At 31.5% G+C, this 72,089-nt stretch overlaps 1 protein-coding gene across 1 annotated transcript; it reads right to left on the reverse strand.

Annotated features, from left to right (window-relative positions):
• Positions 1-24,033: 24,033 nt before the first annotated feature.
• On the reverse strand, positions 24,034-46,236 carry LOC143080837 (inter-alpha-trypsin inhibitor heavy chain H3-like). The gene is made up of 12 exons (XM_076256905.1): positions 46,046-46,236; positions 43,860-44,017; positions 43,351-43,461; positions 41,608-41,849; positions 40,653-40,819; positions 39,829-40,114; positions 34,961-35,655; positions 33,728-33,818; positions 30,210-30,338; positions 28,978-29,091; positions 28,059-28,424; positions 24,034-26,709 (listed from the first exon to the last, which is right to left on the reverse strand). Exons 1-12 carry the CDS (start codon positions 46,121-46,123, stop codon positions 26,468-26,470), a joined length of 2,679 nt encoding a protein of 892 aa, XP_076113020.1. The 5' UTR covers positions 46,124-46,236; the 3' UTR covers positions 24,034-26,467.
• Positions 46,237-72,089: the final 25,853 nt, after the last annotated feature.

A 72,089-nucleotide genomic window follows, 5' to 3' on the forward strand; every position in this document is an offset into this window, starting at 1 on the left:
TTTTGTAAACAGTAACATCGCACTCAAAAGTCGAAGATAGAACGTAAACAATCATCCAGCCATCGATTGTTATTAAAATGTCGTCTTTGCAGCACTTTTACATATTAACATTTTCATCCATGCTTTGACATATTCAGCCTGCCTTTTGCCACAAAATTTTGGATCTGACTGTTATTACAAAATTCCCCTGAGCTCAGCTTTGGACACTATATAAATAAGCAAGAAAGACAGCGTACAATAAATCTATGCTCATGCTTATTTATGTTTTGATAAATTCACACACATAAGATAATTTTGCAGTACAAAACCCATCACCCCAAGCATATCCAAATTGCCTCCAGTATAATAGACAACGCTGTGAAGACGGACCATTTGGTTCTCCCGGGTACATGTCACTATATGTCATAGGCTGGTCAGGGGTACTGATCCATTCAAGACTTCTATCCTTGTTGAAGTTATAACCTCCTAGCCAGTAGCCATCGACTGAAACAAAATATATAAGTAAGAAAACAAGTGATTCATAGCCCATTGCTTTGTATTAGCTATTGGGTCTTAATTTTCAAATAAAGTGACAACCATTTTATGACAGAACTTTACCTTTCCCTGACATTACCGTGTTTCTGTCGTTTCTTTGATTTTAGTTTCTCTCAATCGATCGATGTATGACTTTTGAACAACAGTATGATAATGTTGCCTTTATTTGTGCTGAACAATTCAACATACCTCTAATTTGCATATAAGACGCACTGGTTTCTAGAAATTTAGAAGTAAACAAACATGTACTTTTGATCTGAATACCTGCTTTTCATATTTGTTTTGACGTTACGATAGACAAAAATGAAAATAAGTAGACAAGTTGAAGTTCTTTGTATTTTCTTCGTTATTTCGATATTAGTACTTTATTGTCAATGTATTGAAATGAATAACTGATCCACGAATAAAACTGTCCAAAAATATACAACTCTTCTGAACAACAGTGATAGTTAAACCATGCGATACGCGTTATCGCAATTTAATGATTGTTTCGGTCAAACGTTGAATATTTTTAATATATAGATTTTTGCATTATTTTTTTTATGTTTGGACTTTTACATACATTTTTTTATCTTAAATGTTACATTTCTAGAATAGCTGCTAAATATATTTGTCCATTTAAAAAGTGAATTGCTTGAGAGTATGCAACTAATAAAAAATAAAGTAGTATTGCGAATATGAATTTATAGCATTATAATTATAACTACGAAATCTGAGTTTACCTATATTATATCTTGTAGCATCACTAAAGAGACAGAAATTGTCAAAATGCAGTAGAATTTGTACAGTTAATGTTCATAAGTAGCATGATGGTTTACAACATCATTTGATACGTAAACTCAATGAATATGATATCGTTAGTAAGCATAAATAAAGGCAACAGTAGTATACCGGTGTTCAAAAGTCATTATTCGCTCGAGAAAAAAACCCCAATATACTATTCACAGTTCCTATCAAATATTGCTGGGAAAAAGATAGAAATTATAATATAACTATATTGTTAGTAAAAAGACAGACATAAATATATAACTAAAAAGTATGTAATAGGTAAAAAACAGACATTATTCTGTAACACGTACTAACAAAGTCGTAGTTTGTAACACATCTTATGTTTAACGAAAAAATTCAGTGAAACTACTGCAGAGACAAATATCAGCCTTGTCATTATATCTCACCATCATTACGAAAACTATTGTCCTTAAATATATATGTTGTGCACACGTCAAAATTTGCATATCAACAAATAGTAGTACGGTGACCAAGTAAGGAAAGGACGCTTATTTACAGAGTTTAATTGTCATTCGGACTATACGGCTATAAATCACAGTATTAGTAGTTAACAGGTTGAACTTTACATTTTGCCTTGTCGTAAAAAAAATCGTACTGTGCAATTTTTGTATAATAGGCTTTGAAGTCCGTTACCTTACTTTAAAGAAAAATTGACTTTAAAAAGTTTTTAGTTCTACATTTTACAAGAACATTCGTGATATGCTTTCTGTTATTATTGACATTGTTGTTACACATAATTGTAACGATTTCAAATAAAGTTTAGCAAAATTATTCCGTTAATGAAGAGTTTTTGTAACGTTTGACACTACTAATATTTTGCATTTAATAGAATACGTTTCAATTTAATTTAATCATTTATTTTTATGCAAAATATAAAATAATCCTCATTTATATGATATTAAATTACTAAATTAAACAACAAAATCAAACCCATTTATCTCAGAAGCATTATTTCGACTTGTGCATTGAAACAAAATATATACTTCAAAATCAAAAATACAGGCAACAGAACCGTTATAAAAAACAGAAAGAGATCAGGTGGCATCGTAGGCATAACTTGCAAATCAAAAGTCTGCGTTGTTAGATTGACTTACCAGACATTTCCAGCAGCCCTTAGTGGTGTAATGCTGGAAAGGGTTAGAATTGCTAAAAATAATGCAAATTCACACAAGAAAACAAAACCAACAGCAATAAAAAAACATGTTATTGCCATTGTGAACCATCTGAATGAAACCATGACTGATCATTTTGATATGGAATCCCATCCTCTGTATGTTCACTACTTCAAACAGATGACAAAAACAAGCGAGTCGTGGGTGCAGATGGGAAACATTAGCAGTGTAAAGGATAAGCGAAGAATTTTACTCATTCACCAACTATATGTGCCTGCCTTTCCCCCAATAATTTGTAAACTGATGTCTGCTGTACATGCTCTTACCGGATGCGACACAACTTCGTCTCTGTTAAAAGATAGAAAGAAAACAGTCTACAAGACTTTGGGGGACACGCACAAAAATTTCTGTGGTTTGCAGAGCTTCGTGAGTACTCTCAAAGATGACGTCCTTGGTCAATGTATTGAAAAGAATAACTGATCCACGAATTAACCAAAAATATACAACTCTTTTGAATAACAGTAAAAGTTAAACCATGCGCTACGCGTTATCGCAAATTTATGATTAGTTCGAACAAAAGTTGAATATTTTTTATATTTGGATTTTTGCATTATTTTTTTTTATATTTGGATTTTTACATACATTTTTTCTTTTACTTTCTTAATACTGCATATAAACTAATAAAATTTAAAGAGGTATACATTGATAGATAAAAGATTAATCTTTTAAAAGAATGCAATATTTTTGCTATGCAATCATTATTTAATCAATTATTATGCAATTAATGGCAAAATATTGATCAGTTCCCTTAAATGAATTTAGCTCTATCATTTCTATAACTTATACAGGAAATGTTAACGAAATCATAATCAACACAGCAGGAGCTACAAAAGGGTGTCTCAAATTATCGCTATGTATTCCATTCTCTCATAAATCTGTAATTAGTGAAAACATCCTTACCACATAAAAGTAGATAATGTTTAAGTAGGTGTAAAATTTGATCTATACATTCTTTCTGAAATCTGAGAACACCCTTTTGTAGATAATGGCTTTAGGAACAACGTATAATAAAATCAACCCCTAGGGGTATCCACGAAGAAGCTAATTTCAATTAAACTGGAAATGTCTTGTACAATTTTTTTGTCACAGTTAAAATTATAGTTGATTACATAATTGTTGTATAATACTAACATTGCATTAATTTGAAAGAGTAATCTGTTAGCTATCCATAAATACCACTTTTTAAATTTTCAAAAATTATAAAGAAAGTTATAGCATTTTAAAACTGGGGAATTGGAAGTATAAATTTTTTTGTATTGTGCTACCTTAAATGTTACATTTCTAGAATAGCTGCTAAATATATTTGTCAATTTAAAAAAGTGAATTGCTTGAGAGTATGAAACTTATACAAATTAAAATAGTGTTGAGAATATGAATTAATAGCATTATACTTTTAACTAAGAAGTTTGAGATTGACCTATATTGTATCTTGTAACATCACCAAAGAGACAGAAATTGTCAAAATGCAGATTTGGTGCAGTAGAATTTGGACAGTTAATGTTTATAAGTAGCATGATGGTTTACAACAACAGAACTATTTTGAATTATAAAATTACATATAGATGTTGAATAGGAAACAGCAACCTTTTGAGCAATAGACAAATCTTTACTTCAAGAGTATAATCCCATATAAAGATAGTACCGGTTATTGAATATGCTTGTAATTCTTGAAATACTGTATATGATATGTTTGTTTTAACAAAACAAATAGTGCCAATATTTATATCATAAGAGTAATTTGGTATTATATATCATTTGTTGCGTAAACTCAATGCATATGATATCGTTGGTAAGCATAAATAAAGGCAACAGTAGTATACCGGTGTTAAAAAAAAAGTAAAATCACAAAAATACTGAACTAAGAGGAAAATCAATTCGGAAAGTCCATAATCACATGGCAAAATCAAATAACAAAACGCATCAAAAAACGAATGGACAAGAACTGTCATATTCCTGACTTGGTACAGGCATTTTCAAATGTAGAAAATGGTGGATTAACCTGCTTTTATAGCGCTAACCCTCTTTCTTTGGTGACAGTCTCATCAATTTCCGTTATATTTACATTGATGCGTTAACTAAACAGACACAATAAATACAATAGTCAGAATATGGGTACATCAGTCATCATCGTATAACAATTTTAAATGGAACAATTTAACAGCACACAAACACATCTATCTACAAACACATTCATTGATTTGTGTCTGACGTCAGAAAATTGTATACGTCACATGGATTTGTCGTTCAATGAGCATACAAACAATTTTAAAATTTACCTAGGCAATGTTAGCTTACAGGGTTAAAAAATCAAAAGTATGTAAGAATAAATTTCAGAAATAGACCGAGATTTAAACTAGTCCACAAGTTATGTATAGAATTTATAAGAATCCACAAATAGTTAATTCCACTACGCGATTGAAAGATTTTGACGTTTGTGGTTCAACGTTCAAAGGATATTATTAGATCGAGAAAAAAACACCAATATACTATGCACAGTTAAAACATTGTTGTGACGTCATTCTATTGTTTTACCTGTTCTTTATTTAAGTGATTGGACTATTTACCTGTAAGAAACCAATATGTAACCTTAAGCTGTCCAATATTTTTAAGAATAGGCCTCTTCTTTCTTAAAAATATTGGACAGCTAAAGGTAGCATAACTGATTCTTACAGGTAAATGATAGTTCAATCACTGAAAAAAAACCTATTACAGCTAATTTCCTACAGGTTGTAGAGTAAGACTTTGGTAAGCTTGATTGTTTTGTTTGTATAAAGAACAATTGTAATTGGGATAACGTTCAATCACATCATAACATGGCAGACAGGTTTAGATATACCTATATATATATATATATATATATATATATATATATATATATATATATATATATATATATATATACCAAAAATTTGCGAAAGCAAATTTACAGATCTAACATTGTTGGGTTGATGTTTAGACGAGTTGTATATATATATATATATAGTAAACAGATGTCAATCTTAATTACATAGCTTATGTTAAATTTTGTCCAAACAAAGCAAGCAATCCAACCAAAGCTTTACTTTCCAAGCATTAGGAAATTTGCTGTAAATACCCCCAATTGATTTCATCATGTAAACAAAAATACAACCAAAGAACAAATGACAATTAAAAAAACATTTTATTAAAGTCGCCTTCCAATACAATAATTTTGTCACTCATCAAGACGGTTTCTTGAGTAAAAAAATCACTTTCAAATTGAATTTCAACACTACCAACACTTATATTACAGCCATTTTCTCATGTTTTTGTGTTGTCTGTTTAATCACTAATTCAATAAGTTACTGTTGATTTATTCTCGTCCGTCTTTAGGTAATCAAAATGACCTCTGGTATTGCTATTATTCTTCCTAACATCATTCTCAATTACAATTAAAATGAAAAAAAAAACAATAAAGTAATGCTTCTAAAATTTGATAGATCATGCCGAAATACAAGGGGCATGAACAACCTAAACTTTATCCGTTGTACAGAGTGCGAATCTAGAACTGCCTTCATGAACTAGGGAACTTTAAGAGCTACAAGGGACTCAATACACAAATAAACGGGGGAAAGAGCGACACGACCTTGCAGAAAAAAAAACCAGAAAAGGGGTAGGGGAATATTCATGTGGTTATGTTTGAGTTCGACAATAACAGTCTCTTGTAAATTCTAACAAAAGAAAATAACTGATTATATGTTGTTATCTTTTCTTTTGTTCATATTAATTATATATTTGAAATAAAATCGACTGCGGTGCACTCGATATGGTTCAACTAGAACCTGTCTTCATATGCTGTTCTTTTTTTCTCAGTCACCAATTATAAAATAAAACCAGAGAAGAAACAGGAAACTAATAGGAGAGAAATATTTTGAAATACAATTATAGATTATCGTTGATCATCTCAACGAGATTGATTTTCTCGCTTGAGCTGGTACAGCGAAAGTGAGAAAAGCAATCGAGTTGAGATGACCAATGATAATCTGTTTATCGCTATTTTACCTGTGACGACGTTGACAATTTAATGTCAACTTCGTTAGCAACGCCACGTGTCCTTAGTTTCTAGCGATAATTTTTCCATCTCAAGCGAGAAGAATGATATGAAAATTATCACAAAAAAAGATCAAAAGAAAAATGCACAAAATAGCGATAATATATAAAACTTGCCATTATAAGCTGCTTTGACTATATCCTCTTTGTAATCCATACTAAAATAGTGTATCTGAATAGATTCTGAATACATATTTGATTTTAATCCAAAGTTTGAAACAACACAATCACTTATAACGACATCTCTTTTTTCGTTTTTGGATTAAGAATAGGAATTAGGAAACTATGAGCAGAAACTATGAATAGTCCTTGCGCACGCAAAAATCATGATACGCATACCCTGTGTATTATTCTTCATGTAGCAGTACATGTTGTTTACCTTCAGCTGTACTTTCTTTTTGTCTACCGTTTTTAAAGTTGAGCTTCTGTTTAAAGTGGCCAACATATAGGATATTTTTTAATGTAAAGAAAGTTTCTTCACAAAAACTTTTCAGAAATGATGAAAATAAAATCTTTGCTTGCTTTTTCTTTTGTTCTACCCTTTTCGACGTGTTAAACAATGTTTTAAGTAAGATATAAGCCTCTAACAGTCCATTCTGTAAAAATATTGGACAGGTTTCGGCCTGTGGCCTCAGACCTGTCTAATACTTTACAGAATGGACTATTATCGGCTTATATCCCTTACTTCCTTACAATATTGTTGGTAAAAAGACAGACATTATTATATAACTATATAATAGGTAAAAAGACAGACATTCTGCTGTAAGACTTACTAACAAAGTCGCGGTTTGAAACACATCTTATGTCTAACGCAAAAATTCAGTGAAACTACTGTACAGACAAATATCAGCCTTGTCATTATATCTCACCATCATTACGAAAATTTTATGTTAAAATTATTTTCCTTAAATATATATGTTGTGCACACGTCAAAATTTGCACAGCAACTAATAGTATTGCTTGATTTAATCGCAAAACGTGAAGTTTGCATTGAATCTGTCATGTTTAATAAGAATTCAGAAAGTTTTCGAGTGAACTGAAATGATGGCCTATATTTTTTAGTTAAATGAAGCATCTCAATATATTTTGTTTGCAAAACAATATATATCATATAGAGCGTTTGATTTGCAAACTTAAACTTGTAGGTACGGTGACAATTGGATACTTTCATTATGGAGGAACACCATATAGTAGCCATATATCCTTGTGAAAATGAAAACGGAGATATTTCACCTAACATCATACCAAAAGTGGGGGTTAATTTACAAAAACAAGGGAAAAAGAGATGAAAATCAATTCATAACCGTGTACATTTAGTAATTTCAAAGAGAAATAATAGGACTAGTACATTTTTAGAATATAGAAGAATGACGGCACTGTAATTTAAAAAAAAAAAAAAAAACTGTCATCAGTTTTGCATAATCCTGCAGAAAAAATAATTTTAAAGTAATTTACCTACATTATGATGTCACAAAAACGTCACTAATGACGCAGTTGGTGTAGTTGAACCTTATGGGTTTTTAATAAATGTTTTCATCAAACCTTTTTAGGATTTTAGATTTTAGGGCCAAAAGTATGAGTTTGTGAACCAAATTGATAGTTGTGTTTACAACTGTAATGTTTACTTACTTCCTGTATTCATCATATTCAGTTCAGCTTTGATAAAATTGTTTTCCTCTGTCGTTTCAGCCTCCAGGAATTTACCTTTCAAGCACACACAGCTTATCTGTTGTAAAAAATTATATGTTTCCCATTATAGCGACACAACAGACATAAAATAAAAGTCTTAACTGCCTTAACGATAATTCTAAATTGCAAATTATCAGTTATAAATAGAACAATGGATCTAGACTGGTCGCGATTGAGAACTTACATATTGTATACACAGTTTTTATGATTTGGTAAAAACCTATGTTCGTTGCAATTTGTCTTTCAAAACTGACACTGGATTTTTTGGGTTCAAACGAAACCCCGGTACATTATGAATCCTTACTAGACAAAGGAATGCACTGATTCACATTCCTAATCTCAATAGTAATTGTAACATAAAGAAGACTTCCAACTCACACCAATTTTAACTAATGTTATCTCTTTTTTTTCCGTGATTTTTTCCTTTAGAAGACAAAGTAATCTTTGGGCATGATTTGTTCCAAAATTTACACTAAGTTTAACCATATTTATGTATAGTGGATTGGGAACCAACTTATATTAAACCCTTTCCACTTGCTGGTGCGAGCCATGTCTTGTGTCGGCATTACCCTACTCTTTCCCCTAAATATGTAACTGTAACTGGGATTCAAACCCAGGCCAGCCATTGCTCTATAACTGAGGAAAAATAAAACTAGTCAAGAAAAGCCAACGTGGGGGGGGGGGGGGGGGATGGGGTTCTTTATAAAAGGTCAATGGAAGCATCGATACACTTCCTCAATCTTAAGAAATAATATCACCCTTGTTTTGTGTACTATTGTGTGTCTTCTTTTTTAGCCATGGCGTTGTCAGTTAATTTTCATATGAATTTCCCTCTGGTATCCGTTGTCCCTCTTACCGGAGCACCACCTGAGATTTGTGGGCTTCAATGTTGTTCTTCATACTTTATTTGTCCTTTTTAGTGATTTCATTCGAGCGTCACTGATGAGACTTTTGTAGACAAAACGCGCATCTTAGGTTCAAAATCATAGGCAAGGTATCTTTGATGAGGTTTTACACGAGTTATGTTATATCATAATTCATTTAGAACACTTCCCTCGATGTACGGTATTATAAACAATGTCTTGACTTTTGTATAAAAAAATGTTTTCGTGACGTTTCGATGAGTATGTACCCCAAAAGACAGATTCAATCAGAGTGTGCACATATACCCAATTTACTGTTTTCTGTCCAATGTCCTCCGTTAGATTTGCCTTTTCTATAATTTGTGGAATTAGTACGAGTGTCAAGTCAACCACATATAACTAAGTTGTATAACATACAGACTTTTCAAACAATCATGTTGTTCTTTTTCTTAATATGTTATTATACAATTGAGATCATGTGTCTGTAGATTGTTTAAATGGTTGAATTATAGTCATGCATGCACCTGTTCCTTCGGCAGTGTAAGGTATTAATGATCAATTGATAAGACCAAGTATTTTGTATAGTCTTAAATTATTTCAAAAATATGATAATAAAAATACCGAACACAAAGAAATTTAAAGCGAAAAGGCTCTTAACAAATGGCAAAATCAAAAGCTCAAAAACATCAGACAAATTGAATGCAACTGTCATATTCCTGACTTGGTAAAGACCTTTCCTTGTGTAGAAAATGCTATGCGCAGATAGTACAAATATTTTGACTGTTTACACAATCATAATCATTGATATGGCTAAGAAAGGACAGATTAAATATCAAAGGGATATCATACGATATACAAGTAGATTCCTTGGGAAAATCTGTATGTGGTCATCCTTTAAAACCGTTGAGAATCAAACTTGTTTTATGTTAGTGTTCAATATTTATGTGATTATTTTGCCAAACCATAAAAGTAATTTTATATGGTAACACATATACAATACAAGATATTGAAAAAATATACTTTTAAGTTACCTTTCTACACATTAAGATGTCGAAATATACAACAGTTATCAATGTTTAAGATTAAGGACTCGTATTGCATTTTTCAAAATAATATAAACTTTTGCTTTATTTTGTGTATTTTATTTAGCTTATGTGTTATGTATGCTTTATTTTTATCAGAATTTAAATGTTACACCTAACAATAAAGTAATTGTGATTGTGTCATGGTAACTAAGGCCAAACTTTTCTACATATAAGATAATCCGTAATACATCTAAAGTATAACGGAGAGACTTACCTTAGCGTCAGCCCAGGATTTACTATCCACAGAGAATTTGTAAGATGACGTCCCATAGCTGACGCAACCAGTGCATGGCGTTTCTGAAATTGAGTGAAGATTTTGCATAATTGCTGAGGCATGAACAAAAAAAGTCTTAGCTTTCTAGGAAAAGACCAAAATTACCATTTGTATGCAGTCATGTTACCGATACTCAAAATTACAGTATCACAGCAAATATGTTTTGAGATTTCAAAGACTAGTGTTGTGTAGTTGTTTAAAACATCTTATCTAGTGAACAATGCTACACAATAACTTAGACCTGAAATTTTTATTCATTATTAAAAATATTGAGTCTTCTCTACTAAAATGTTAAATGATAAATATACCAAAACCAAAAATTCAAAATGGAAAGTCCCATATCAAATGGCAAAATAAATGGCCCAAAAACATCAAATAAATGTAAAACAACTATCATTTTCGACTTGGTAAAAGCATTTCCTTATGTTGAAATTGGTGGATTAACCTCGTTTTATAGCTAGCCAAACCTCTTACTTGTGTGACAGTCGCATAAAAGTCAATATGCGTAAAAAAACAACTACACATTGTAGGTTTAAATGTCAAAATAGGGGTACAGTAGTCTCCATTGTGTTATAGTCTTAGTAACTATAATACAAATAAACAAATATGTCAACAAAGAAAAAGGAAAGAAAAACAATGTCAAATATTTTATTTATGAATAATTTAATACATTTTACGCAGGATAAAAATATTTGAAACGTGCTTTCGTCTGCTTTTGAAAAGAACAGTTAAAAATAAAAGTCCCGTTTAAAAATGGCTATATTCCAGAGCTTGCGTTTTGAGGGTATCATCTCTTCAAAAGGTTTCTTATCCCAGGCATAAATTACCTTAGCCGTATTTGGGACAACGTTTTAGAATTTGGGATCATCAATGCTCTTCAATTTGGTATTTGCTTGCCTTTCTAACTTTTCTGATATGAGCGTCACTGATGAGTCTTATGAAGACGAAACGCGCATCTGGCGTACTAAATTATAATCCTGGTACCTTTGATAACTATTTACAGACGCTATCATAATTGCGGCTTTTCTCAATATTTGTTCTAGCCATGGGCTACGTGACAGGTGTCTGTATGGATAAGAATCTACCTACCTTTCTAGAGCACCTGATATTTACCTTTGTTTTTATTTCGGGTTCTGTGTAGCTTTGTTTTTTTGCCGTGCTAATGTGTTTTTCTTTGGTGTAAACATTTGATTTCCCCCTTGGTATCTTCTTCTTATTTTATGATGGTATGGCCTAATGTTATTTAAATTTCTTGAATATAAGCAAGATTTTTTTCTGTTGGAAAATGTTAACTGCAAAAAATAGAATTAAATAATTTTGCTGAATACAAAATACATGAATTTTGTTTGTTCAACTGTAAGTTAAGTCACTTACAAGGTGCATTTAATCATATCTAGACAACTGTGTGCTCGCTAGTTATTTACAACATCCACATCATTTGAACTTTAGTGGATAGTTGTCTCATTTGCAATCATACCAACTGTCCTTGTTATTATAACGATAACCGTGCTTTTACTGTAGCAAGAACTAAATTGATCGTTACATAATATTCTTTACAGACACAAATGCATAGTTTTTTTTCGAATTTGACCTCATGTTTGCTTTACAAAAAGTCAAATCACAAAAATACTGAACTCCGAGGAAAATTCAAAACGGAAAGTCCCTAATCAAATGATAAAACACATCAAACGAATAGACAACAACTGTGAATTCCTGACTTGGTACAGGCATTTTCAAATGTAGAAAATGGTGGATTGAACCTGATTTTATAGCGACAAACCTCTCACTTGTATGACAGTCGCATCAAACTCCATTATGTTTACAACGATGCGTGAACAAAACATACATAATAGGTAAAATTGTCAGAATGGAAGCACAACAGTCACCACTGTGTCACAATTTAATTAGAATAACTTCTTGTAAACATGTAGTTGTTTATAGTTCCGATGTTTTGCATACTTGAAAGAGCAACCCTAATAGACATCATTGGTTAAGGTGACCTTCATTGTACACCAGCTGCCAAAACAGTTCAATCCTTCGTCACAGACATACAACACAACAGACAAAAATACTAATAGATTTGATCAAAAACTGTGAACATTTCATAATATTCACTACCAAAACTAAATAGAGAACTTTATTTGTCATAAAAATTTTAACTGAAGAAATAGATTACTAATGTTTACAGTTTTTATTTACTTTCATTAGGTTGACCATGTTAACTATTGTGTTCTAAGGAAAACTACCGTTCCACTCAAACTATGATGAGTAAGGGCTTAGAAATTACTTCCTCCCCAATCAAATTAACCATTTTCTTCTACAAATTTCAGCAAGATTTATGTGATCTTACCATATATATCTGTTTTGAATGTTTCCCATCCGTCAACAATCTCCATGTCAACACAACAGTTCTCAGACGTATCAAGACGACAAATAGAAGTTGATGTATCATAGCTAGCTTCACAGCATTTTTCCTGTGACAAACATCTAATGACACACAGCATTTTCGTGGCAACAACATGGTCTGTAGTGAACTTACTAACTACGATCCTATTTTTATGTACTACGGAAAATGATTCTTCATTTATCACAATTCTATCTGTCTTAACGAAGTGGAAACAGCTCGTCAAGAAAATAAAATAATGAACCTTCATATTCGAAAGCTTAATCAGACCAATTTAGAATTAACACATACAAAATAAAATGAAAACCTGGTCACTGTCTACCGTTTCTTTAATATTGCATTTTCCAGTTTTCAAGCTTTGCATTTATTCCCTTATAATCTATATATACTTTCAAATATTTACATGCTTCTAAAATACAAAACACGTCATACTTAAATGCAATATCATTTGCTCGTGTATATGCGTCAAGTTAAATGTCTTTGGTTTCAATTCTTACTTAATTTGAATTTGAAATCATTGATTCTTTTTTTTTTTATTATTTATTATTGCATTCAACACGCATCAACAATTTTTCAGTTCGCACAGGGAACAAGCATAAATGTTGGTAATAAATAAAATAATCATTAGACCATGTAGACAATGTTCATTTAATGCATTAAACAACGACTGATACTTCATGACATGTTCCGTCGTTTTCCTTTAGATATTGACACTTTGGTATGTTTAGAATGTTATATAACTTTTTAAGGTTTTCTAATTAAGATTCCTGACGTCGCTAATGTAGGCCTCCTGTAAAGCAAGTTATAATAAAAATCCTAATAGAAGTTCACACACTGTTCACATACTGCTTCAATAATTTATTCAATATAACAGGCACAGTGATAAATGAAACACACGGAAAGACATCAATGTTATAATAAATATATGTGCATGTGTTCCTGAAAGCCTAACCCATTTGCTGACGGTTATTTTTTCAAGGTTGGATTTCGTGTGCCAGAAAAAATGACAGCTCGCCGTCTATGACATCACATGCCCAACAATGACGTTATTCGATATATGACGTCACACCCTAATGACCGTCACATTTGGCAGCCTCTGAAGAAAAATATTACACTGTTTAATCTTTAATCTTTTATTTAAAAGAGATACAGCAATGATGAGAAACTTGTGTAAATCAAAACATGGGCATGTGTCTATCTGGCACAGCCGGTGTGGACGCGTGTGTCCCTCCTGCAGCAAAAAGGTTGATAAAAATTCCTACTAGTAATTGTTGCAGCTTGGTGCACTGCATTGAAATACTCGAGATACACAGTGCAATATTTACAACTTAACAATTTAAGCTATCTATAAATATACTGCTAATCACAGTGATGTTATTGGTAAGAACCAGTTAGAACATACATGTACATGTTGTTAATATTTTGTATACTTGAACGCCATTTACTCATGACGTAAAATGTACACAAAATATTCATAAACAAGAATAGGAATCATTTGGTGCCTTACAATGCGAGTATATATTATCACATGCATGTTGAACAATTATACTGATGAATGAAGCCGATACGTAGATTTAACGAAGTCATTAAACGTATGGTACTAAAGTCTCTATTACATCATATGAATGTCGTTAATAATCGAGAACGTATTGACTTAACAAAGATTTTCAATGTTTGAATGACAGAAGAATCATCTTCAACTTTAGAGTCATGAAAATAAAGAATACTAAACCTAAAATAATGTTTATGTTAGAGGCTTATATCTTACTTAAAACATTGTTGAACACGTCGAAAAGGGTAGAACAAAAGAAAAAGCAAGCAAATATTTATTTTCATCAAGTATGAAAATCTTTTTGTGAAGAAACTTTCTTTACATTAAAAAATATCCTACATGTTGGCCCCTTTAATCAGAAACTCCACTTAAAAAACAACACGTAGACAAAAAGAAAGTACAGCTGAAGACAAACAACATGTACTGCTACATGAAGAATAAAACACATGGTATGCGTATCATGATTTTTGCGTGCGCAAGGACTATTCATAGTTTCCGCTCGTAGTTTCCGTGGATACCTTTACATGCGTTTTGTGTTTCGAAATGGATAAGTGATGAAAGTATATTCTTAAGGTTCATGTGGACCCTATGGCTAAAATGACTGTATTTTCACCTCGAAATTTATTTGAAATTAAAATTGGTAAATTTTTAACTTGAGATGCAAAACAAATTAACAAGGTATAAATACGTAAAATTGAAATGGAACAGTCAAGATCGTAGATTAAAAGAAAAAAGGGTGAAATGAACAACACTAGTTCATAAACAATAAACCAAATACTTAAAGATAAAACATAACGAATTACACAAAAAGGCCACTGTAGATGAATGGTGTGCTTTTTTTTCAATTCAAAATCATGATGTTCCTTATGTCAGAATTCCGGAATAAGTCGTATTTATTTGCCAATAGTCATAAACAAGGATATGGTGATAATGAAACAACGACAAATATAATATCTCCGCGGTAACTGATACGGAAATTCGTCAAGGTAAATTACTCGGCGATGATGATCATTTTACAATAAAAAATTTTGTCTGACAAGTTTAATTTGTGGCTCCGACCCGAATGCTTCAATTCCGTTGTATCATTGTATTGAAAAAGTATCAACATATTTAGGTTTATCGACAATAGAAATAATTTTAGCTTATTAATTTTATTTCAAATAGATGAATTGAAATTAATGTAAATATAAACAGTAGAAACATCATCAACATTGTTTTTCCTGCCATTTCGTAGATGTCAAAAGGCATACTTTGATAAAAGTGAACCAAAAGGTTTTGATTTTTTTTTCTATTTATAACACGTTTGCACCGTCCCCATTTCCATTTTAAATCTATTTCACAGTTCTACAATCTGTCGATGCTTATAGTTTGACATTGCACAAGGTTTAGTCTTTTTCTGACTGTTGATTACCTCCCTAAACTAAACCCATTATGTGAGATCTTTCCTGATTGATATTTTAGTCTAAGATACTTTGGTTTTGATATGATTCTTTTGTATTATTTGATATTGGCTTTGAACTAGCTGTCACTAACTGAGAGTTCTCTCAGATCTATAATAATTGTCTTTTTGTTTTTTTGATGTATTATAGCCAGTTCGCGTCTGTTTTGTGTTTTGTGTTTTTGTAGGATTTATTTGTATTTGTATCCATATGTTGAGCTTTTTGCCTTTTGCAACTGATTTTTATAGTCTGTTCTCATGTATTGTTACAACACTCACAAACATATTTGATTCCGCCATAGTCTTTATGTGGCGGGGTTAAAATGTTTAACAAATATGGCATTTTGAAACAACGTCATGTCATTATAGATTCTCATACTTAGATTTATCAATAATTAGATATATTTTGACGTTATGCACATACGTGATTTCCAAAACATACATACTTTTTATATGTTAATTTAAAAAAAATATCTCATCACAGTTCAAGAAAACTCATGTAGCATACTTACCTTTTCATTACACGAGTTGCAACACACACAGTTTCATGCCAATTTAAAGAACAATAAAAAATCCAAAAATAGTTTACTGTTTTGATTCGAGCGCCACTTTCGAGTCCTTGGTAGACGAAAATCACGTCTGACGTAGCAAAACGTAGCCTGGTATCTTCCCTGAGTTTTTACAACCGCTGCTGCTGGAAATTTTGTATCCGAGTGTATCACCAGTCAAGAAGTCAGGCCTTGCGGTCACAAAACTTTCGAGCACGATTTTTGTACTCAGACTCAAGAATTAACCAATCAAAATACTGGATTTCATGTTTCGAGCATGATTTTTGTGCTCCGAGCACTGAGCAAAGTTTAATGACTTCAACCCCAGGTCTTTTTATACGACATTGCATTGATACGTTCATATTCCGTAAACATACTTTTAAACGATGTTAAAATATTTAAAACACTTTTTCTACCCCAGACATTCATTGCCTAATTGGTATTTTGCACAACTTTTTGGAGTTTTCGGTTAGCTTAATTCTTGAACTTTGCATTTTTGTGGGCTTTTCTATTAGTATGATTAAAGCGCCACGGGTTAATGTAGACACATTTCGTATCTGGAGTACCAAACTATAAGCCTTTCACGAGTTTAACACTAAAAAATGTAACAGTTCGAATCAAATAAATATATATTAAGAGAGGTATATAATTTATAAAGTATCTTTTATTCGTCAAATAAATTATTTGGAATCATATACAATGGTCGCTTACAATCAATTCTCTACAATTAAACGATAATAACACATTTAACATTCATCGAAAAATAATGTAATCTAAATACACACACTAATCATGCTAATATAAATCAACGATAGCCACTTTCTTGTATGTTTACACAATCAGACGTGGCAATATTGGGATGATGTACTATTATAACAAGAGACATAACATACAAATATACATGTACTTATCTTCTTACAGGAAGTATTAGATACATGCATACATGTATATAAACTGAAATACTTTAGAATATGAAAGTTTGCCAACTGATGTCATTTGTTTATGAATGCACTTTTGTATTGCATATTGGTTTAATCCAATTAGTATCCATGTATAGTAGAGAGCTGCATCCTGTTGTTGTTTACCTCATCCAAACAGTTTAATAGTATGATTTATTGTCATCCTAGTATGTCACTTGTCATTGGCCATGTCTGCTCTGTTTTAACTCCTAGTCAACTGTTCTAAAATTATAATGCCATATCATTTTATATAATTCAGATTGGAAATGGGGAATATGTCAAAGAGACAACACTGGTCGGGCTGACAAAAGAGCAGATAACCGCCGAAAACCATCAATGGGTCATCAATGCAGCAAAAAATCTTGTACCCAGAGGTGGGCCTCAGCTAGCCCCTAAATAAGAATGTGTATAAGATTATATCCTTTTATTGGAACCCAACTATTTCAAAATATCAAGTTGCTTATAAAACAAATCATTTTTTTTAAATAATTCAAAGTATTATTGCAATAATTTTGATACTTCTACATGTATTTAGAGATCAAAGTTGGCTTTCAAAGCATTTCTCCAAGTCAGGAATATGACAGTTGTTTTCCATTTAAGTTTGAAGTGTTTTGTGTTGAAGCTTTTGATTTTGCGATTTAATATAAGGGACTTTCTGTTTCGAATTTTCTTTGAGTTCAGTGTTTTTGTTATTTTACTTTTTTCTCTTTAAAAGAAACTAGTGTTTTTGTTATTTTACTTTTTCTCCTTAAAAAAAACTTTAATGCTTATGGAATGTAAAATAAATTTTGTCATATTATGCTACAAGGCTAAAACATTTGCGTTATTATGTTTGAATAAATTAACATACCAACAAATGATTATGTCATATGTTTTATAAATTTTGTTATCATGGTTATGAAATTGTTTTTTTTTAGGATAAATGAATTGCATAACGGTCCTTCAGCTACACGTCATACATGGATATTAAAATACATAAAATGTACTTTAAATGTTTCAATTTTATGAATCTGTTAAATAGTTGGATATGATGTCAATTTTAGTTTTTATTGATTTCTGTCTTATCAGGAAATAAAACAGCATTTAGCCTGCGGGATGTTGAACAGTAATTGTAATACTCCCATAACTATATCTAGTTTGTTTCACATCTTCCCTGCAAAACAAGTATGAAAGACTTTATAACAATTGTTCTTGAAGTTTAATATATGGTAAAAGTATATAAATATATACATCTTTACCAAGAAATTTGTTTTGCATGCACACATATAGAAATTGCATTTTTTATCCAACACAATCATAGGTTTGAACATTGTTTTCAAATTAGACTTGTTAATATATACTTATATAAAATTGAGAATGGAAATGGGGAATGTGTCAAAGAGACAACAACCCGACCATAGAGTAGAAAATAGCTGAAGGTCACCAATAGGTCTTCAATGCAGCGAGAAACTCCAGTACCCGGAAGCGTCCTTCATCTGGCCCCTAAATAAATATATATACTATTTCAGTGAAAATGGACGTCATACTTAATTCTGAGTTATACACTATATATATATCCATGACGCTTTCAATAGTTTTCAGTGTTAAAGGTTCATTCCTTCACTGACGGAAGATGCCAAATATTTGGAGTTTTGCAATAAAAAAAATCACATTATCATGATTATAATCCCAAATTTTAAATTGTACATTATGAAAATGTTTTAATTCTTTAAATCATTTATATGTCTGATGTTAAAAATTACTTGTAAAAGTAGAAATGTGCAAAAATATATGTATTGTAATACATTATTTCTGATGGGAATGTACGGAAACAACTATTTTGATACCCCTGTGGCTATAAATGTTATGTTCTGTGTAAATTGGATTAATTATTTATTGTGTTATTATTGACCTGATTAAATAATAAACATGTGTCAAATTAATAGTATGTTAAAATATGTTTTCATATTTAATGGTATACTAGAAGACGTCAGTAGTAAAAGATCATTTTTGTTTTTGAAATTTTTGGAAATGCAAAGAGTTGTTTGAACTTAGAGACCCTTCTTCAATTTAACAGCACCTGGAGGACAAAAGAATGTTTAAAAGATGAAAAAGATCATATGAAAAACAATTGCATATATCTATATATAGATAGAAAAAACAAAGTAACTTTGCCCTTATATCTTACCCTATACATGTATATACTAGGAGAGCTTTACCTAGCTGTGTTACCAACAGTCAATTGTGACTATTATAATTCCTTAATTTTCTATATTTCATAAGTAATAATAGATTACGGTAAAACTGTATGGTTTTGTCAAGCTAAACATCAATTAGCTATATAGAGACAAAGATATGTTGAACTTTATCATCAGAAATAGCCGTAAAATGAGCATAAAAATTAAAAATTGAGAATTTGTGAAATTTATGAAATTAATATTTGTTCATGATACATGCACATGTAGTTATAATTTCTTCTTTTATATAGTTCCAATTATAAAAATTATACATACAGGAAACAATTTTGATAAAAAAAAATGCCAGTTTTGATAATCTGACTTCTGGTACCAGGTTTAAAGTTATGATACTATCAGTATGAAAGCATGATAATTATGATACTGATACTTGTTAATTCTAAAGTTATACATGTAGTTGTTTTATAAATGGTACCTTTTTGTCTTTTAGGCACATTAGAAAGATTCTGATCTGAACAAAGTAAACTAAGGAGAGTTCATATTTTAAGCCTTCATCTTACATCATGTCGACAACAGAAGAACCCACTCCTGCCGTAGAAACCATTACTGTAACCATGGTAACAGTTACAGACCCAACCACAACAACAGCTGCCACCACTGTAACAATACCACAGAAAGCCGCCCTTGTTTTCAGAGTGAATAGAAAAATAGGTACAAGTTTTGTTTATTTGTAACCTTGAAATATTTGAATATTAATTATACAAAATCGCCTTGTGATATGTGAATTTTACCGCCAAAAAGAAGATGATATTAATCATTCTACCAAATTTTTCAACATTGAGTCCCCATTTTCACGAGCCAAGGGTTACAATTCAGCCCAATCCTCTCCACTAGCAGATCAAAAACTAGAGAGGAGGTGAAAGAATGCTAACCCTTGGATAACAAAGATGTGGGAACTTAAAATTGCACATTTATAATGTTTATTTTGGAGGTTTAAGTTTACTTAAAGGTGTAGAATATGATAATTTTTCTTGATTTTTTTTAATTCCATAACTAATTATATGAACATTATTATAACATACTGTAATTTTGGAACTATACATGTATGCAGTTCAGGAAAAATCTTTTTTCTTGATATAAATTTGTCAGTGGTTTAAAGGATATTTCACCAGTCGAATATTGTGGGCAAACTAGATCAGTATATATACTTTTAGACCACAGAGGTTTTCTTAATTATGTATTTTATCCATAGACAAAAAAAAAAAAAAAAAAAAAAAAAAAAAAAAATGGAAAAAGAAAACAGTTTTATCTATTTAGAAATTATTTTGAAGTTTTTATTATTGCAAAAAATGCAACAGGTTTATAATCGCAATAATTTGAACTTGAATTTTGAAATTCCTAAATTATGAATTAAACGGGGGTTTTCTCCATTTCACACAAATTAAAATCACATTTTAGTCTTAAATGACAAAATCACAATAATAATGCATGCAATAATTTCAGAATTTACAGTAATTATTGAATTTGTGAAATGATAGTAACCATTTTTGACCAAATCTATGAATAGTGTAGAAATATTGACCAATTTGTACGATTCTTTTTTAACAGACAAAAATGATCCTCTCAGATTTCAAGGAGAAGGAATCAGCTTTAACGCTAAAATGATCGGAACTGAGGAGGTCCCTGAGACAAGAGGAGACAAAATGTGTCAGGACAAAATCCAGAAGTTAAAAACAGAAATTAAAGCTTTAAGTGTTCACAAACAGAAAATCATTGTCAATGTATCAGAGGAAGGAATCAAACTTGTAGATGTTAGACATGAGGTGAGTAAAAGAGAGATTAAAAATTATTTATGAGTATAGGAAAGTTTTAAATTTTAGATTTTTGGCATGCAATTATCTAGATTTGATTAGCAGATATGTACAAAGTATGTTGAAATAAATTGAGAATCATAAGTAAAAAATGTTTGTTTTTTTAGTTTCAATTAATTAAAAGACATGACAAAATTAAAGGTCACACATCTTTAGACATGAACTAATCAAAGGTGTACATATGAAGGTTATGGTAAACAAAGACAAAGTAAAACTTGTAACATTAAAAGAAAGATTTCACTTCTTTGAGAAAACATTGAAAAGTAATAGGTGTTTAGAATCACAAAATTATAAGCTTTTATTTATCAAGGGTGTATTATTTGTTGAAAGCCAAAATAGTCTGAACGACTTTAATCTGTTGGTATGAATGTACTTATTCTTCATTGTAGCCTTTCTGTATTCATTTATTGTTTATGACATATTGGAAGCTGTGGGGATGCACATTGTTTAGACAATATTGGACTCAACCAACATAAAATGGCTTTTGTTCAGCTGATCTTTTTTGATACGTTATTGAGTTTTTAGGTTATTATTAGTAAACAAAATAGCATTTCAAATTTTATACATTTTAGCTATTTCTGAAATTTCTGAATCATTTTAATGAAAAATATTTATTTAACATATGATTTACTGCTTTCATGAGTTTTAGCATTGCTATTTTGGATAATTGATGGTTTCACTGTTAAGCAAACTATAGTATTTTACAGGAAGTAGAGCATTCACATCCAGTACACAAAGTATCTTTTATACCAAGAGATATGAGTGATTTCTTGGCCTCTGGTTTTATCTTCAGTACAGAGGAGAAAAAACATATATTTTAACAGGAAAAGCAGTATGTAAAATATAATATCTATTGACATGAGCTCCCTTTCGATTGTTATAAATTTTAGATTTTACGTTTCCGGGTTTTATTCATTAAAAAAGGGGAATTTTCCAGTTTTCGGACAATAACTCAAAAATACTTTCACCAGTTCTCATGAAACTTTGGTGAATTGTTTATAATTATTGACGTAAGCTTCCTTTCGATTTTTATAGATTTAATTTTAGATTTTATATTTCCGAGTTATGGGATTTTATTCATAAAAAGGGGTGATTTTCCAGTTTTCGGACAATATCTTTAAAAGTGCTTTGAGCAGTTTTCATGAAACTTTGGTGACTGGTATATCTCTATTAAGATAGCCTCCTTTTAGTTTTTCATAATTATCTGACATGACATTGAAAAGTTATTGAAGTTTATTCTTTGAAAACGCGGAGGGCGTATCATGCGCTCATGGCGCAGCTGTTTATTTTTATTGTTGAAGGCCATATGGTTGCCTCTACTTCATTTGAACTTGGTGGATAGTTGTTTCACTGGCAATAATGCCACATCCTTATTTTTATCTAGATTAAATCTTTAAAAAAAAATTGTAAAAAAGCAGACAGATAAAGGCAAACATTAATTTAATTCAGTTACATATTTGATGAAAACAATTTTACAAGCAATCATCAAATACAAATTACAATACAATGAATGAATGAAAAATATTTTTCATTATATTTTTTTAGTCTGAAGCTGTTGTCTTGACACTGAGAGATTTGTTTCAAGTAATATTTGAAAGACAAAAGAAAGAAATAGAGAAAGCTAAGAAGCAGCGGGAATCCCAGAAAATAAAGAAGAGAAACAAGATCACATTGGTAAGATATCTTTAAAGGGATATTTTGCTTTGAGAAGAAAAAAATTGATAAAGAAGAAGAACCCACCAGTTACATACATGTTTACATGTAGGTAATGTAAGTTGAGATTATCATTGAAGACCTAAAATATGAAGACTCTTAAGATTGATTGTTACACACATTTAGAGGAATCTGTATCATAAATGATCACATGATTGATATAAAGACCAAGATTTAGGTACAGTAATAACTCCAAGAGTTAAATAAACTTTGCACTAATCTGCAAAATTCAGACACAGTATAAGAAAATTTGAAAGGACTATCACATAAAGATAGGAACAAAATTTATTTTAATCTGCTGTTGTTGAAAATTAAGAAAACTAATGACCATTTCTGATATTTGAATGCTGCAAGAAAACCAGCCTATAAATGTATTTTTGTGATACAGTTATCTACATAAGAAAAACCTCCAAGAACAATTCAGGAGGAATGTGTACTCTGTATTAAGGCGATGACATAGGCCAAACCCTCTGATCTTTATTTTCCAGTGTCAATCTTTTTTCTCGGCCATTTGTCCTCTTATACCTTATATACTATTGTTTAAAAAAAATATTGAGAAATAAAGTGGTTTTTGGGCAAAATATTTGATGCACAACCTAGAAAACTTCTGGAGTGACAGAATATTGAGGAAAAGTTGAAAATGTGACAAGCATCCACCGGAAGTGGTACCTAAACAAAAATTTTTACTGTTGCGGTGATAATGGACGTTACACTAAACTCTAAAATATATAAATGAACTAAAATTAGAATTATACAAGGCTAACAAAGGCCAGAAGCTCATGATTTGGGACAGTTGCAAACAATACAAAATACAAAGTTTTTTATTGTCAATTATGACGCCAAATAATTTGAGCAGTACCATTAAGTTCAATTTCATACAAGTGATTACATATTGATTACATTGATTATTTAACAATTAAACAAAGTCAAGTCTTTTTCAACCAAATAATTTCTGCAGAAAAGATATATATATATATATAGTTTTACAATATAATATAGATGGACAAACTACCGGTGACTAAACTGTATCTAGAATTAATTTTCTCTCTTTGAATAAAGTACACAATAATAAACTTACTTTTTTAATTATAACATTATCCTCAGATGACATTAACCATATTAATTTTGATTTATTTGGGAGGCTTTTAAAGTTTGTGTTAACCTTATTTAAGTAATCTATATATTCAGATCTTTTATTTTCTAAAAACAGGACACTGAAGAAGAAAATGAATTTCATCTTCAACTTCAGTGTTACATAATTTACATATTCTATCCTCCACTCGAAGCCCCACATATCTGCCTCTTTCAATTTCTAATTTATGTGCACTGACTCTGAACTTAGTGAGCAGTCGCCTTTCATCCTCATTTAAAATTAATAAGTATTTTTCCATATAAATATTTTCTTTAAATAATCTGTAAGTTCTTAGTTTATTTCCATGCTGTTTATTTTGTCTATCATTGTAAAGTTCAGATTTCCAAATACAAGAATATTTCTGTTTTAATTTCCGGTAAATTAGTGATTTTAAATCCATCTTTGAATTTTTAACAAGTTTAAGATCTATATCAAGATATTTCATAAGAATAGCAATACAACTATACCAACTATTTTTGTTTAAACTATTTAGTGATCTAGAGACATTCAGGGCTTCAGAGAGAAGGATATCATCAGACTTTAATATTTATTTGTAATATCTAAACATATTTAAAATTACTTCAAGAAATAAGGGATATCTTCCCATTTCACCCAATACAGCTATATTTGTAGATTTTTTACCTAAACCCAAAGAGAAAATTTACAGAATTTGACATGAATACTTTCTTGTTTCATGTCCTTGTATAGTTTAAAAAGATTATGTTCATTTTTATTTAGTTTATTTATTACTGAAGATCCCCATATTTCACTCCCATATAACAACACAGGTTTCACAGTATGATCAAATATATGTGAAAGTGTGTTAATTTTAGAGGTTTATATAAGTTAAAACTTTTTTTATATTTAAATAAAGCTTTCAGTCCCCTTTTATATAAATCATCTTTAGCCTCTGTAAAGCTTCCACTTGCACTCACATAAATTCCTAAATATTTATAACCCCTAGCCCTTTCAATAGGTATATTATTAATATTGAATATTTTTTCATCTAGTTTTCCTGTTTTATTAAATACTACTGATTTAGTTTTCTTTATATTTATTTGGAGTCCTCATTTATCACAGTAATTATATAGTTTATCAATACACCTCTGTAGACCATAAAACATGCAGCGGGGTTAAACATGTTTTGTGGGATATTAACCCTCCCCGATATCTCTATTCAATTCAGAAGAAAACAAACTCACAGCAATACGCACAGCTGAACTCTTAAATTTAAAAGAAGTTCCAGTCCGATGTCAAATTATGACTTAACAAAAGAAACTAAGCATAATCACAATGATACATAAATTAACGAAGTACTATATCAGCAGTTACTGACATGCCAGCTCCAGACATTAAAATATAAATTAATAAATTTAAGCTTACATTGGTATATCGATGTATACATTTTTGTCTTACAATTTGAAATTGCCTGCCATAGTAAATATTTTGCAAATCACAAGGGCACGTTGAGCACATTCTGCAAATTCTGACTAATATATATAAACAGATGTACAAATTACGATATTACTAGATATCGTGTCAGTGGTTACAAGATGTCGAAATCTATACACTTGTATTTTGATAAATCAAAATGTTTATTCGTAAATTTCATTTATAAAGTTTATTAAAGTGAAGTGATGATTCGATATCATAAAAATATACAAATATATAAAATAAGATATGAAATTATAATCGACATCAAACTATGATAAGATTACAATTATCATTGTTGCCATCTATTATATAAAATAGAGGTGAATGCCTGACTTTAGTAGAAGATCAGTCTTTTTCGGAAATTGGTGCCCCTTTAAGTTGATCATCAATAGTTTTACAGGACTCGCACTGATTGTTCTTAGATATTTGTTGGTACACCGCAGTTTTAGAGTTAACAATTTCGCCCATTAGACAGTCATTATTAACACGTTCTTTTTAAAAACAGATTTCTCTTGTCTCCCCTACTCGAAGAAAATCAAAAATAATGTTTCTCGGAAATAAACATACGTTGGTTAATAAAGGGATTGTGTTGATAAATATATATAGGACCTTACTATAAAGGGTTCACGTAAACGTTGGTGCAAATAAGCAGTCAATATTTGATTCATGACCGAAACGTTCATCGATGATTATGAATGACGTAGTCATATCCCTTCAAAAATGAATTGATGGAAGTAAGAATGTATATAATAAAAATGGTTATTATAGTTATGTAGAATCAATATCAGAAATGAAATAATCTTTTAGATCACCAGCTAGAAGTCCTTCAGTTTTCTTATAAACATTCCAACACCAGACCATTTCGCCAGTAAATATATCTGGTTTCATGTGAAGAACGGCATTAAAATGAGTTTTATTTGTATTTTCTGTCTCTCTAAAGTGTCCATGTTGTCTTCCCCTTTTGTCCAGACCGATCTTAAAGAGACTTGTCTTTTTATGAACAAACTGACCTGAAATATAAACAAAATATAACAATTCAAAACAAAATCTTAAAATAGGCTTCACCGACACTGTTATCAATGACAATACTATTCACGAAAAGTTCAAAAGCGTCTCTGATTTATTATTGTTAATATCGTCATATGACAGCAACTTTAAGGTGAAAATATCTTTAGGCATTCGGCAGTATAAAATTTTAAATATGATATTCATTTAGCTCTTCATATGTACAGGATGTATAAATGCACTGCCACATCCAGTAAGAATAGTGATGTTATATCCGATATCATTCTAAGGTACACCTGAGAACGTTTCGAAAACTTTTTGAAACTTTTTGAGGTGGACTGTTAAAAGATAAAAGAAAATATCATCTGACCATTTTTCGACCTTTGAATTCAAAAATAGGAACGAATTATTAATTCAATAAGTGGCATTCTTTATAAGATAAACGTCCGTCAGATATCAATAGTCTGTTTTCAAGTCAACAAAAACCAATTGACAACCAAATTGACTTGTGATTGCTATAGACCAGGACTGAGATCATCTGCTTTTGAACAGTCCTGGTCACAAGTGTAACCAATATCTTATTTTTCTATTTTTTGAAAGTCACATTAGAATATACATATACACACACACATATATATATATAATCCATATAATTATTCGAATTAAATTTGTATATATCTTTATTCTCGTAAACCAAAGTACAATGGTACAGAGATATATACAAATAAATAAACATACACAGTTTGAATTTTAAATACAAATGTAAAGTAGAGACATAAAGTGGTTACCCAGGAGATTCTAGGCATTTAATAGTAATTCTAATAAATTTGCACAGATTGTTTAGTTCAGACGGGTTGCTACTATTCATTAGACCTTGAAAATTTAAACTATTTGGTCTGTTTACAAAATTATGCTTTAGTAGCAATTGTCTACTATCCTCTATTAGCGAGCATTCTAAAATATAATGGAACTCGTCGCCCATATCACCGGAATTACAAATTACAATGCACAAAGTACAAATACGATTTTCTCTCTGAATGTTTTGCCATCTACCAATTTCGATAGGAATTTTTGTGTTCAAAGTTCTAAATCTACAAAAGAAGCAATATTTTTGCCATCTAAAATATCAAAGTAGGTTTCGAAATTTATACATGATAATATTGCATCTACATAATATATGTTTAAAATTGTAAGCTTTGTAATATTTGTACTGTTTGTTCTTAGTGAGGGCCTCAAGGTAGAAGAGTGAATGTTAATTGAGTCACCCTCTTTAAATAATGTCATTACTTACTTACTTATAGAATCGGACTAAGATCTAATTTGAAGGTTAAAATTATGATTTCAGGAATCTTACCTAAGATACCACCAGCCATATTCGATACTCCTTTTTCGTTATCGATGTACATGTTCAGGTAGCTAACATCACGTTCAGTATCGTCTATCAAAAGTCGGCGGATTTCAATACTAACGTTATTCTCAAAACCAATATATACTGATCTTTCATGAAGTGCATTTCCATAAATGTGGATTTTACTTCCTTCAATTTCAAAGAGGCCTTCGTCATTCCAGGATTTTGCATCTCCGTTAAATGTTATTTTGTCTGGTTTTATATGAATTCGGGAAGCAGGTGCCAGTATAACAATTTCTCCTATGTATGTTTTAAACTCTCCATCTTTCTTTTTCATTGTTGATCGTACAATGCCAGCGTTAATGGTTATACCTGTTTAAAAAACGAAGACAAAGAGAAATAATGGACTGGAAGCGAAGGAATGTTTTTTTCATGTAAATCAAAGTAATGTGTCGACCAAAAAAATCTTAATGCTGTGATGACCATGAAACAGAATGATGTGTCGACCATTAAACCAAATAATCATTATGTGCACGTGTCGACCAAGAAACCGAAGTATTTGTCAACTAAAACACTAAATGGTGTTTCGACCAAAAAACCACATGATGTGTCGACCAATAAACTTCATGATGTGTCGACCAAAACAGCAATTTGTGTGTCGACTAAGCAAGTAAAAGATTTGTCTATCTGCAAAGGCAGAGAGAAGATTAAATTTACATACTTCACCCCTGCAAATTTCATTTCTCTTTTTTCACACCCCAATTCGTCAATCCACTATCTAAAAAAGATTATAAATGTATTATAGATGTTCGTTAGCAATTAAAATATGTGTGCATTGAGAAAAAGTGTAATATGGTTGTTGATTTGTTTATCATGCACCTTATCAAAACACTTTAAGCAATTGCCGCCAATTGACAATGCATACCTGCGATTGGATCTTTCAACATCCGGATAACATCTCCATCACGTGTATCGACATCAAAGCATATCGGAAATTCTATACCATTAATCCTCAGCATAAAATGTGGATCTCCACCACCTGAAAATTAGGTTTTATATCAATCAAAATTTAACTAGAATCTACCAATTTCAAAGTAAGACACAGGTAGGGTCTACTTCCCATCTTGCATTACACCTGGAAATTGATTATGAATGTCTCTAGAAAATCATAACTTTATGATAAAAAAACGAACTTTCCGTATTTATTGAGAAATATTTGAGAGGTACATTGTCTGATTCAATTCAATAATAGAAAGTTTCTGATTTATCAAAAGTTTCATGAAAAAAGTGTGTTACCTACGTCGAAACTTGTTGTCTTCAGGCATGCCAGATATATACTTTGGGCGACAGTTATACTGTATTTGTATTAATAATTGCTATCTGATTTACAAATTCTTGTTCAAAACATGTACTGCCTTTATCGGTTTGTATGTTGGTTCATATTTTCATCGTGAACCAAATATTACATTTTCTGCTTCTGATTAAAATTCAATCAAGACATAAAACAAATGAATGTCATATAGAAAAAACCCATCCATGTTCCAAAAGAGGGAGTAAACTGTTTTATCAATGTCTGTCTGTCCGCATTTTTGTCCGTCCAGTTTGATTTTCATTGCATTTTCTTTAAATGCTTAAAATTGTCATTTAATTGCTGTCTCTTTGAAGATAATGTCAAATCTCCTTTATCTATATAAAAAAATCTAGAACTGTCAATACAGTAAAATTTGGAACCTACTCCTTCGGATTAGATCAAATGTTCAAGTCTACCATCAAATATAAGATGGATCATACTCCATTATTTGTTTTAATGCACTTACTATATTTAAAACATAGGCAGTCATTGTTTGTGATGAAAAAAATAATGAAAAAAATACTTCAATTGCTAAAAGAGGAAGGCAATTCACACTACCCGTATATAGAAATTGTAACGACACTACATCCCCTCAACAGTAAATTTGTTTTCCGCCTCAAACCACTTTTTATTTCAGAACCATGCTACATGCAGCTTTACACACTTCTTTCAACTTTTTCCATTTCAATTGTAAACATACAGAGAAACCATAAAACATTGGCAACAAATTTTATCGATTCACGTGACAGTTAAATATTTAGTTTGTAAGCAATGGTAATAAACTTTCCACTTCAAATCATACAAACCTCCTCCTCCTGAACTATAACCTCTGCCTCCACCTCCACCTCCGCCTCCTTTTCGTTTCGGACTGGTTCGTTTATTATTTTTCGACGCAGAGCTCGTTGGCTTCGTACTAGATACCTTACTAAGAGCAACTATTTAAAAAAAATATATACTTTAAATGTTTATGTGATAAAACTAACTTACGGTCGTTTCCGTTCTTTCGTGGAGACATCTCCTAGGAACTTTGTTTTTAAACTGATTCAGAGTAAATTTGAGAATTCAGAGATCCTTTGAATCCTATGAATGGAATCAAATTTTGTTACCCTCAAAACATTAAATAGCTAACAACAACAAACTCAAAGAAAATGTAATACATCTATTTTCATTAAAATATGTTCTGATTTTGCACAGACAGAATGTGGCGGGGTTAAACATGTAAGCGGGATCCCAAACCTCTCCTAACCTGTGACAGTGGTATTACAGTACAACATAAGAACGAACTATAAAAATCAGTTTAAAAAGACAACTTGAAATAGGAGGTTTAACTGGCTATTAAACCAGGTTTAACCCACTATTTTTGGAAAATACATTTTTGTAAAATACATTTTTGTTTCTATACCCAGTCAATAAAGACTATTACAATGTATTCATATCGTTCGTTTGTTGATAAAATAGAATTTTAAAACCAGACAGATAATATCTAAATTTGGAGTAGATGACTATAACATAGACGTTAAAATGAAAAGAAACAAAAATATACACATAGACCAATTTTAAGGTTATGTAAATTTTCAAATAATCTTGATGATGATTTTTATTCTTGATTGTAAACTTTACTCAACTTTAAGGAAGCTGGCTTGTCATGTTTTAGATTTTTTGTCAGGTTTTCGGAATCCTCTGGTTTTATCCATTTGAATGCCTTGAGAAAAAATAAATCTGGTGACCCCCATTTTTCTTTTTGTAAATCTTTTATATGTATAATGATAACCCATCTGTTAAAGTTTTATAAAATTTTAATTACTTTTTAACAGTTTTTGAGAACTTCAACTTGTCAATGATAGAGCTATGAAAAGTCAAGAGAGAATATTTTCCCGCCAAAATTTCAATGGCTAATATCTCGAAAACAAGCACGGTGACCTATACATCTTTTTTGCTCTAGGGATTCCTTTATTAATCCGCTATCTATATAAACTAGTGTTTTAAAAAGTTAATTACTTTGAAACTGAGAAACCAACTCCCTTAAGAGACGGTTATATTCAAAAATCAATAATATAAAACCTGGTTATGCAAATTCATAACCACTGTACAAGCTAAGACATTTTTTAAAACCTGAAACGTTTGACAGCAGTTTATGACTGTATAAAGCAATCTTTGAAGTTGTGAAAACGAGATCCATGTCTATCAAAAGTTAGGATTATCTTATCTATGTTTTATGTTTGAATTTGAAATTCTTGATTATTGTGATTAAAGGGGTTCTAGCTACGAGACATATATAAAAAAAAAATTAAAAAATATCTTGTTCAATCATTAATGAAAGTGAAATGGTGAAATAATATATCGCTTTTAGCAGCCAGTATGGTTCAATTAAAACAAACAAAAGCTAAGAAACATTGACGATGAATTATTCACTTGCCAGTGAACAATTTGACATCATTGCATCCGTATTCATGTGAACTTCAATTTAACACCTAAGTTAGAGATAGATAATGCATGCATGGCGCGTGCTCAGTTATTTAAAGGAAATGAATGTCAACATTGAAAGTGAAATATAGATTCCTACACTGCAACAAGTGTTTTACGATATTTCTCCAATTGAGACAGTTTAATTTTATTATTTAAGGCGCGCAATGCTTGCCGAGCTTTTTAAATATTTAAATTTAACTGTCGAGAGTGAAGAAATTTCGTAATACACGAGTTATAGTGTCGGAATCTGTTTCTCTGTGGTTTATATCCTTCTTTTACAAAGATTTTCAGAAACTTGTATTCTTTATATGCGACGTCATCAGGCATGGTCGTCTTTTTCATGACGTCACAATAGGAAAATTCAGAAGAAAACAAAACAGTTTGACGTCATAATCAAATTTCGACTAATCATTTGCGGAGAACAGATATTTTACTAAATTCCAACAAAAGTCCTTGCAAACAGTAGAAAATGAAAAATTATATATGCCTGATATAATAAAAGATAGAAACTACAAAATCAACCATTATTGGGAAATATTTTCTGCATGAATTGCCAAGAATGTGAGCAATTCTTTACACAGGAGATACAAATTCTATCTAAATTTGACCTCAAGTGGGCCTCTTTTTTCTTAGATGGACAATTTTAACACTGAAAATGCTTCTAGTATGACTTAATATTGCCTTATTCCATAAACAGTACAAACTTAAACAGAGCATTTCCCATTTTAATAGATTATAGCTAGAGAAATACCCAAGTGATACATTTAGGAAATTACACAGCAAAGAAGGCAAATATCTCAGTTAAAAACATTTGTCGCGACTTGAATTCTGGTGTTTCCAATTAAACTCTATATTGCGAAAGGTGAAAAGAAATACAAAAGAACATTAGTTTGGTGTATTTTATACAATATAGTTAATATTGAACTCCTAGCATAAAGTTTTAAATAAGTCATCAATTTGACTTAAAAAGATGAATCAGCACTTTTCTCAACACAGTATTGTTTTCAGTGAATATTTTTCATTCTTTGTGATAAAAATCAAATGTACTAAACAAAAGCTTCAAAATAATATAACATAACTGAAGTCTGATGCCCACTATCATTTTACACCAAATTTATGAAATTTTGAAAGTCTTTTCAAATAATTCTCTAGAAAATATTTCAATAGGTCTGGTTTCAAAATTTATATTGTAAATATACACACTGCAGTTATTCATAGATAAATACACAAAAATATATTGTACCCTTACATTCAATCACAGCACTCCTAATTTAAGTTGACTTCCTTCACAAAAATAAATCTTAATAATATTGAATTATATGCATTTGAGTTGAAATATCAACTCTGATATACATGTATTATTGAATGTTGTGCATTTTAGTTAAACAATATCATGTTTCCATATATAAAAAAATGACTTTTTTTCATTAATTGAAGCGGGGCAAGAACTTTTTTTATAATAGATATTGAGGGGCGTAAAGTTTTTTTTTTATATATTTGCTGTACACCGGCCCAACCCTCAGATAAATATTGCATAGTCCCTTAGTGAACTTAAATTTGACAGCTATAGTGCCCCTTTAATACTGTGTTCTATTTTGTGTTTTTTGCTTGACCCTTATGGTTATATTTTGCGAATTAAATTATTATAACCGAGTGTTTGGTTTTGTCAGGTTTCATGGACTCCCCTTTTTAATTTACATCGGAGTTCGGTATTTTTGTTCATTATTCTCGATTCTTCATTTTTTTGTGGCTCATTTAATTTTTTTTCTCTAACTCTTTGGCCCTTTATTCTGTATTTTTACCCATTATTTTCTATTCTGTAAATCCCATCAAGACCTCATATATAAAATCAACATACGTCTTGCATCTTCATTCTCTTCCAAGTCACCGAGATCTCGTTCATCTGGCTTTATTACAACCATAGACGTCAATGGTGTGACGAACTTGTACTGAAAAAGGTCGATAGTTGTCAAACAAATGTATGATTGAAATATTTGTCAAAGTCGGTAATGCTTTATGTTGTAGGATCTATAATATACAGACCAGTTGAACAATATTTTGTGATCGTCATCACGGAAATAATACGATAACATTAAATTCTCTGAATTTCAGGATTGTATCTATGAATTTTGCTTTTTTATTATCCTCAACACCTTTCAGATTTCATCATAGTTCATTTAAAAGTTGAGAAACTGTACTCTTTAATTTATGATTGACTCGTTTTGGCTAATAACAAAACTAAAATCCATTAAGAGCATGCGCGCTCACATATGTATATGTGCATCTCCAACATTTTGAACTAAAATAGAATGCATGACAAAAATTATTTTTTTGTTCATCTTGTATAATTGCTTGTATTTTTTTTATGTTTAACATTAATTGCTCTACATCTTTTTTTCGCCTCAACACAAAAAAGGTAAAAAAAAATCGCAACTTCACGGCAATCACTCTTATAAAGAGTCTTCTAACGATTATGGCAAAATTTTACTTATTTTAGAACTTGTCTTGTTTATTATTTTTGCTATCTAAAGAGCGTTTTTTTTTTAGTTTTCAAGATAATAGATAAAGACGCAAAAATTAATAAATAGTTATCAAATGTACCAGGATTATAATTTAGTACCCCAGACGCGCGTTCTCTCTACATAAGACGCTCAGATCAAAATAGTTGTAAAGCCAAACAAGTACAAAATTGAAGAGCATTGAGGACAAAAAAGTTGTCCCAAATACGGCTAACATCGTCGTTTGTAGATGTTGTCTTACTTGTAATTTGTGCTATTTAAGTTTCTGTCTATGTATTATAGTTTTCAAGATAAAAGACAAACTTGAACAAAATAGATAAATCTCGTCATGTATGGGAAATAACTCTTTTCAGTAGTCATCTGACAGTTTTTGATGTAAAAAGACACTAGTTGGATATCAACATTTTGAACATTTCTGTTATTCCATATTTTCCTTATTTATATCGGTTTCAAAGATAATAGCAAAACTTGTATTTTACATTTTATATGCTTTTGGCATTTATTTAGCACTTATCTTCATTTTATTTTCCATGTTTTAGAGTCATTTAATAGACCAACTATTTACCAGTTACCTTCAAAGACATTGCCAGAGCCCTGTCATTTAAATTCTTCTTTTCTAATTCATTAGTTTCACCGATGGCTTCTTCTAGAAGTTGTTTGATTGTCAAATATGCCCATATTCTTTCTGTGATTTTCTCAAAATCACCAGCTTTTGTCAATTCTGGATCACGTCTCTGAATATTCGACTTAAGCTCCAGTTCCACATTTCCATTCACCCCATTACCAGTAACCAATAGATTCAGCACTTGTATGTTGTCGTCGGATAGTTTGCCAGCAATTACTAATTCTTTTCCGTTAAAAAACGTATCAAAGTTCCTTTTTGTTGCATTTTCAGCAACATCTGTGTTTTTTTCAAGATATTTAAAAGAAACATTTTGTAATGCTGACGATGCAATTTCATCGTAGAACCCCTTTATCTGTAGCGATGCATCAGAATCTTCAAATATCTTCCTAGCAACGCCTTTATTTTTTACTGCAACTTTTTTTACAAATTCATAATCTGCATAGTTTCCAAAGGCAAGACTATAAATAGGCAACCCTTTGATATTTTTCCTGTCGATATTATCAAGGACCGTTTCAACTCCGTAATAGCCTTGCCCATCAGTAAGAAATACCACAATTTTCTTTCGATTTCCCGTAGTTTCGTTACTTGGAATAGAATTCAAAAAGCGAATTCCTGACAAAAGTGCACCGTTGATATTCGTCACTTCAGAAAAAAAAAAGAAAATGAAAACATCAAGTACAGTATACAAAAGATATCTATCATAATGACTATAATAATTTACTTTTCTTGTTCTATATGCATTACCTTTAAAGCAATCAAACCATATACTATAGTCTAGAAAGGAAAACATATTATCAATCCGAATATATATATATGCCTTATCAAACATGTAAGCAAATTTATTATATAGTTTGAGTATCTGGGTTCACCCCGAGTGTGGGTTCTTGCTGGTATTTACTTTTTGTATTGCCTGCTTGATTGGACGTTTGGTATTTTCTCCGAATTGATCTAATAGTAATTAGATTACATGTACATTTACATGTATGTTTCAAGATTCTTTATTTCTCAAACACCATAAAGTTACAATGGTACAAAAGAAGTTCATCAAAAGTTATATACCATAACACAAACACACATGACAAGATGAGATGAAAATATGAAATAAAATAAAATAAACAGTATAGTAGCAAAGAGTGGTGATTAACCAGGAAGACTCACTTGAAAAGTTATAACCCTGAGAAATTTGCACAGCTTTTTCAACTTATTTTTAATTTTTAACTGAAATAGTTTTTCAAATTTTAGTATGTTACATCTGTGCAAGAAAAAAGTATCCAGATATTGTGCTCGAAAATTGCAAAAGAACTACACTGCAAAGTGTAATGAAATTCATCACCAATCTCGTTACAATGACATAAGTTACAATATCTAAGGTTTCGGTCAATTTTATTCCATCTATCAGTTTCGATTGGTAACTTATGGTTACCCGTTCGAAATCTACAATATGTTATTCTATCTTTATCACTTAAAATATTCAGATATTCCTCAAATTCAAAATTTTGTTTATACAATTTGTAGGCCAAACCTTTTGATGAACAGTCAATATCATCTCTCCATTTTTGTTGAAACTGATCAAATAACTTTTGTTTTAAACTAATACCCAATCACTTAGAATTAAAATTTCCTTGTGACAACCATATATTGCTATATCCACATTTATCTAATGTATCTTTAACGTATTTCAACCAATCTGACCTAAATTGGTTGCCAGAATTCTTCAAGAACATGAATTTGAATGTATAATATTTAAGCAATCCTGTTATCATCCCCATTTACCATTTTTGACCAAAAATTAACCATACGCAGTTGTATATATAAAGACATGGGATAAATACCAAGTTCACCATAAATCATAAAATTAGGTGTCGACTTCGTAAGGTTTAGTAATAGTTTACAAAATTTTAAGTGCACTTTTTCTATAATATCAGTTTTACTGAAACCCCAAATCTCACACCCATACAGGAGGATTGGCTTCACGATTTTATCAAATAGATCATATTGTGATTTCACTTACAAGTTGTGCAACCTCCCCTTTTTCAATACTTCATACATTGCTTTATTTGCTTTTCTAACTAAAATTTTCTTAGCACTCATAAAGCTACCTGTTCTTGAAAAATTTAACACAAGGTATGTCAATTCGTTGACTATCTCACATGGATTTCCATCATATATAAAGTTAATATTTTTGGGTAATCTACCACCAGAAAAAAATATAATCTTAGTTTTACTTGTGTTAACTTTTAATTTCCAGGTACTGCAATATTCAAAGAATATATCTAATTGCAACTGTAGATCGGGTGCATTATCCGAAAAATAACACTGTATCATCTGCGTAGAATAACACACAGTTTTAAGTAGATATCAAACTCATTCTCTATTTCATCAGTAATACAATTTAAACCACATACATTTGTTTCTCCAATAAACTGCTGAAGATCGTCCAATACAATGAATATAAATAGGAGACATATTTTCACCCTGTCTTACACCGATATTGCATAAAAAGTATTCTGACATTTCACCATTATACACAATACGAGATTTAAAACCAGTGTACATATTTAATATTTTATACATTTTACTGTTAATGTCATTTACAAGTAATTTATGCCAGAGACCCTTTCTCCAAACAGTATCAAAGGCTTTAGCAAAATCTACGAATGTACAGAATAGTTTCTTTTTCTTATTTTTCATGATACTAATAAGCATGTAGATTAAATAAATTATCTATAGTAGAATAACCTTCTCTGAAACAAGCTTGATTCTGACATAATAAACAAAAATCATCAGAAAATTTATTCAAATGTGAATTCAAAATAGAAGTAAATAATTTCCCAAAGCAGCTTATAACTGTTATAGGTCTTAAATTGCTATGATCATGTTTGTTACCTTTATTCTTAAATAAAGGTATTATATTTTCGGAAACCAAAATATCAGGAATAATTCCACTGTCAAATATAATATTAAAATGTTTCACAAACGCCTGTGACATAACACTAAAAGAGTGTTTTAAATATTCATTTACAATCACAACATCACCCGAGGATTTAGTATTTTTTTTAACTTTCTCAAAGATTTTTCAATTTCCTTTTCTGTAATAGGTGAGTTTAACATAACATTTAAATTTTTTACATTGTTCTGATTTTCTAAAACAATCTCCTCATCTTCAGAATTTCCTAAATTTAAATTCTTAAAATAATCAAACAAAATATTAATAGGTACACATGGATTGTTTCCCCTTTTACCACCGTTCAAAATTTTCCAGTATTCTTTCGGGTTAATCGATTTTAAGTTTTCTATCTTTTGTCTAATTTTCTTTCTATGTTTACGAATGCTCTTATCCATTACTCGCTAGTTTCTTTGTTCCATTGACTTTTTCGTTAGTATGGTTTCGCTTAAGTTTTCGTCTACTAGACCGAAACTTTTTTCTAGCTTCCTTACATTCGCTATCAAACCATGGTTTTGATTTTTTTTTTATATTTTGTGTATGCTTACGTCTTTTAGTAAATGTGCCGAATGTAGACTTTGCCCCATTTGTAAGTAAATGACATCCTCAACAACTTTATTAATAATTGAGTTTTCACTTGTTTTTTCAACCATTTCCGTTGACTGAGCTAGTATTTCATTTACTTTAAGTCTATCAATGTTACTAATAAAGGTGTCTAATTGTTCATTTTCCCATCTCTTAATCTTCTCCTCAGGCATGTCATCATCATGACTGACGTCGTTTTGTTTTTCATAACATTTAATCTTTAACGACAACGGATTATGAATATCCGAAAATAAAACGCTAGAATTTAATACTCAGCTTAAGAAAATTTTGGGAAGCAATATTGTTATCAACTACACTGGTGTTTTTACATGTAAAACTACCCAGACCTTTGTCTTCACATATTCTTCCATTTAGGATAAACATATTGTTATTCTTACAAAATTCAAGAAGCAAGTTACCAAAATTATTTTTTTTGTGATCCGTACTTTTCCTTAATCGACTTGTATTTAACTCCTCTAAAGTACAACTACCCTCGTTTTCAATGTCTAACATTCCTTAAAATTCTTCAAAATTAACGACGTCAAAGTCTGAATCTTCTGCAGTTCGAGCATTAAAATCTCCAAAAAGACATATAAACGATAATTCGTTAGTTTGATTAGCTAAAAACAATCTCGCGTCAATCAAAAATTAACCTTCATATCAAAATGAAATTTTACATTCGTAAACACACGTGCTTCCACAAAAGTGCACAGGTATATAAAACGAAAAAACTTGATAAAACTTTTTTGTTGTGGTCTTACTAATAGCATAACAAATGTGATAATAAGAAATAAATTTTTCTTTTAGTAATTTGATAGGGTTGTAAAAGTGTTGATCGTGCACACATTTTTAAAATGATGCGCTTCAGCGCTTCATACAAAATGTGCTTCTGTCAACACTTTTACACCTCAATAAAATTGAAAAAAGAAGCATTCATTTCTTAAAACAAATAAAGTTAAATAATATCCACCATATTGTACCATATTTTCTTTATTATGATTGCACTACTTTGTGTATTTCATATTTTGATTCGCCTTTTTATTTATCGTTTGTTTTTATTGAGGTAAAATAATAGCCTTTTGTTATCTTATTTTTTCGAAGGTTGGTGTTTTTTTCCGGGAACCTCGGATTTTTCCACAAATTAAAACTGAACCGCCACGATATAGCACTATAGTGCTGAAAATGGCGTTAAACACAAATCAAATAACCAATCAAATCTATAAAAAAAAATGGAGAAAGATTTTTTTAAAACTTTGTTTGGCATTTACTCTTTACAATATGCTTACCTCCGTCTGCTTTCATATTTTCAACATATTGAAGTGCTTTCTGTTTATTTTTGTTGCTAGCAGACAATAATGATTGCTGCCACAAATTATTTTTTTTGCTGAACAGCATTATGTTGAAACGATCACCTTCGAAAAGATCTTTCAAAATGCTTTTCATGGCACTCTTTTGTTGTGCTATTTTAGTGCCCGACATAGATCCACTAACATCTAAGATGAATAAGACGTCTTTTGGTAAAGGATCCATACCTTCTGGTGCAAAGAAGTGCACAAAGTATCCGTCAACAACCTGTTAAAAACGATTAAATGACGTGCTTATTGTGATGCATGCACGATATGTTTTTAAAAAACCCATTTATCTAAAATCTATGAAAATAATTTTGCCATTGTAGAAAGAAAACAAACACCTAAACAAAATCATCAAGTAAAATCAATAGATGAGACTTTACAAAACTTCCTTAAAAATTATTTACCTAAATGGTACTACCGTTTTTTGGCAATTTGCATATACCATGTTTATTGAATCGGATGCGAAGTATATATCAGAATTTCATGCAAGTCAATGGGTTGTTTATCAATAATTCCTATACAATATGGTAGTCATATACAACCTTTAATCCTCCATTTCTTCAAATATTGACAAAAAACTTTTGATATAAAGCGGTGGGTGCGGTTAGGCCTTTTAAAAATAGCGCCTTTGGATTTGTAACTAGATAGTTGAAATGTTGAATATGAATATGTTAAAAACGCACATAAAGCTGATACGGTCCCACTATTTCATGTTTTGCTGAAAGCAACCGAGAGCAAATTAGAATTATTTCATTTACCATGACTTCACCAGCATCAAATGTTCTCTGGACATCATACTCGACAACAAACAACCCTGATATTCCCTGGTCAGACATCTGTTTCTGGTCATCGGTTGTAGGTGCATAATGAATAGTGGCAGACTTTTGTGTTGGTCGCTCGATGATAGCCAAAGCGTTTTTCTCTTCTGTTAGAAATAAAACAAAAAATATATTAAAAAACTCTCTGAACAATTGAAGGTCTTTCCATCTCGATAATAAAGAATAAAATTTAAAAAACATATATCTGTTGGTGCATTCGCTAAAGACCAGGTTAGAGGTTGTACTATGTGAACGGTTGTCCATCAATCGGAGCCGTATACTTAATTATGTAAAAACTTGAAAGCATCCGTTTTAATGCCTTGCAACCGTTAACATTTGAACAATATAAAACATAAGTAGATATCAGAAGATGTGGTATGAGTGCCAAAGTGACAACTCCCCATCCAAATAACAATTTCTAAAAGTAAACCATTATACTCATTAGGTCAAATATGGTCAACAAAGAGCCTTGGCTCACACCGAACAGCAAGCTTTTAAGGACACTAAAACGACTAGTGTAAGACCACTCAAACGGGAAAACCAACAGTCTAATCTATTTAAAAAACGAGAAACACTTAAGAACCGCATAAAAAAAACCGACAATCAGATTCCTGACAGGTGCTAACAAATGCAGCGGGTTTAAACATTTAGATTTCGCCCTTATCTGAAACAATAGTGTAGCATCACAACATAATAAAACACACTATAAAACATAAATTGAAATGGCTTAATTTTATCAAAATATATACTTACATTAATTGAACATACACTGAACGAACAAATTTGACTCCGAATTAACTTTAATATAATTTCATCATTTAAATGGTAATTTCTACAATTACCACTGACATAAATAATAATGTCTCTAACCATTTTTTATCATTCAACTAGTTACCTATAGTCCCCAAAATAATATCATTTCGCAACGGTGGCACTGAGACCTTTGTAATTTCTCTTGACTCATGAATATACACGTCAATCTTGAAATCCTCCACAATCTGGCCTGGGTCCACGTATATTATATGCTCATATTGTTCATAGACTCGCTCTAATAATTCTTGGTAAGTAAGATTAAAGGTAACTTTACTCTCGGCTGCTACGTTTACATCAACACTGAATCGGTTGGTATGTCTTGGTCTGCAATAAAATGGAATGTTATTTGTAATAAAGGATGGTGCAATGTGTCATTTACTGACATTTTTCAATGATTCTAGGCCGTTGTTCTTCTCTGAATATTACGTTAATATCTAACGTGAGGGTACACAAAGTTGCACCTATTTTGGTTATATTATTCAAGACAAAATTTTCCATTCTGTGTTTATTTTGTAGATGTGTTCTTATTTACTTGATTGTTTCATCAATTGTTGGTGGACGTTTCGTCCTCGAGTGTATCACCAGCCCAGTAGTCAACATTTCGGTGTTGACATGAATATCAATAATGTGGTCATATTTCTAAATTTCCTGTTTAGAAAACTTATAATTTTTTTAAAAAAACTAAGGATTTTCTTATTCCAGGCATAGATTACGTTAGCCGTATTTGGCATAACTTTTTGGAATTTTGGATCCCCAATGCTCTTCAACTTTATAATTGTTTGGCTTTATTAATATTTCGATATGAGTGTCACTGATGAGTCTTATGTAAACGAAACGCGCGTCTGGCGTACTAAATTATAATCCTGGTACCTTTGATTACTAATCAATTCTGAATCCATATTGAATAAAAACATGGCCGATCCACAATTCTTTAACTTGATGAACGGAACCAAATTACGTCTATCCTTAAATTTTCATATCCTTAAATTAAATAACCGATATTTTGATTAGAACAATTTGACAATTTATAGTCCATATTTTATTCTATTTTTGAAGAAATTGATGTCTGTTACACATTTTAATTGCTAATTTTCAAAACAAGGTTTTTTTAGACGTCGCATATAAAAGATTCCATAGATTTTACTTTTCATAGTGATTATTTCTTAGTCGATATATACTGTGAACATTTTGTATAAATTTGAATTATTTAGCTATGACGAAAGACGATCACCCACCAACACTCACACATACAAACACGACAAAAACTGGACTTGCTTAGTCTCTAAGAAAACTTGTAAGATTTCCGCTGATATTTTTGCTAAATGGCTGCAATTTTGGGTACTCGTTGCATTTTTGAAACTTTGACGTAAATTCGGCCATGCAATGTTGTGATTACTTTTGATGATTGTTTGGTATGAATTTAATGATTTCATTTTTTTCAGCATAAACATAACCTGCTCTTTATTTCTTCAATTTTATTCATAAACTAGCTTTATAAGTTTTGCATTTAATCATTTAAAAATTAAGTATTTTCGCTTTTAAGAATATCTAAGCGACATAACAGCTAATTAGTAACTGTTTAAAGTTTAAAAATCAGAAACCATTCTTTAAATAAACTCATTTATACCATCTAACAGGCCTTGCGGTCATAAAAGTTTCGAGCACGATTTTGGTACTCAGACTCGAAAATCAACCAATCAAAAAACTGGATTTGTTGTTTCGAGCACTAATTTGTACTCGTAAGTTCTGAGTATAGTTTTATGACCGAGGACTCTGGTCTCTTTTACTTGAAACATCTAATAACTTATTGTGATCGTGTACTTACTTTTGTGCCACATGTCCAGCACTTTGACCCTTCTTCTTTGCTGTATCATATTTCTCTTTCGCTTTCGCTTTCTCGTTGATTTCTCCGGGATACAACTGTCCATCAATTTCCCTGAAAAATTTACAGCACCATCTATTAATATTCTAAAATAATTATAGTTAGTTTTCAGATGAGAAAAAAAAAAGTAGTGCGACATTTTTTTAAATTAATTTGATTTTTCTATTGTATTAATTAATTGCAGTTTGCAAGAATTAAATATGCGCTCTTATGGATCGGTTTTGCAACGTTCTTATGAAACAGTTTAGGTTTTGTAAAAGATTGTTTAGTTATACAACATCTATTTTCTGCACCATTATATGCATATTGTTTTGGTCTAAAATGCAATTGAACCTAAAACTTAGTACTAAGTGAAAGAACTGAAATGGGCCAAAAGTATATCAAAACTTTAAATTTTGTCTTTTGAATTTATGTCTTCGTTACTTTTTAGCAACATCAAAATTTAAACTTACATAACAAATTCTGTAATAAATGCTGCATCTGGAAGAGTGACTTCAAAATGAGCTTCAACTGAAGCTTTTGCACTGTTAGCAACTTTGCTGGTAACTAAAGTTGTTGCAAATCGGAATTTCACATCAGATGTTATGTGCATATAATATATTCTAGGATTCTGAAAAACAAAATAATATACCATATGCATGAATATTCATTTTCCGAAGCGGTCTCTATGATTTTCGTCAACGAAACGGTCAAATGAATTAAAAGTACTGTCATACAAAACATTATACAAATAAACAAATAACTGAACGAAGAGAAATCGGCTTGAGGTGTTTTAATGTTTTTTTTTAGGAAGAGCAATTATAGTAATCATAACCTGAAGCGAACACTGTTGTTGAAGGCCAACAGACATGTCGTTATGTGCGTCCCCATCCCCAAGTTATAATTACATATTAGTATGAAAACCAAAATGCTCTAAAATTAAAAGTTTGTACGAGATTGAATTTTGTCGGTCTGCCAGGCGAATATATTGCTCATATAATATGTCACAGCTGGTAAAGTAGTATCCGCTGAGTCCGAATATTTCATTTGATTTTATGATTTTAAATATTGAAGAAGAAATTATCTTCGCATTCACGTAAAATGAATGTAATTGATAAAAAGAAAATAATCAAAAAACATTGTTCTAAAATTTCTTACGTTGTTTATTTCAAGCATAGACTTTATTATCTATTATATCGTTAAAGACGTAACAGAAACTGCATTTCACGTTATTTATAGAATAACTAATCGAAGAATTAAAATAGAGAAAAATATTCAACGAGTGACCGAACAACACACTAATTCACGAATGCGCGTAGCGCATGAGTTAATAATCAGTGTTTTTCGGCCACGAGTTGAATATTTTTCGATATTTGAATTCTTTGATTAGTTATTCTTTTTATTACATTGACAAAAGGCTTTTTTAAGTAAATTAAAGACAAAAAGTAAGGAACTATATCTTTTTCTACGCGTTTTCATTTTGTTTTGATCCGATGTTATCGATAACGTCTTGACAACGCCTATTGTTGTATGACGTCAGAGAGTGAAATAACCTTGTTTATTTCACATGTAAATTATCGGTTTTTATTTCACTGGGAAATCAATGTATTTCATTGCAACCAATGTAATAAATATATTTAAACCCATAAATACAAAACATTTGGATTTATTTTCCCATGATAAAATGTTGCCGCCGAAACATAAGCAAAAGCTTGAGGACGGACACTAGAAGGTTTAATGACGTTGAATTAAAAACATTTGATACCCGTTTCGAGTTGTGTGTCGTACCAGTCATTGGTGATTCGTTTGTAGTAACGGGGAGGAAACCACCTCTATATGAAAGGTCACTTAATATGACATACAGCTGAAACAGAGGATAGGGAGGCGTGTTTTTTTTATTGAAAGGAACGAAGATAGCTTGATAGGAAAATATCGTCATACGTAACCAAGGGTAAACTATTTGGACATTTTGTTTCCAAAATGAAAGCATATGTATATGATACGTAGACTTAATTGCAATACTTTACTTCTCTAAAAAGTAAAATAACAAAAATACCGAACTCTGTGGAAAATTCAAAACGGAAAGTCTTTAATCGAATTGCGAAATGAAAAGCTCAAACACATCAAACGAATGGATAACAACTATCATTATCCTGACTTGTAGCCGGCATTTCCTTAAGGTCAAAATATTGGATTAAAGCTGGTTTTGTAACAAGCAAATCCTCTCACTAGTATGACAATCGCATAAAAATCCATTATATTGACAACAATGTGTGAACAAAACAAAAATACATAATAGGTAAACAATGTCACAAAAAGGGTGAAATAGTTAATACTGTGTAACACGAAATCACAATTAAAACAAACAAATGTGTCACGAAGGAAACCCATAAATGAATATAATCAAAACATACATTTTTTAGCCAAAATTAATGTCAAGGATTAAAAAATTTACCGTAGCACAATAACACTGAAACATTGACTTCTAAAATAATTTTTTTCTTGTCTTCAGATAAAATACGAATATTCCTAAGACAATTTGCATAAACTGGATTTTTAAATCAAGAAAGCATAAGCCACAATACGTATATATTTATTTTTGCTTGACACATTTATTTTTTGAAGCATGACCTTTCACCCGGACAAATAAAGTTCTTACCTGTGTTTTTGAATGTACAATTTGTGTATTCAAAAAAGAAATCACTATAAGTGAATGCATAATCATTGTCCCGTCCATGTTCAGTCACTGTTGCTTAACAAATTTATAAGCACCTATAATACACGATTTATGTATCTGCAGGAAGCCAATGCCGACAACGTAATCAAATCATAAAACACTTAATTCTCGGTTGAAATCTGAACGACGTCTCAAAAAAATATTAACCTGTGGTTTTTCCAAGTGTATTTTTATCATACTTTAATCGTGTTAATAGCTCAAAGGTAACTTTATATATCGAACAACGGAATTTGTTAACTAGTTACAACAAACGACAGTCAGTATTTTGAGGATATAGTACGTTGTGTGGCCAATTAGGAATATTATTGCTCAATAAAAATACTTATTACTCAATTTTTATCATAAACATAATTTTCATCTGTGCTTTTTCCTGTAAAAAGGTAACTAACTTTTTACTTCCTCTTTTATAGATACTAAGTAAGCGAAGAACTATGAGAAAAAACTTCAAATTTTAAGGTAAACATGTTTAAAATGACCAAAACGCCAAAACAAGTGTTTGCACTTTAATTCAGATAGAAACCTTTTATGTGCCATAACTTGTAAGTAGGAAGAGACAGAATGCCGCTTTGTTTAGTACATTTTATTGTCGTAGTTTGAACATTTTGTTTTATATCTTTTTGTTAAAGTATCATATACAACCCATCTCAATTTGTCCGCATGTGTTTATCGAAACGAATGTACAAGTTTCAATAACATATGATTCGTGACTGATTATCAAATGTTTTCCCTAAGTTCATCCTTTCTTATTAAACAACACTACACTTAATTTGTTTGTAGTATTTACAGACTTATGTCTTTTGTTGCAGTGTATGCAGATAATAATCTACACAGGAATTAGCTATAGGCTACAAGAGCGCAATTATTCGTAATGCATTTTCCATAGGGTACTACTAGTGTTCCGGATTTTTTTCTCGAAGACTACACAAACTAGGGAAAAACGGGTAGCAGTTCCTGTTACTAGAAATTCCAGTGTTGCATTACAACTACAAAAATATATAGGGTCATGCGGCTCAAATTGACTTAAAATGCAGTTGTACTTTTTTCGCTTAAAGAAAAAGGCTATTTTTAATGGGTCCGACGATTAAATGTAATTCCAATCCTGTAGCAACCAATCAGAAGCCGTATACAGGTATAGGATTCTATTCTGAATACCATCTTATAAACAAATAATTGCGCTCTTGTAACCATTACTCTTTACGTACATACATTTATTGCAATCAGGGGTGAATGCTATTTCAGCTTTTGTTGGTTTTCCCCTAGCTGTTACATTAAATGGAATTTTCACAACTGATTTGAAGACAAGTGCTACTCAATATTAAAGTGTACTTGTACCTACGCTGGAGGTTTTCTGTATACGTCATGACAGTGATGGGAAATTATTGTTATTAATAAAGTGTTCCCACATCTTTGAATAAAATAGTAAATGAAAATTATACACTTTGTGAGGAACCTTTCTTAATTATCTAACATTTATTGGAAAGTTATTTATTATGATCTCAACCATGTCAACGTCGTCTGACGAAAAGATAACACTGGTATTGTCCTTTTTGCATGCCCTTTACATCAAAACATATTCTGAGAAATTAGAAAAATTGGAGGCATTATAAATATAAAGACAGCATTTTCAACGAAAAGTTAAAGGATCTGACAAGAAGATATATTGATTTCAATTCTGCTATTTTAAACGATGAGCTGAATAAATATAAAGACTGAGTGTTGATTCGCATGGTGATTTTCATATTTTGGTATATGCCATCTATATGTTCTTATTTCAGTGCATGATTTAAAACCATTGGTGCTGCTTTAGAATTGTGAAATTTTACATGATATCCATTAGCCAATGTAGTTAATTATGTTTCCTGTTTAGTCTATTTTTGTAATATCTATCCTGTACCAAGACAGGAATATGACAGTTGTTATTCATTATTGTTTGATTTTGCCATTAGATTAGGGACGTTCCTTTTTGAATTTTCCTCGGAGTTCAATATTTATTGTTATTCTACTTTTGACGTAGCTCCGTACCTATACATCCCTTCGTCGTGCTTTTGTGCTATGTTAAGTTTTTGTATTCTTGTCTTTCGGGGTTGCTTATGTGCTTTGTTTATATAAGTTTATTGCTTTTCTTTGTTAACCTATTTATTTTATTTTACAGTGATTAGAATTATAACACAATGTTGACTGCTGTACCCCTGTGGTTTACAGTTTTACCTATTATGTCTGTTAGTTTTGTTAACACATCGTTGTCAATATAATGGATTTGTATGCGACTGTCATGCAAGTGAGAGGTTTAGCTAGCTATAAAACCTGATTTAATCTACAATTTTCTACTTGTCTGTAACAAGTCATGAATAAGATATAAACATGGAAAAATGTGTTGCAACACCTTGATTTTTTAAACCTTGAAAAATTAACCTCTTATTTTGGATAGAATATGATAAAATATTTGTAAAATAAAATTGAAACATACTTAATGCCACCAGTCGATTAATTTGTTGCTGAGTTAACCGCAACCATTCCTGATGAAGGGCATTGCTTATTTCATGTTTGAACTGTGGTGTCCTTTCGCGCAATTTACGCCCAATCGTGTCCCATATATGCTCGATATGGTTCAATTCCGGGCTACGATCGGACCAAGGAAGATAAACCGAATTCCATTGGAACAATGGATCTTCCTCCACGATGCTAATATCCAACTTTGACGAGCTCTGCATTACATTGGATACGGGCTATTGTATGTCTGTTCATAAGCAAAGGTCGACCCATAAATAGTCTTATCGCACGATAACCAGTAGTGATGAGTCGATCTTCAACAGTTTTTGTTTAAAGTCTCCTGTATTATGGCAACCACTCTCTGTTTGTATTGTTTGCAATGGGTTTCCTTCTGACCAACCCTCATTATGCTTTATTTTCCGTAGCAGATGTTTTAGACGGTCTTCTTGATCTCAGAAGGTCTTGAACATCGTTTGTTGCCTGATTTTTTTTCTCAAAACGACTTATAGTGGAATGGTGATGACCAATAATACGTACAATTGTCACAGCGACATACCTGCTTCTCTCATGCTGATAATCTGCCATCTCGCTGCAGTTAAGAGTTTAGGAGGACCCGTTACAAGGTGTCAATCACATATTTTTATAAACTGTTTTTTTTTTAATGTTTAAAACAATGAGGATAAAAACATTTGTTTTATTGTTTATGGGTACAGAAGCTACATGTGCAGATAAGAACTTATCGAGTCGATATTTATTGATTAAACTCAGGTTTAAATAATGTCTAACTAATTCTATTTTAAAAAAAAATTTCACAAAAAGATAAAGACTGTTTTTTTTATTTGAATTTTAATTCGGTGTTGCAATATTTGTTTCCATGTGTATTGATGTTGATCATTCGTTTGATGTGTTTGAGCTTTAAATTTTGACATTTGATAAAAGACATTACGAATTTAATTTTCCTCGGATGTCGGTTTTTTTGTTATTGTACTTTTTCAAGAATGTTCTTTCGAGAGTCAAAAAGGAATCTTTATTACAAGATTACGCCTGTATGTGTGTTTTGTTTTGTAGTGTAACTGGAGTATAAGTGATATTCCATGCTTGTCATTCTAAATGTATTTGTAAATAATACATAGTTTCCGTTAAATAAAAGAGCCTTTTACCATTCAAAGAACTCCCCTAAAGACTTTACAAGATTTTCGAAAATCACGATTAACGTTGCTTTTAAAATAAGAAGCGCAGATCTATGGTATGTAAGACAAAAACATCGAGCGTCACTGATGAGTATTTTTGTAGACGAAACGCGCGTCTGGCGTAAATACGAAATGTAATTCTAGTATCTATGATGAGTTTATTTATTCACATGTTTTTTTTTCAAAACACCATAAACATATTCGTATATTTATATTATCTATTCACAATTTTGTTTCCAGCTTAACGATAGAGACCACAAAAATGAGAAGATTAAAAAAGTTGATGAATGAGAATATTAAATAATCAAACCATATAAAAGTCAATAGAAAATGGAGTGTAAGTACGTACATTAATGGAGTTAGCAATAAATTTTAAAAATAAACAGCCATGGAATTCACTGAACTATAGGCTCCTTTTTTACAGTTAGAGTAAAAGTTCTCATTCAAGACTGTGATTTCATCTATTTTGTAAACAAAATAACCAGAAGTTCTCATTTCAGAACTTATATTTATGATTTAAGACCATTTCCTTATATCACAGCACCAAAACCATACATCTGCCTTTCAATGGGTAATAAAAATATGGTTTCAACAGAAATTTCATATCCTACCTTACAGCTTTTCATTAATTATCTAAACATATTGGTAAAGAGTACCAAATCCTTGCTGTGGTTGAGCACCAAACCCTGGCTGAGCTGCACAACCAGCATGCAACATTCCTGGATTACTAGGTGGTAATGTAGGTTGATTTCCAAAAAGTCTTAATATAGCATTTTTATCAACTGGAGAGGCTGGTTTTGTACCAAATAAGTCGATATCTTGAAGGTCAGAGGATGTTGATGTGGGTACTCCACCAGCTGTGGATGTGGATGTGGGAGTACCCCGTGGATCATTTGATGGAGATGATGTTGGTGGATTTTCACTTTCAAAAAATGTTTCTAGCTTGTTCATTCGCTCTATACCCTGCAAAACAAAAGTATGTCTTATTCAAACAACATGGTCCTTTGTGTAGGAATAAGAGTTTTAATTGCCTCCCTTGCTTCAGCTTTACTTTCAATCAAAGGAATTATCAAAACTCACACAGCATTACAAAAAAATGCAGTTGTCATTGATAATCTTCTTTCTGATAACCTTTGTGTTAAAACTGACAGAAGTTTCCAGGTATTGCCTAAAGCTTTTTATTTTCTATTAGCAGATTTCACACTTCAAAAAAGATAAACAAACATTTCTTTTCCTTTTATTGTTTGCATTTTGATAAAACGCAGCAACATTGAAGACAGACTTTTCCAAAGTTGTTGTACTTCTACACAACATGTTAAACCATATATACATTTCAATTCCATTTTTTTCTTCTAATTAAACTGGTTTTTGTTTTTTTTTTTGCATTTTGGGATTCAAGTGCTGAAGGATGCTCTTTGATAAAACACAGAAGATACACTTAATTCTTTTATCAAACAACAGTTAAATAGTAACAAAAGAGTCGACTTTGTTTCAATTCACCGATTCGGGAAAAGGAGTGGCAGAGATAATGGTCCGATTTTAGCAAAATTTGTATCAATTAAGGATAAAGAAATTATACTGAAAAACGGATTCAAATTAAAAGGGACATGTTTTTGAGTTCAAGGGTAATTTTCAAAAGAAATCAAACAAAAACAAAAAACTTTATACCTGGTAGCCAAACATTTAATATTTGTTTTTTTTTTTCACAAAACTTGAGGTTAATATTGATGACAGGTAAAAATTACAAAACCCACCTGTTCACTAGGCTAAAAGAAAAGTATCTGTTAAAACCCTTTTCAAATATTTTTCAAAATTCTAAAGAAAACCAGAACAATTTGCATAATCATATCTGGAAATGCATAGTTTTCTTAAATCAATGGTACTACTTTTCACTTATAACTAGAGCTTCTTTAGAGCCTGTGTAGCTCACCTGCATCTTCAACTATAGCCACATATTTTTGTAAAAATCATCATTAAAGGGGAAACATTATTAAGAATTAAGAGACAATTTCAGCCAAGTTCACGTATTTGTAGATCTAATCCTACTGATCATTTTTCTTTTTTAAAGTTTCTATTTATATATTATAGTTTTGAAGATAATAGGCAAAAAACGCCAAACAAATGGAAAAGTTATCATTAAAGGGCAATAACTCAAATAAAGAGTCAATTGAAGACTTCGACCATGATGGCTGATTTGTGGATCTTGTATTGTTGATCATTTTTTTTTTATTTGCATCTATCTATTATAGCTTTCAAGATAATAGGCAAAAAACAAAAATTGGGAAAAATCTAACTAAAGGGCAACAACTTCAATAAGGAGTCGACCAAAAACCAGTTTAATAAGAAGAAAAAAATGGAATTGAAATGTATATATGGTTTAACATGTTATGAGAAGTACAACAACTTTGGATAAGTCTGTCTTCAATGTTGCTGCGTTTTATCAAAATGCAAACAATAAAAGGAAAATAAAGATTAGAAAATGTTTGTTTATCTTTTTGGAAGTGTGAAATCTGTTAATAGAAAATAAAAAGCTTTAGGCAATATTCGGAAACTTCTTTCAGTTATAACACAAAGGTTATCAGAAAGAAGATTATGAATGACAACTGCATTTTTTTGTAATGCTGTGTGAGTTTTGATAATCCTTTGATGGGCAGCAAAGCTGAAGCAAGGGAGGCAATTAAAACCCTTATTCCTACACAAACGACCATGTTGTTTGAATAAGACATACTTTAGTTTTGTTGTGCAGGGTATAGAGCGAATGAACAAGCGAGAAACATTTTTTGAAAGTGAAAATCCACCAACATCATCTCCATCAAATTATCCATGGGGTACTCCCACATCCACATCCACAGCTGGTTGAGTACCAACATCAACATCCTCTGACCTTCAAGATATCGACTTATTTGGTACAAAACCAGCCTCTCCAGTTGATAAAAATGCTATATTAGGACTTTTTTTAAATCAACCTACATTACCACCTAGTAGTCCAGGAATGTTGCATGCTGGTTATGCAGCTCAGCCAGGGTTTGGTCCTCAACCACAGCAATGATTTGGTGCACAAACTCAGGCAGGGTTTGGTGCTCAACCAGGAACACCACTTACAGTTCAAACTGGATTAGGACATTAAAGTCATAAGAAACGAGTGACCGGTGAAAAATTATGTTCTTCCAATTCTTGAACCAATGCATACAAACATCATAAACTTAGTCTTCTGTGCACGAATTTATCATTTTTTTCGTGTAAATTTCGTATAATCGTTAATTTTTTTCAATCGGTCAGTGTTGTTGTGAAAATATGGCAGGTAATTAAAGTTCGTGTTATGAAGCCGAAGTTTAACGATTGTCACCTGTTTGTCAACAATCGACAAAAAATCAACAATAAAGCATGGAAATTGAGCACGTGTTTAACATGTAAATTCAGATAATAGTTTATTTTAAGGACATCCATGCGTATTGTGATCACCGGAATTTTACGAGATGGGTCACACTGAGGTCACTTTGCATACGGAAAATATGTCGGGGGAATTGCTTGCTGGAAGGAAGCAATTGAAATAAAGTAAACTTCTTCTAAATATGAATAAATTAAAGAATTTTCTTCAGAAAAAAGTATATGTACATAAGTTTTATAATGAAAACTATCCATTGAGTTATAAAAAACGTATGCATTATTTTTTTTGATTTGAGGTTTCTTATGACTTTAAGGATTTGGAGGAACACCAGCTCAACAAGGATTTGAAGTTCCAACATCTCAGCCAGGCTTTGGAGCACCTGCTGCAAAGCCATTTGGACAGCCGATGGTAATGATTCTTTATGCCAATATGTTTAGATAATCAATGAAAAGCAGTAAGGTAGGATATGAAATTTCAAGGATGCTATAAAGGATACATGCCAACTTCCCCTGAATTTATTTTACACCAGGTCTAGAAGTCCTTCATTCTTTATTTAAATTCATAGAATGACAGCCAAATATGTGTACTTTAAGGTTACAACATTGTTTTTGCTTATTTCTAACAGGTCATCAAATTATACTACATATGAAGAATGCAGAAAATCTGTTTTAATGTGCAAAGGTGTAAAATGCCATTTTTTAAAATAGTTGAGAAATACAGTGAAATACATTTGTAAGACTTAAGTTTCTAACTCACAAAAGCAAGTGTTGAAACCATATTTTTATTACCCATTGAAAGGCAGATGTATGGTTTTGGTGCTGTGATATAAGCAAATAGTCTTAAATCATAAATATAAGTCCTGAAATGAGAACTTCTGGTTATTTTGTTTACAAAATAAATGAAATCACTATCTTGAATGAGAACTTTTACTCTAACTGTAAAAAAGGAGCCTATAGTTCAGTGGTTGTCGTTTGTTTATGTCTGTCATATGTTTTCCCTAAATTGTTTTGTTATAAATTGTTGAAGGCCGTACAGTTGTCTGTAATTGCCTACATCCATTTCATTTGAACTTTGGTGGATATTTGTCTCATTGGCAATCATACCACGTCTCCTTATTTTTATATTGCTATTTTAAATGAATTTAATCCTTTTCACAAGTACTAAATCCAGAAGATGAGAAATTCCAAGAAAAAAAACTACAAAAAAATACATTATTATCTGTTCCGCTCTGATTCTTTTGATGACACGCACGTCTTGTTTACAAATTTACAAGCCTGGTATCTTTGATGACTTTTTTCCACTGATATATATGTACTTGAACAAAACACATAGATTTATATTATTCCACATAAACAGATTAATTTATACAGATCAGAGAGATTAAAAGAAAATGATCTTAATTGACGTATATAGTTAAATAAGCTAAATATGCAGTCAGATTATAAAAGAGGGACGAAAGATGCCAAAGGGACAGTCAAACTAAAAAATCTAAAACAAACTGACAACGCCATGGCTAAAAATGAAAAGGACAAACAAACAACAGCTCACACGACACAATATAGAAAACTAAAGAATAAACAACACGAACCCCACAAAAAAATAGGGGTGATCTCAGGTGCTCCGGAAGGGTAAGTAGATCCTGCTCCACATGTGGCACCCGTCGTGTTGCTTATGTGATAACAAGGTAGCAGGGAATTTAAATTGCGTTGAAATAACTAGTTTTGCAGTGAGACTGAAAATGACAAAACAGTTGAAAGAATATGCCCAAAATTTCGACAGTTTATATAAATTTTAGCATCTCTTTATGCCCATTATGACATTAAGTTTTACCCTTGTCCGTCTGTACGTCTGTACGTCCGTACGTCCGTCCGTACGTCCAAAAGTTGGTTTTTGTTCTCTAACTTAAGTTAACTTCAATCAAATGTTATGAAACTTATACATAATACTTATTACCACAAAATACAGATCACGTTGGAATTTTTGTGGTGTCACTTTAACCATTTTAGAGTTATGCTCCTTTACAAATACAAAAATTGCTGAATTTTTCGTTTCCGTTCTCTAACTTAAGTTAGCCACAACCAAATGTTATGAAACTTCTACACAATGCTTATTACCACAAAAACAGATCAAGTTTGAATTTTAGGGGTGTCACTTTTATTGTTTTTGAGTTATACCCCTTTACAAATGGAAAATTTGCTGAATTTTTCATTTCCGTCTCTTAGAGTGAAATTCAAAACAGTGTGGCTGTGGCCATCGATTGACACATTAAATTCATCCATTGACTGGGACAATTTAGGTGAACGTTTGTATGTAACGATCACTGCTCACTATGTACTTTTTAAAGACACTTAAACTATGGGGTCACCAAAGGTGCTCAACACCTTAATAAAGTAATTCGAAAAATTAATCAAAAATAACACGATGTTTTGATTTATATCAATTATATAAATCAAAACATAAAGGTTATTCCTGATTAATTTTTCGAATTATTTGATAATTAAAGGCGTTAAGAAACCTTTGGTGACCCCACAGTTTAAATGTCTATCGTAGGTACGTCGTGAACAGTGGTCGTTACAGACAAACGTTCACGTAAATTGTCCCAGTCAATGGATGAATTTAATGTGTCAATCAATGGCCACAGCCACACTGTTTTGAATTTCATTCTACTTAAGTTTGCCTCAACCAAATGTTATGAAACTTAAACACAATGCTTATTACCACAACATACAGATAGCATTCGAATTTTAGGGGTGTCACTTCTATTGTTCTAGAGTTATGCCCCTTCACAAATGGAAAAATTGCTGAATTTTTCGTTTCCGTTCTCTAACTTAAGTTTGCCTCAACCAAATGTTAGGAAACTTATACATAATGCTTATTACCACAAAATACAGATCAAGTTGGAATTTTGGTGATGTCACTTTTACGATTCTAGAGTTATTTCCCTTTACAAATGGAAAAATTGCTGAATTTTTCGTTTCCGTTCTCTAACTTAATTGTGCCTCAACCAAATTTTATTAAACTTACATGTATACACAATACACATTACATGTACCACAAAACTCAGATCAAATACAAATTTAGGTAGTGTCACTTTTACAGTTCTTCAGTTATGTTCCTCTATAACTTTATATGATATGCAAGTGGGGGCAGCATCTGTATCCCATGGACACATCCCCCATTTATTTAAACATAAAACATAACAAACAGTTTGTCATTTTATTATGTTATTTTTTCTTTTTTAGGGAGGTTTTCCCCCTGTACCACAGAGCCCTGGCTTTGGAGGTCCAGTACCTAATCAACCTAATCCATGGGGAGCTGCAAATTCTGGAATGCCAGCACCTACCAATGACCCATTTGGGGAACCAGTTTTAGCTCTGACAAATATGCAAGGTGGAGGAGGATGAGACTCTTCAAAACCTCCAACAGATACTTTTGGAGATCTTTGTCAAATTAAAACCAAGAGTACAGACAAGACTCCTAAACAACTGTTTGCCCAACAAACTGCTGCTACTAAAAAATCAATTAACGAATTAGCAAAAGCTTATCAACCACAAGTACAGGCAAGTTCAAAAGATACTTTTGGCACTTTCGATTCATTTTCTCTACCAGACGCTGCAAACTTCAAGACAACACAAGCCGTCATGATCCTTTTGATACATCCTTTATAAACAATCCTCTCACAGCAATGCAATGTGCTGCATTACCTGCTTGCAACAACAATGCCAATACTGATAATAAACCAATTCATCGTCGTCTGCAAACAATGGAGAGAGTGACAGTTACAATTTTGATTTCTCAAGAAGGGCCTCCAACGCCACTGCCATCAGAGAGGATCCAGCATTACCACCTAGAAATATGTCATCAAAATCTCAAAAGACAAGTATAATACCCGTACCGCGACCCAGACCTCAGAGCAGAAGTCTGAGCGAAAAATCCCTCGGAGAATCTCAATCTAGTCAAAATAACTTAGGTTCAAATACTCAAAAGAAAGTTGAAGAAAATAATAATTTAAATGCTTCATCTCAAGATGGTGATACATTGAGTTTGAATTCTTCAAAATCATCCGGTTCAAGTAGTCGTTTTGTGATTGAAGATCCGCTTCAGAGCAATGATCCCTTTGCAGACTGTGATCCTTTTCATTCATCAGATGGATTTTTAAAAGTTTTTGACAATAATTCCAATGATCCATTTTCTTCGCCATTTAGTATTCAAACAAAAGGACAGAAAAGTTAGCATTTACATTCATCCAAGGATCCATTTGCTGTCTTCGATTTTAAGAGCAATGGTGTTAAATGTTTTTATTAAAGTTTCAACAGATTCTTACAAACCAAAAGTAAGTACACTTAGAGTACAAACATTGGAATTTGAAGTGTTCTTACTAACATTTAACTATTGTAGATTTGATATAACTAATAGATCCTTAAGTGTAAGAAAAGTCCAAAACCGTTAATTTTGTAAATTTGTTTCAAGTAGAATGGCACATATAAAAAGGATTTGCATGAAATTCATATTTATAACATATACTGCTTTCTCATCCCTATTTCCCTTTTGCTATATGCAATGTATGCAACTGACCAAATGTATTTTCATTCCATATCCCCCACCATATATTATTTAGTACAGTATTTGTATGCCCTGCCTAAAGTAGTAGGGGGCATTGATTTTTTTCAGTTGGTGTGTTTGTCAGTCCAATATCAGGTTTAAGTCATGGTTCAAGGTAGTTTAAAGTTTAGGTTTACCTTTTATTTAAGTTTTGGTTAAAAGTGATTGTGATCAAATCAATTTGAAAGTTAGAACAGATATATTCTATATTAAGTGATTATTTAAAATCGAATGTGAAATCAGGGTTTTGATCCTGATTTGCTTATCACTGAACATGGACATGTGAAATTGTGAAAGTGGTCATATGTTCTATGCTTTTGTATTATCGTTTTAATATCAGTTTCTTTTCATTATTAAAATAAATTTATGTACAAAGCAAATACTGTATTATAGTTGCTGTGTGTGTTACATTTTAATGTTGTGTCGTTGTTCTCCTCTTATATTTAATGCGTTTCCCTCAGTTTTGGTTTGTTACCCCGATTTTGTTTTTGTCCATAGATTTATGAGTTTTGAACAACGGTATACTACTGCCTTTATTTATAGCTTTTTTTCTATTACGGAGACTCCACACATGTCTAATGGTCAGATATTTGACATTTGGTTCTGAAGTATGATCTTTTATAAAATGTATTTGTTGTGATAATACATTCTTCTTGCACAATGTAATTTTATTATGCTTTGTAGGACTGAAAACTTTGAAATAAAAACATGTTTGAAAAAAAAGAAGAAAAGTTAACCTCACAATAGAACATCTAAATAAATAATTGACATTTTTGTCATATGCTCAAAATAATTTCTCAATTTCACTATAGCGATAAGCAAAACAGTTAAAAGAATTAATGGGAATATTATGTTGCTACATGTATTTCATATTAATGTAAAGTACTTCCCTTTGGATCAATAAATTCATTGTTAAGGGGACTAAAAAGTTTTCATATACCAAAGGGAACTTATGACTAACCAGGTTTGTATGTATATCTTTTGTATGGTAAATTACTAACATTAATAAAAAAAGGGGGGATGATAGGTTGCAAAGGTCAATAAAAAAATCATAACAGAAGAGAGACAGAAGAAGCATGAGCAAACGAAAAATGACAAACAAATAACACTACTCTAAAAATTAAAAATTCAGCAATGCAAACCCCATAGAATCAACGGTGAACTTAGATGCTCCTGATGAGTAATTATATATAAGCAGTTCCTTCTCCCATAGTGTCACCTCTCATATTGCCCATTTTCAAGTAAAATCTTGTGATCAATTGAATTGTGAGAATTGGTCATAAATGCTCAAAAGAGGATGGGATTTAAGTTAAGAAATATTCTGTTGACAAAGTTTATTGTCTGTATTGCTGAAACAATAATACATTTATTTGGTTTTGGGATAAAAAAAAGTGAGAGACTGAATTATGTGTATTGTTTCACTCATTCAAATTTACAAGTATGCAGACCAACAATTTAAGACATTTGATAGTTAAAATATATTTTGGTACAATATAAAAAAGAGAGGGGAAAGATTCCAAGTGGATATTCGAACTCATAAGTTGAAAAAAAACTGACAAAGGCAAAAAATGTAAAAACAAAAAGAAACAAAAAGAAAAACAACAGTACAAAAAACACAACAAAGAAAACTGAAGATTGAGCAACACTAACCCCACCAAAAAACCGGATGTAATCTCAGGTGCTCCGGAAGGGTAAGCACATGTGGCACCTGTTGTGAGAACATTACAATAGCAGGAAGTAAACTAATAATTACAATAAAATATAGAACAACTGTGTCTACTTTATTATTTACTATTTATACTATATTATTAAACACTTTATTATTTACTATTTATACTATATTATTGACCACTTTATTATTTACTATTTATACTATATTATTGACCACTTTATTATTTACTATTTATACTGTATTATTAACCACTTTATTATTTACTATTTATACTAAATTACTAACCACTTTATTATTTACTATTTATACTATATTATTAACCACTTTATTATTTACTATATATACTATATCATTAACCAATCTATGCCTTTTTACAGTAGCCACCACCTGCCAACGACCCATTTGATACCTTCTTTAAATATGTAAGTACATCATACCATTTAGGATTAATTAAAACATTGTTGTGACGTCATTCTATTGTTTTACCCGTTCTTTATTTCAGTGATTGGACTATCATTTACCTGCAAAAAACCATTATTTTACTTTTAGCTGTCCAATACTTTTAAGAATAGCCCTCATCTTTCTTAAAAGTATTGGACAGGTTAAGGTAGCATAACAGATTCGTACAAATAAATGATAGTTCAATCACTGAAATAAAAAAAATATACTAATCATCTCAATTGTTTTCATCATGTAAACGAAAATACAACTATAGAACAAAACACTTTTAAAAAAAACATTTGATTAAAGTCACCTTCAAATACAATAATCTTGTCAACGGTTTCTTGAGGAAAGAAATCCCTTTCAAATTGATTTTTTACGCTACCAATACTTATATCACAGCCATTTTCTCGTGTTTTTGGGTTGTCTCTGTTAGCAATAATTCAATACGTTAATTATGCTCGTTGTAAGTCTTGTTTTTGTTTCTTTTCTGAATTTCTTTTTTTTTTAAAGATTTATCCTCGTCCGTCTTTATATTGCTAAAATTGACCTCGGGTGTTGCTCTTATTCTTCCTAACGTCATGTTCCCCTACAATTAAAATAAAAAAACCCAATAAAGTAATGCTTCTCAAATTTGATAGACCATCCTCCAATACAAGGGCCACGAACAACCTAAACCTTATCCTGTGTACAAAGTGCAAATCTAGAACTTCCTTCATGAACTAGGGGACTATGATATATATATTTTTTAAAATAATTTTCAGGTTTCAATGTTCATTTACAAGTTGTTGTTTTTTAAGTCTGATATTATTGTTTAAATGTGAATATAATACAGCACTTCACTTATAAACGACGATGAATATGGGAAGTAGAATAAAGTAAGACATTACCTCATTTTATCTGTCAAACAAACCAATCGTGTGTCCTATTCGCACTTTGTTCGCAGTGATCGTTTTATAAAAGATATTTTTTCAAAAACAAATTTGTGACAAAATTACGTTTCGGACACATTTAAAAAAACACAAGGGACTCAATACACAAATAAACGAAAAAGAGCGACACGACCTTGCAGAAATTAAAAAAAAAACAGAAGAGGGGGAAAGGGGGGGGGGGTATTCAGGTGGTACCGTTTGGGTAAACAATAACAGTCTTCCCTTGGAAATTTCAATTTTATCTGTCAAACAAACCAATCGTGTGTCCTATTCGCACTTTGTTCGCAGTGATCGTTTTATAAAAGATATTTTTTCAAAAACAAATTTGTGACAAAATTACGTTTCGGACACATTTAAAAAAACACAAGGGACTCAATACACAAATAAACGAAAAAGAGCGACACGACCTTGCAGAAATTAAAAAAAAAAAAAAAACAGAAGAGGGGGAAAGGGGGGGGGGGGTATTCAGGTGGTACCGTTTGGGTAAACAATAACAGTCTTCCCTTGGAAATTTCAACAAAATAATATAACTGATTGCATGTTGTTATCTCTTCATTTTTTCATATTGATTATATATTTGACATAAAATCGATTGCGGTGCACTCGATATGATTGAACAAGAACTCTTCATATGCTATTCTTTTTTTCTCATTCACCTAGTAAAAATTAAACCCGATAAGAAACAAGAACCTAATAGAAAGGACTACATTTTGAAATATAATATATATAAAACTTGCCATTATTAGCTGCTTTGACTATATCATCTTTGTAGTTTGTAATCCACACTTAAATAATGTATCTGAATAGATTCTGAATACACATCTGATTTTATCCAAAGTTTGAAACAACACAATCACTAATAACGTCATCACTTTCTTCTTTTTTTCGTTAAAATATACTTTCATCACTTTATCCATTTTGAAACACAACACGCATGTAAAGGTATTAATGGAAACTGTGAGCGGAAAATATGAGTTGTCTTTGCGCATGCAGAAATGATGATACGCATACACTGTGTCTTAATCTTCACGTAGCAATACATGTTCTTTACCTTCAGCTGTACTTTCTTTTTGTCTATTGTTTACGTTGAGCTACTTTTAAAAGTGGCAACATGTAGGATATTTTTTTAATGTAAAGAAAGTTTATTCACAAAACAATTTTCATACTTAATGAAAATAATCCTTGCATGCTTTTTCTCTTGTTTTACCTTTTTCGACGTGTTCAACAATGTTTTAAGTAAGATATAAGCCTCTAACACTCCATTCTGTAAAATATTGAACAAGTCTTTGGCCTGCGGCCTCAGACCTGTCCAATATTTTACAGAATGGACTGTTATCGGCTTATATCCCTTACAAAAAGAATGAGTTTGAAAGAGGATAAATAAAAAATTAGAGATTTTGTCATAATCCAGAAACAATTTTTTTTTACTTTTATAACCCACCAAGAAAGTGTTCAGACAATGGTTTAACTCTTGTTTGTCGCTAGGTTCATCCTAATTTGGTTTCATAATGCGTTGAGGTGAACATTGTTTTATCATATTTTAATCTAATTTATGAAATAATAATGTTAAAATGCACATTGTTTGCCAGATTTTGTTTTACTTGTTGGATCATTTGTGCCTACTGTAATAATGTTCCCTTGTCTAATCATAAATCATATACTTTTTTTCCAGAACATCAATGAAGATCGATACCAGTCGATAGTCAGCTTTAAAAGATATTGAAACTAGTGTTCAAAGAAATTTTATTAAACCATTCACTTTGTTTATCATATATGCAATATAATATTACACACAAAACCTCTTTGTTTATTATTATGAATTTAATTTTGAATTCAAATTGTATATTACAATTGTTTATTCATTTATTTATATACATTATAATGATTAAAGCAAAAGAAATAAGTTTACAATTACACAAGTAAATGGCATGGTCACTGTTGTGTTGTCAATAATTATTTTTTTATAGTTTGTAGAACTTTTTCTTTTGAGTTCAGAAAATGTTAACAAAATCTACACCACGTGCATTGAATGTAGTATTTCAAATTTAGTTTGGTATATTGTAAAAAAATTCATGGTGTTATGTTATAGAAGTCTTTTCAAGAATTACAAGAATAATTTTACAGTATCTTGAATTGAAAATATAATTGAGTCGATTTCTATGCATTTTGAAAAACACAGTACTATAAATATAAATGGTGCCTTACAAATTTTTGAGTAAAAATACAAAAAGAATATTTATTTGTTGTTCGTGTGTTTTGAGCAAATCACACCTAAGTTAAAGTTGAGAAAAAATGATAATAATTTTTTGATTTGAAGACACAACTTTGAAGATGTTGGGTGATTCAAAACTTGACATTTGTTAAGACACCTGTCTGTTGATGAAGACTGTATGTTGACCGCTAGATTTTGTTTCTTTTTGTATTGTTGGGTTGCCGTCTCATTGACATATACCCCACATCTCCTTACATTTATCTGTATCCAAAATGTACCTTTCTGTAGGGACCAATATATTTAAGTATTATTGTTTGTTAAATGTGCCTCGTCTGTTACAGTTTTGCTTTTTGCTTTCTTATATTAATATATTAAAAAAAATACTCCTTTACATGAAATAATTTAAACTTTTAAATTTATATGTGGAGAGGTCAAGATTATTTTTACTAGGGTAGAATGCAAGTATTGGTAGACACCGCCAAGAAGAAGAGATGCTTTATTTATTTGTTTGTTTGTTTATATGTTATTTTTGTGTTTGAACCAAACAATACAAGGTTAAAGTTCAAGATCAAATGAAAGCATTAATACCTTAGTTTCTGTAACCTTTTTTTTTTCTCTTTGCAAGGTAATACAATGTAGTGCAATACATACATTTTATTGTTGAATTTATTCATTTTATTTATATATATATGTATATGTATATTTATAAACGATGGAGTGAGCAGGTACTAAAGAGTGCTCAATGATGTCCCCCCCCTCCCCTCGTCCTTGTTACTTTGTGACTTGAAATGCAATTTTTTCAAATTATAGTTATTCCGTTTTTTCTTCTTTCTAAACTGTACATCCAAAATTTATGCATTAGTAAAATTCACTAAATTGAAGTTCTATGCTAACTTTTTTTCAGAATTCCAGCAAAAATAGTCAGAGATATTACCAGTTAGAACTGGAAGAGGGGTCAAATTTTGTAGAAAAAAAATGTGGCAAATAATAAATTGTCTCAAAATGTTATTTTAAGTTTTATTATTTTGAACCTTAATGGAAAGTCTATATAAAGTTTTTTGCCAAATAAAAAAATACCTTGGAAATAGAACCTAGTTTTAATTTCAATTCCACTGATATTAACTACTAGATATCTAAAGATGTACCTATTATCAGGTGCAAAAATAAAGTTCTATGTTACTTTCTACATTTTCTTTTACTCTATCGTAAAAATGTGTTTATTTATTCGAGACTTTAATAGTCGTATGCTTTTGATTTACTGAAAGGCCTTCAAACTTTATAACAGCTAGCACATGTGCAAATCATAAACCATGTTAAAAAATGCTTTTTAGTAAGTATTTGTTTTTTTGCAGAACAAATGTGCCTTACTGTTATTGAAGCATTTCTGTGAATGTTTTATATTGAGCTACACCATTAAATATATACAATGTATTGTTCTCTCTTGATTTCATTTCCTTCTATTTATATTTATATTTATCAATTCATGGTTGAAAAGAGGACACAAAGTAGTCATGTGTAATTTTCTAAAGGACCATTGCTTAAGATTAAGGTTTGATGTTAGTGATTTTTCCTAAAGGGCCATTGCTTAAGGATTGAGGTAAGGGAAATTCTAAAGGGCCATTGCTTAAGGTTTGACGTTAGTGTAATTTTTCTGAAGGGCCATTGATTAAGGATTGAGGTAAGAGAAATTTTCTAAAGGGCCATTGCTTAAGGATTGAGGTAAGGGATATTTTCTAAAGGGCCATTGCTTAAGGTTTGATGTTAGTGAAGTTTTCTAAAGGGCCATTGCTTAAGGATTGAGGTAAGGGAAATTTTTTAAAGAGCCATTGCTTAAGGTTTGATGTTAGTGTAATTTTTCTGAAGGGCCATTGCTCAAGGATTGAGGTAAGGGAAATTTTCTAAAGGGCCATTGCTTAAGGATTGAGGTAAGGGAAATTTTCTAAAGGGCCATTGCTTAAGGATTGAGGTAAGGGAAATTTTCTAAAGAGCCATTGCTTAAGGTTTGATGTTAGTGTAATTTTTCTGAAGGGCCATTGCTTAAGGTTTGACATGTGTGTGATTTTTCTAAAGGGGCATTGCTTAAAGTTTGAGGTAAGTGAAATTTTCTGAAGGGCCATTGCTTAAGGATTGAGGTAAGGGAGATTTTCTAAAGGGCCATTGCTTAAGGTTTGATGTTAGTGTAATTTTTCTGAAGGGCCATTGCTTAAGGATTGAGGTAAGGGAAATTTTCTAAAAGGCCATTGCTTAAGGTTTGATGTTAGTGTAATTTTTCTGAAGGGCCATTGCTTAAGGTTTGACATGTGTGTGATTTTTCTAAAGGGGCATTGCTTAAAGTTTGAGGTAAGTGAAATTTTCTGAAGGGCCATTGCTTAAGGTTTGACGTTGGTGAAATTTTCTAAAGGGCCATTGCTTAAGGTTTGACGTTAGCGAAATTTTCTAAAGGGCCATTGCTTGTGAAATTTTCTAAAGGGTCATTGATTAAGGCTTGATCTTTGTGTAATGTTCTATAGGACCATTGCTTAAGGTTTATCAGTGTAATTCACAAAAGGGCCATTGCTTATTAAAGTTTGACATTAACTCTTCACTCTTAACGCCACTTTCAGTACTATTGTTTTATTTCCTTGTCGTAATTTTTAATTGGTAGAGGAAGCAGGTGTGCCTGGAGAGAAACTTGGACCTTTTGGAGGAAAACTGACAACCCTAGTTAATTTAGATTGGGATTGAGCACACCTGCCACATTGCTGATTCGAACTCAGTGTTGACACATCAAATTTGACATTAAGGTTTATTTTTCAGATGGTTATTAAAGGGCAACAATCATGTAATTAACATTGCGATTTTCAAGAGAGTGTAACAGCCTCAAAAAGGAGGTCACCTTCACCTTTAACACTTCATATGCTCATATTAAAGTTTATTTCCCTGGTACTAAATGAACTACATTTCAGTTCTAGTTATACTGAAGTTAAATATCAATTCTATTACACTTCTTATAATTTGTTCACCAGCCATGTTATGGACAAAGAAAACTTTGTAATAATAGATTACCCAAGTTTCAAATTAGAATCTTCTCTGTAACTACAAGGCAAAATATTTTCAAATTTCTTAGGTATCACGGTGGGTATGGTTGTCCTGCGAGAGAACGTTCTGTGCTGGTGATTCGGTACTGACGGGTGTTGGTGATCAATGAAAAAATGTAAACAAAGACGAAAATGATGATTTTTGACGTTTTCACTCATAAAAAATGGAAGAAAACAGTTGAGATTTTTCAATTTTGTTTCTTATGGGTTCCTATGTAAACCATTAAAAAGTTGACCCTCTAAACTGTTTCAGTAAGCGTAACACAAAAATGCTCATTTTCAGAAAATCTCGAACTGAAAAAAAATAAACAAAAATGCTCATAGAGTCCGCTTTCTATACCGCAATCCACACGACAAAACTATTTTGTGAAAAAACATTGCAATTTATTAAAATTTAGCATTTTCTCAATTTATTCATGTCCTGATACTGTGCTGGTGGGTCCTGTCATTGTGCTGGTGGGTCCTGATACGGTGCTGGTGATTTTGGATAAGAAGTTGGTCATATTTGAAACAAATGTTACAAAATCAATAAAATTGGGCATATAATTGTTGTCAATAGGATCTTTGACTCCTATTTTAGCTCTTGTGCATCCATTTGGCTGTTTAATATGTGTTTTCAAATGATCGTAACTTGTATTACATAATTACATAACAGGGCTCTTTCGTCCAATATCAGATAACAATATATAGTATCTAAAATAAGAATAGTTTTATTAAGATATTAAATGCCCCTTACATTGATGCTTCAACAATGATCAAAGCCCATGTCGCATAGACATGTTTGTTAGCGCTCCGCATATCCCTCCCCACTTCTACCCAACCAACCCCTTCATTGTTACAGTGGTGTACTAACACAACAATTTATCACATAAAATAATAACACAAAGACACACATTATTGAACAACGAATGCTCGCAGGTACTGAAAGCTAGTTCAAAGCCGCATTTTCAACACAATGAATTGAACACAAGTTAAAAATTCCACAATACTATATAATTCATTTTATGTGTCAATTTGTTCGAAAAAAGTCGAAAAGAAGAGAGTTTTTTTAATGTCATGATTATCTGTCGCTTTCTAGATCTATGCTTAGCATTTATTTCAGATGACATGGACTCCTCACCCTGGTGACCCTGCTGCCTTTCATAACTTTATCCGTATACATATATTAATAGATAAACAAAAGGCTTCAACTGGTATTTTTGTATTTTTAAAAAATGATTCGTTGTAACGAGAATATTTGTGGTGAATGGAAACTGTGAGGGTCAAAATCTTAAATTGCTTATAAATGTTGCTGGACCCAGTTTCGTTATCTGATCTGAATTTTCTGAAATGTGCAAGGTAGATAGACATTTTGATTTTTTTTACTCGGTAAGTTTTGCCCTAATTGCTTGAACTTTTGCAATATTAAAGCCGATTTCAATGAGTGTGAAGACAAAGGAAATATCTTTGGTTATCTTGCTTGCTGAACAGAAAAGTCATTGTTAGGTTATGTAAACTACCCTACTTTAAGAGTAGACTAGTCCGACAAATGACACATCTTTCTGTCTGTAGGGACCAGGCTACTTCGAAAGGAGGGTAGTATACCTTACCTAACAATGACTTCACGGTTTAGCTAACAAGCAAGCTAACCAAAGATATTACCTTTGCCTACATACTCAATGGAATCGGCTGTAACTAAAAACTCGAATACATTTTAACAAACAGTGGTCATGTTTGTTGATGAATATTGTATTTCCTAGATTCACTCTTGATAAATCATTTGGTAACATTTGGTCAAGTAATTTCAGAAAAGATCTTTTTGTAATTGCGGACGCCAAGACAAAAAATGAACCTCACACGACCCCTCGACACAGGTGAGCTTATATATGATCTTATAGCGATTCGGGTTGATAACCAGTTGAAATTAAGCCATTTTTTGTGTGTGTAGATTTGTATTGTTTTAAACTGTTCAGGCCACAGAAGGGGTCTTAAACCATACACGAAAAGATAATATATTAGTTTAAACATATTTATTTATAGTGGATTGGGAAACAAAGTTTGTAACTTATATTAATCCCTTTCCTCTTGGAGGGTGCGAGTGCTGCCTTGTAGCGGCATTAGCCTACTCTTTTTCGAAATCTACAAGGGTGTCTTTAACGTGCAAGAGATGTGGCTCTCTCTTAACACGGGTCAGCCATCTATTGTCCCCTTCCGACGGACTATCATCGTTTCCTCAAGACCATACTCGCCAATGGTGTCAAGGGATAAAATATTGATCTAAGTACTTAATTTACATCTCTGAACCCCCACCCCCGGCTTGTTTTTTTAGGAGGGTGTCTAAAAATGGTCGATTACAGACAGCCGAGTACGCATTTTACTTTTCGACGTGTTTACGTTGATTGTTAAAGTCCTGAAAACGGATAGATGGAAACAAAAATGTTTGATATATCTGGCTTTAGATTCAGTTTTTTTAAATATAAATTAAGGCTACATTTTAATATAATAATACTTAGAATTCACAATATAAAAAAATGCAGAAAAAAAAATGGATGAAGTGAAATATCTCAGTAAGGAGTCATTACTACAGAGATGGTGTGTTTGACACACAAAACTTAATAAGCTTAGTGATATTATCAATATTAAAATAAAAGTGTATTTTAGTTGGGTATTTTTTCCATTTACTCATTTTCAATTATAATTAAGGCACATTTGATTTTTATTCATAAAAATATTTAAATATAGAAAAGTAGGACACATTGTTCACTTCCTCCCCCGTAATGCTTTATCAAAAATATTTATTTATTTTGGAATTTTGAAATGAAAAAGCGAAGACATCTTAGTTTTGTTAGTGTTCTCTAGGTTATATCGTCTTCATTCTCTGAAATATTCTAGTCTGCCCTTTCATAAAATAGTGAATTTTTTTTTAGTGTTCTATCGAACTTTCGAAACAAAATACCTGATAACCGTTCAGACAAAAAAATTATGTTGAAAAAATCTTACAGATACAGCAAGTGATTCTTAATAGCTATAAGATACATTTTTCTTTTAAAATACAACTTTTAAATCTTACGGGAAACTATTCCAAGCTTAAAACTTTCACTGTAACTTCGCTCTAACTTATCCCCCATCCCCCCCCTCCAAAAAAAAAACAAAAAAACACCAAACAAACAAACCCGCAATACTATTGTCATTCTTATAGTCAGCACTCAAATTCACAAACAAATGTGTTTTAAGCTGCTAAAGACATATGATTCAAACGCTCAGAAAGTCCTTTGTTCTATATTTTTGCTCTCCATTTTTATGCAAAACCTGTTACATTTTTATTTTATGGATTATTGTTGAAGGTCGTACGATGACGACGTATGGTTGTTAACACATACTTCCTTTGGTTTCTTATGGAAATTTGTCCATTGACAACAAACATACCACATCATCTACTTTATATAAGTATTGTATAAATTACAACGTATTTTGGTGATCTTGCAAAATGATCGTAATCCCGAAAATCGTAAACATATTTTCTTATCTTAAAAGGGGACAAGAAGGGTTCCATTAACAGGCCAATAAATAAGATTACAGTTAATGTTTAAAAAAAATAAAAAAATAGGGGTATTTTTTCTCTCATAATAACAGTAAACAGATTCACAACAATGTCAATTTCAAGAAAGCAGACAACAGTTAATTAGTCAATAACAGTACAGCATCAATGATCTTGAATATATGCCACTTTTAACTAAAATATAAAGGCACAGAACCAGGACATAGGAACACAGAACCAGGACCGTTTTTCTTATCACCAGCACAGCGTCAGGACAATTCCGTTTAACGAACTTGCACGACTTTTGCAATATAATATTGTTGTAATATACTTTGCATGGTACTTATGACGCATCAGAGAAAAATTAAGCAACAAAACAGTCGTTTTATTGCCGTTCTGATACAATGTAAACAAACCCACCAGCACAGAATCAGGACCCACCAGCACCTGACAGGACCAAATCACCAGCACAGAACGTTCTCTCGCAGGACAACCATACCCACCGTGGGTATGTTGATTTGGACCCCTTCAACAAAGAATTTGGTTTATAATATGAACAACATCTTTTATTTCAAATCACCTGGAATACATAAACACAAAGCAGTTCATGGCAGCTGACTGATGGGTCCATGCTTTTATTTTAAAAGAGGGACAAATGATACCAGAGGGACAGTCAAACTTATAGATCGAAAATAAACTGACAATGCCATGGCTAAAAAGAAAAAGACAAAAAGACAAATTATAGTACACTAGACACAACATAGAAAACTAAAGACTAAGCAACACGAACCCCACAAAAACTGGGGGTGATCTCAGGTGCTCCGGAAGGCTAAGCAGATCCTGCTCCACATGTGGCACCCGTCGTGTTGCTCATGTTAAATTCAAATATCTTATTTGCAAGGGAAAATACAAATAAGTAGAAAAACATTACTTCCGGCATATAATCATTATAAATATCTGCATCTGTTACTAATTAATAATCTACACATCTTGAAACTTTGCATTTTCATTTAAATCTTAATGATTTCTTATTGTCTGCCACTTGACAAAGATGTCCAGGGGCGGATCCAGGAATTTAGGTTAGGGGGGCACAAACTTCAATTTTCGCGGAGCGGAGCAAGGCGAATTTTTTTTTAGGTAAAATTATCGAAATACTCTTCTAGAGTGGGTGTAATGTAGATATTGACAACAATCTAAACTCCCCACAATTAGTTGAGCCGATCGAAATGTGAAGAGTTGACAGATAGAAGGTTGACCGACGGACGCTGAGTGAGACGAGACAGAAGACAGTAGCTCACCTGACCAATATTAGTTTTTGCAAACGATTTCTACTTTTACCAGCGATTTTTATTTGTCTTTTCATAATATATTGTTTTTAATTATTTGATCTTCGGAGGTTTTGTCAGACTTAAGATGTAGATTTTTCGCCGCAAACCACTTAAATCAGAATGAGATGCTTTTACGAAGTTATGTTTATTTTCTTGGGATCCCATGTAATACGGTAGTTTATCAGGTACAATAAGCAAAAGATCAACTATGTTTAGTGTATGAAATGATCATAAGGTGTACAAGACTGCCAGACAGGGTTCATCTGACCTTGACCTCATTTTCATATTTCATTGGTTAAGGTTAATTGTTAATGGTTTTGTCAGTTTATCAGGTACAATAAGCAAATATCAACTAAGTTTAGTGTATGAAATGATTGTAAGGTGTACAAGACTGCCAGGCAGGGTTGATCTGACCTTGATCTCATTTTCATATTTCATTGGTCAATGTTAATTGTTCATGGTTTTGTCAGTTAATCAGATACAATAAGCAGTATGTCAATCTTATTTGGTGAATGACATGAATGTAAGGTGTACATAGATATAGGAAGATGTGGTGTGAGTGCCAATGAGACAACTCTCCATCCAAATAACAATTTAAAAAAAGTAAACCATTATAGGTCAATGTACGGCCTTCAACACAGAGCCTTGGCTCACACCGAACAACAAGCTATAAAGGGCCCCAAATTTCTAGTGTAAAACCATTTAACGGGAAAACCAACGGTCTAATCTATATAAAAAAACGAGAAACGAGAAACACGTATAAATTACATAAACAAACGACAACTACAGTACATCAGATTCCTGACTTAGGACAGGTGCAAACATTTGCAGCGGGATTAAACGTTTTAATGGATCCAAACCTTCTCCCTTTTTCTGAAACAATAGCATAACATCACAACATAGAAAAACACACGATAAAATATCAATTGGCAGGCCTAACTCAATCAAAAAACGTAAATTAATACACTATGAACGAATAAATTTGATCGGCGATATCTGAATGCAAATGCACAGTTAATAAAATATTAGAGACAAACATTCAAGTCCAAACAAAGCCATGTCTGTTTTGCAGGGTTCATTTGACATTGACCTCATTGTCATGGTTCAGATTTATTAA

This window comes from Mytilus galloprovincialis, chromosome 1 (genome assembly GCF_965363235.1).
Source record: "Mytilus galloprovincialis chromosome 1, xbMytGall1.hap1.1, whole genome shotgun sequence".
Taxonomy (NCBI): domain Eukaryota; kingdom Metazoa; phylum Mollusca; class Bivalvia; order Mytilida; family Mytilidae; genus Mytilus; species Mytilus galloprovincialis.

Bases quoted from the DNA above. Each gene is read 5' to 3' on its own strand.
- LOC143080837 (XM_076256905.1), bottom strand. From the start codon at position 46,123: ATGGACGGGACAATGATTATGCATTCACTTATAGTGATTTCTTTTTTG. The intron at 35,656-39,828 runs GTAAGCATATTG...TTTTTTCTGAAG, and splicing joins AAATATGAAAGCAGACGGAG to TGACGAATATCAACGGTGCA. The intron at 33,819-34,960 runs GTAACTGGTAAA...GACCTTTTTCAG, and splicing joins CTCTGGCAATGTCTTTGAAG to TACAAGTTCGTCACACCATT.